Source organism: Rutilus rutilus, assembly GCF_951802725.1.
Source record: "Rutilus rutilus genome assembly, chromosome: 8".
In the NCBI taxonomy this organism is placed as follows: Eukaryota; Metazoa; Chordata; class Actinopteri; order Cypriniformes; family Leuciscidae; genus Rutilus; species Rutilus rutilus.
Window position 1 is genome coordinate 12,570,523 of NC_140222.1, and position 72,089 is coordinate 12,642,611.

General features: G+C 36.6%; 3 protein-coding genes and 1 long non-coding RNA gene across 6 annotated transcripts in view; 2 read left to right on the forward strand and 2 right to left on the reverse strand.

The window, feature by feature from the left end:
* The window catches only part of LOC311295807, a 1,060-nt gene extending 302 nt beyond the window's left edge, over positions 1-758 (forward strand). Inside the window, exons 1-3 of the long non-coding RNA XR_014628390.1 lie at positions 1-72; positions 433-494; positions 630-758. The exon at positions 1-72 is cut by the window's left edge and continues 302 nt beyond it. This is a non-coding gene — a long non-coding RNA (uncharacterized lncRNA). The remainder of the gene's footprint in view (positions 73-432; positions 495-629) is intronic.
* A 4,048-nt stretch (positions 759-4,806) lies between these two features.
* Positions 4,807-31,649, reverse strand: LOC311295127 (uncharacterized protein). 2 transcript variants are annotated; one of them, XM_084416344.1, is made up of 6 exons: positions 31,232-31,629; positions 18,154-18,279; positions 10,456-10,785; positions 9,902-10,243; positions 9,544-9,668; positions 4,807-9,182 (listed from the first exon to the last, which is right to left on the reverse strand). In XM_084416344.1, exons 3-6 carry the CDS (start codon positions 10,748-10,750, stop codon positions 9,180-9,182), a joined length of 765 nt encoding a protein of 254 aa, XP_084272470.1. In that variant the 5' UTR covers positions 10,751-10,785; positions 18,154-18,279; positions 31,232-31,629; the 3' UTR covers positions 4,807-9,179. The 2 variants fall into 2 exon arrangements, with proteins under 2 accessions (XP_084272470.1, XP_084272469.1); XM_084416343.1 differs by lacking the exon at positions 18,154-18,279 and having other exon boundaries at positions 31,232-31,649.
* Positions 31,650-36,223: 4,574 nt separating this feature from the next.
* LOC311295119 (uncharacterized protein) lies at positions 36,224-48,948 on the reverse strand. Of its 2 annotated transcripts, XM_084416330.1 has the most exons (7): positions 48,705-48,948; positions 39,680-40,015; positions 38,319-38,648; positions 37,763-37,915; positions 37,595-37,629; positions 36,646-36,766; positions 36,224-36,433 (listed from the first exon to the last, which is right to left on the reverse strand). In XM_084416330.1, exons 1-6 carry the CDS (start codon positions 48,745-48,747, stop codon positions 36,665-36,667), a joined length of 999 nt encoding a protein of 332 aa, XP_084272456.1. In that variant the 5' UTR covers positions 48,748-48,948; the 3' UTR covers positions 36,224-36,433; positions 36,646-36,664. The 2 variants fall into 2 exon arrangements, with proteins under 2 accessions (XP_084272456.1, XP_084272455.1); XM_084416329.1 differs by having other exon boundaries at positions 36,224-36,766.
* A 21,604-nt stretch (positions 48,949-70,552) lies between these two features.
* The window catches only part of LOC311295124 (SLAM family member 5-like), a 7,674-nt gene continuing 6,137 nt past the window's right edge, over positions 70,553-72,089 (forward strand). The window contains exons 1-2 of the mRNA XM_084416339.1: positions 70,553-70,656; positions 71,169-71,507. Of these exons, the coding sequence (XP_084272465.1) occupies positions 70,608-70,656; positions 71,169-71,507 (388 nt within the window). The 5' untranslated portion in view covers positions 70,553-70,607. The remainder of the gene's footprint in view (positions 70,657-71,168; positions 71,508-72,089) is intronic.

Below are 72,089 nucleotides of genomic sequence, written 5' to 3' on the forward strand. Positions count from 1 at the left end.
CAATAAGGGGCGGCCGATTATGGATGGGATTACAGGTGCTGTACAATCTGACCCTGGTGCTGGCTCCTTTAAGTAAGTAACACTGGGTACGTGTGCAATACATTACTACTTTTAAGTTGTAAATATGGCTGACTGTATGTTCTGCAGTAGAGAGAAATACAGTGTCCCTGTTGAAGCCAGCACACATACACACAGTCTCACACACAGAGGTCAGTGTGCAGCAGACAGAACACCAGAAACATAACCTGCTTTACAACAGTTATGCTTTACATTGGCCTATTTTTATTTATTAGGGTGGAGGAAATTAAGACACTCTGTCTGTGTGTTCTGAGACAGTTGCTGATGTGAATGCACTGGGCTTTTTATTATGGCAAACATTTGAATGTGTGGCATAAAAAAGGGACTGGCCCTTACACATCTCTTTTATTGTAGGATTTTTCACAACCTGCCCCAGAAACTGAGGCCTCTACCTCAATGGCCTTCAGAAGAAATGTGTAAGGATTTAAAACCCTTGACATAAATTACAGTCAGTCCTGTGTTTGTAGGAAGTCAAGGAACTTTTTGTGATTTGATGAGCCTCCAGAAAACTTGTAATGATTATGTTTGTGGTGGAATTTATTATGTTTCAGGTGGAAACAGACTCAGTCAGGGCCCTGTACAAAATGAGACTTGAACTAGACTGCACACTAAAGGAGTCTTGAACTAGACTGCACACTAAAGGAGTCTTGAACTAGACTGCACACTAAAGGAGTCTTGAACTAGACTGTTCACTAGGAGCTGACTGTGAGCTGAGAAAAAATAAAATGGAGATCAAACAGCTGAATAATACTGATCTCAGTATGTGAACTTATTTAACCAAGTAACACTTTAGTATTAATATTTATTAATGAAACTTTCTCTTGCTTTCTTTCTCCCTCTCATCCCACAAAACCAATAAAACAGTTTGAGACTTATCTGCAGTTTCATTGTGCTTTTATTAAATGTAATATTGTATGGTGATTGCATCTACATCTGCACCAGCTGAGTGGTCAAGTGTGATCGGGTCAGTTTCATCGGGGAGAAGCTGGTTTTGTGGTGGTTCTCGCTCTGTTCTACTGGTGGCTATAATGTGCAGAATGGCACATGCATGCAGCCACTATCTCTGATGCCCGCTCTGGTGACTCTTAAGGGCTGAACACAGTTGAAACGTGCCTTTAGGATGCCAAAGGTCATCTCGATCTTCACTCTGGTTTTACTGAGGGTCACATTGAAGCGGTGCTGTGGCCCTGTCTGAGGTCAGGGGGTTATTGTGTAGGTTTTTCTATCTCAGTTCAAATTAAGTGTTTTTTACTGTACCAAATTTAACTTGCTTTCCTCAAAGCACTGACACAACACAGACTCATGGAAAATCCGTGAGTCAAGCACTGGAGCCAGGCCATTTAGCATCCAAACTTATGATCATACGTTCATGACCACAAGTCATCAGCAGATGAAATGTTTAGTAGATCATTTTTATATCTGTTAATGTTGCTAATTTAAAGATTCATCTCACAGAAAATAATCATCTCACAAATTCACATCTCTACCTGAAGTGATAGGATTTCCTATTAACATCTGCCTCATGTTCTCTTAGAGCAGTGGAGACTGGAGCAATAGACTATTGGGAATCCTATCATAAGATTAACAGAATAATAATAAAGATTTAAAATAATTCTTAACATGTATTATATTGTATAGTACATTTGTGAAATGTGCTTTTTGAAGAAAAAAAAAAGTGTTCATGTGATGTCACCCTATCAATATATCTTACCGGCAATTTTATAAAAGCCCTCTTTTATGGACATAGTCGATAAATGTCCGGGGAACAATATTAATGAAACTATTCAGGTTCGACAAACCGTGTTTTCCCCCAGCTTCTGTGCATCACTCACCGTGCAAGTATGTACCACTTGCAAAAAAACACAAACGCAATACCATTTGCGGTACAGTAAGTGCATGAATTCGACGTGTTAAATAATTTATGTGCGGCTCAAGAAGTTCGCAAAATAAGACATTCCTTCCGCGGAAAAGCTGTATCTTTCATACAAGTAACTATCAGGAAAGGCAAGGGGATTTTGTCAGGCTAAAAACTCTTTCTTTACAAAGTGCTCGTCTAACAATTTGCGCTGAGATGTCCACCGGATTTGGAAGAAAAGGTGAAGTCATTGCAACAGACACTGGGAATAAGTTACGTCACCTATATGTTTCTTTGCTCTCAGCTGATTGGTCAAACTTCAGTCTGAGATCTCGAATCCAGAACATAACCTGCCCCGGAGCAGGTTAGCCGTGCAGCGTAAGATACCATGGCAACGAACACCGATTAAAGCCAAGCTACTTTCATAGTACCTAAAACCCAGGGTTGGCGGAAACTAAGCTGAAACATAGCCGGCTAGCCACCTAATCCGGCTTCATGGTACAGGCCCCAGGTGTGTCATGATCCTGCCATCTTATCCTTGATGTTGTTTAATTCTTGAGGCAGGATCATGACAGACCCATGTTTTATGTGCACACACATGGCCTTTTGCTGGGCCATGTGCTTGTGTTGTCTCGTCATATAGCCCCGCCCTCCTTGTTATCCTTGTTTAGTCATTATTGTTTTCCCATTATCACCTGTTGCTTATCATTTGTTCCCTATTTAATCCCCTCATGTCTGCTGTCTTGCGTCAGTTCATTGTCATACATTGTGTGATCTGTCTGTGAGTATTCCTGTCAAGTGGATTGTCTAGTGAAGTTCTGATCTTGTATTTGCCGTTTGTTCATTGTCTAGTTAGTTGTCATAGTCTAGTTTAGTCACTCGTTGTCCTGTCTAGTCTTGTTTTGCCCCTTTGTTTTCCCTTTTATTTGTATATAATAAACCTTGTGTGTCCTGCATACTGTCTGCGATTGGGTTCATCCTCCAACCACATAACAAGGTGATCTACACCTACATCACTGGTACACACCGCCATCTAGTGGTTGAATAATCATTACATCTGACTCCTTCATTAATGTATCAAATAATGAGACTAAGTTTGATACTTGCATGTCTCGCCCATTTGAATTAAACTGTCCTGATGCAATTTGTGGAGGCTCCAGTTGATATTTGCTGATGTTGTCTTGATGAGAGAGAACCAGTTGGAGTCAGAGTCTCTTTGGTAAATGGAAAGACAAGGCCGAAGACTGGCACAAGCTTAGGGGTCCTTGGGGGACTTCTAGTTCCATCATCATCTTCACATTAGGACTTCTCAGGAAGGACCAAGAGAGTAAGAGAGCAAAAAACAAGAGAGCCAAGAGAGTAAGAGAGAGGCTAATCTTGTGATCAGTGATTTTTAAAGCGTGAAGATGTCACACCCTCTGGGGGTCTGTGAGCCAATAAGAAGTGTTTCCTTTGGAGGGAAAGTTTTACGACCCATTGTGTTCTAGGAGGCATTTGATGTAGTTTGTAGTATGTAGTTTCATTGGGTGTTTAAGAGAAGAATCTTCAAGATTCTTAAAATACGAATGCGTCTCAAAGTTAGCAAAATGTAATATAAATTAGCAAATGGGGGACGAAGTTTGGAGTTTATAGAGACCAAACATGCCACACAGGATTTTGGTTAACCATAGTTTTTAAAGATTGAAACATTAACCCATTAGAGATTACAAGAAAACATAGGCCAAACCACAAAAGGAAAATCATGAGATGGGGAAATTCGTAGGGATGCACCGATACCACTTTTTCCAGACCAAGTCCGATACCGATACTTTCATTTTTGGTACTCGCCGATACCGATACCGTATATAACCGATACCTGTATTTTCACTGCATTTGTAATTTTTAAATGTATTGAGAAACCAACAGAATATAAATCATATTAATTGGCTTAATTTGTTCATTAAATAAATATTTCCTTCAGTTATTTTGATGCTTAATTAAGCCTGCTATAATGTATTGAATCTGCTTCTGTTACTGACTTCACTCTTCATTCTATTGCCCTATCATATTTTATCTTTCATTTAATAGTACAGCACATATCGAGAGCTGCTCCAGCAGGCCCCAGTGCTGAGGACTAGGTCAGGGGTACAAGTGTTTGGACACAGTGAAATATCAATTCTTTATTCCAATTTTGATACTACAACAAAAACTACAGTAATCAATAAAATGTGAGAAAAAAACACTTCATATTCAAAACTGAATAAATTAAATGTAGATAGATATGTTTGTAAAGTTACAAAAGGTTACCAATTTAGTCATGAGTAGGAAGTAATTCATTTGTCCTTTGTTTGATTAACATCAGCAGCAGGTTTTTAAGACTGTTGTCCCTTTAAGAGACTTACTTGAATTCGTCAGTACAAGCGCGAGACATGAAAGACAATTAAATTCAGTATTCATGTAAAGGAGGCCAGCTAGTAGTTGCTGTGCGAGTTAACCTCACTCCTCTGATCTCAATAGGCGCTCTAGCGACAGACGCTACAGGCTGCAGTTTTTAGCCTCCTTGTTAGAGCGCCTGACTCTCATGCCAGAGACCCAAGTTCGAGACCCGCACAGAGCGGGGTGTGAAGGACCCGGGTGAGAGGGGTTACATTCGCGCGCTGAGACGCTGGTTTTCAGGGCGCGCGCTTTGGATGTTTGCGTTCATGGAACTTCTTGACTTGCACACGTCCTGTTATAATGTCCTTACAAAAGAGATCATTATTTGTTTTATCAATCCCTGGACCCCGGTATAAATTAGTTTATTGCTATTTTCCACCATATTAAGTCATTTTTTTATTGTACAGTATCAATGCCTTTTTATTTTAAATGCATTTACAGAATCCGATTTATCAGCAATTGAAAGTTTAAGACTGATTTAACAGAGCAATTCAAATCATGTTGACTATTAAATATAGCTCTTATATATACCTCTTAAATATTAATAGTGATTCAGAATAAATGACCAGGACACAATTTTACATGCAAATTTATTACAGCAACCTCATAAAATAACACTTTCATCCTAAACCATAGAGATTTCAAATATCAATAGCTAAAAATAATTAAACCTGAATAAATTCATACAGCGTCATGCTCACACTACATACTTTTTGTTTCATTATCTTTGAAAACACCTTGTAACAAATTAATTTTGCACTTACTAACACACACACTGAGAGCAAAATAAAGACCCTCATTTTAAATTATCACACAGCCCTGATTCTGTGGAAATAAAGGCTTTTGTCAGTGTAAATGTAAAATTGTGTTCTTATAAATGCAAACTGAAAGTTGTTTATATGACTAATTTTGTCTGACTTGTTTTGCTGACATTCCCAGATAAAATGCCCAGACAGCAGGTTATGCAACATGGGTATGTTTACTATCAAACAGAAATTTTCTTTCTTTATTTCCTGCTCCACAGCAAGTTAGTATGATAAAGGGATGATTAAACCAAACATGAAACTGATATAATTTACTCAACCTCATGTTGTTCCAAAGCCTTTAACACTTTTGTTCATCTTTAGAATGAACAGAGGCGGACAGAGTACAAAGCTTCATTACTTTAAAAAAAAGTACAGATACCCCTTGCTAAATTTTACTCAAGTACAAGTAAAAGTACTACAGTCAGATGTCTACTTAAGTAAAAGTACTAAAGTACTTGTTTTTAAAAGTACTTGAGTATCAAGAGTACAAGAGTACATTTTCTAAATATTGCATATTATTGCATACACTACTGCCACAGTGCTTACATTGTTAAACACAGCAAACACTTGAAGCGAAAACTATCATTAACTTGTTCAGAAAATTGAAATAGTCTGGCGAGGTGGGGCCACGGGTTCGGGATGCGATATTTGTTCCCCAGGATGGTAGGGGAAGACTCATGAATATTCATTAGGGAAGTCATCCCTGATTGGTCGGATGACCTACCACTAACCCCACCCCTAAACCTACTCATCACTGGGGGTCTTATGACCTCCCTAAGCCCGCCCAAAACCTACCCGTCACTAGGGTTAAGACCAATCAGGAATGACTTCCCTAATGAATATTCATGAGTCTTCCCCTACCATCCTGGAAAAAAAAATACTCCCGGGATGGACCTGCTGCGTCTTCATCCATGGTTTCGTCTCTTATCTAAATCTGACCATGGAGTTGACTTTGGCGAAAAGCTGAAGGTGATTGCTGATAGGCTGTCCCAATCAGTGGTGCCTGCACAATCCAATCACATTTGAGAGGGAGAAGTAGTAACGGGTACTCTAAGTTATGGATAGAAATGTAGTGGAGTAAAGAGTACAATATTTGCCTCTCAAATGTACTTGAGTAAAGTCATGAGTACTCCCCAAAAATGATACTCGAGTAAAGTACAGATCCCTCAAAATTGTACTTAAGTACTGTACTCAAGTAAATGTACTCCGTTACTCTCCGGCTCTGAGAATGAAGATATTTTAAATGAAATCTGAGAGATTTCTGTCCCTCCATTGACGGCCCACACAACTATCTGTCGCTTCAAAAGTTAATAAAAACTAATCTAGGCAGTTTAGTCAAACACTATGTATATAAAAACTATGTATAAAAACACTATGAAAACAGTAAAAAATTGGTCATTGTTTTATCAAGTCATCAGACATTTGTGTGCTGTAACATTTCACCCGACAAACATCACCAGAAGTATTAACGCCAAAATAACAAATGAAAACCTGGTGACTACATTAGCTACACAACAACAGTCTCTTCCAATAACTGTGAAAACACCAGTAATAACAACTACAGTGTTTGAACTAAGTGCAGACTCCATTCAATACTTGTGTGTTATTCGATTGACAGCTGCCTTCAAACACTCTTTTGCATATTTATTCACATGTCCATTGAAGAGCACTCGCATCTTGGCAAGATATTTGTGTAAACCCAATCACCTCTATTATGTGTATTCTTGTAGCGACTACTGAAATCTGGTATTGTGACAAAACTATTGCCATGTTATCAATGTGCTCAGATTGCTATGAAGTTCAGGTAGTGACGTCTGTCTTGAGCATTTAAAAAAATGCAGATTGTGCTGGAGTTTATGCTGAATTTAGTTCATAAATCCTATTGTTTACACATTGGACACTTTGCAGTTGATGCTTTGTTACGACCTGTGACTCCAAAAGGATGCAACAAAGGAAGACACACACTGTCGTCCACAAGCCTCTGCTTGCTGTGCTTCTTCGGCTGGGTGTCGTGATCAATATCTAGAGCAGCAGAGCAAAGAAAAAATTAACAGTAGAGAGGGAGAGAACACAGAAACAACTCAGCCGCCCATCATGACATCACAAGACATAACAACAACCAATGAAAGTAGTGCATCAGTGAATAAATTCCTATAACTAGATGATTCAATATTAGCTTAGATATTTACAAAAATATTTTAGAGACGCATAGATTCCAGGTGTTATGAATGAATCATATGTTTTTAATAATATTTATCACATAAACATACAGAGATGTGTCACGTTCATTTGCTTGTTTCAGAAAAGAAAACAGTGTTTTTGTGGGTTTACTTCAAGGCACTTTTTCTCTTGGCTGATGTAAAGATAAGGAAATATTCTGCCCAGAATGCAAGAAACACAATATTGGTCTCTTTAAAACAGCTAATAAAAAAAAACAAAAAAACATTTGTGTTAGTAAAACTACACCAATTATGTCCAGTTCTTATTGATTTATGATTAGATCTGTGATAAAAGCTTTTGAGAGGTATTAAACAGTATTAAAGTGAAGGCAAAAGTCTCCATCAAACAGTCATAATATTCTTATAAACATATCAGCTAAATACAATAATTCCATGAGTTAAAAAAAAAATATCACACTTGACAATCACAGTTCAATATGATGAAATGAAAGAATGAATCAGCACCTCATAAAATGTCACAGATGTTTGTTCACAAATTCAGGTGAACTTCATTTTTTGCACATTTCAACCATGAAGATACATATCTATATACCTAATGAATGAAGATTTACAAGTGTAAGTGCATTGTTGTATCAAGTATAAACACAACTGTGTGTTATTATGCTGTAACACTTCTCAGGTTTACAGCCTGTATCATATATGAGTCCAGTTAAAGACACAGAATAAATACCTGAGTGTTTCACCAACTTTAAAATAAATAAATGATATTTCAAGCGTCTTAAAGCTGGTTTTAGTTTTAGTCTAGCTGCTGGAAAGTGTTTTCTGATGAAGGTAGATAAGTAAGGGTTAATGTACCAGTTTAAACTATAAATATTAGCAACATAAGAATACCAGACATTTCCAGTAACAGCAACAATACCAGTAAATCACCTACAGTATCAGTAGTGCAGACTGTCCTGTTGTTGAGGAGGAAAATCTTGGTCATAATGCCCATCTTGTTGAGGTAATTGTAAAAAACAGTTCTATCAGTTATAAGAGGATGTAAACAGACGGGACAAAATAACTCCAGATGTCAAACCAGATCAGCATTATAGTGGAGATGTTAAGAAACCGAGATAAACACTCACAGTTTCTGTCTGGATTACTGTAACAGCTTTTTTTTTAAATACACTGAGATAAATCAAGCACTGGCTGATCTACTGCTCTGTTTCTTACTTTATCGTTCATATACGGTTTAAGGCTAAATGTGTTCATATATCATTTAACATTTATGACATTTAATAAAGTTCGGGAGGAGCATTTTCAGATAATTAACACAAGTGTGGATCATTAACAGTTAATCAACAATAAGAGGTGTATATATATATATCATTGACAGTTTATCAGCATCCCTCCACCCTCCCTTCTCCAAACTTCTAATTCTAACTATTTCTACCACAGGAGTACTCTGGTTATGGGCCAAATCCCGAGCTCTGAGCCTCTCACCCGGACAGCACGCCAAATACACATAAAGCTTTACTCTATCTAATTATATGTAAGTGTGAACTCGTGAAATTGGTTAAATTGGTATGTAACAGGTAAATTGTTTACTGTTATTGGTGCCGACTGCTGAAATCTTGGAATTGTGACGCAATTACTCTGTGAGCGATGAGAGTTTCAGCTGATCCTCGTCTCTCCATCATTTCCTGATTCTCTTCAGTGTCCATTGTTTTATTGGGAGCCTCGGCATGAGTCTGATTTAAGGATGTCCTCCAAAGGAATGTCATTGGGATAAGGTGGTGGGTTATCAGCATCATCATCCTGGACCACATCAGGATTAGGTGATGGGTTACTGTCAGCATCATCCTACTGAAAAAAAAAAAACACAGATTCACAGAAGGTTACTGTTACGTTTGGTTAAAGCAGAGGAGCAAACATGATCCAAGTGCAGCAGTCTTAAATTAAATAAACTCAAAACTTCAAACAAGAATTGAACAAAATGTATATTTGGGAGTTATTGGTGTTTTTGATTGTTTTGACTTTTTAACCAGTGAATATCTGCTTCTGTACTGTTAAAAATAAAAGTAAAGAGCAAAAAAGATAACATTTCACTTTTACATTTGTTACATTTTATTTACATTTATATTAAATCCAGAATAAAAAAAAAAAACTTTGTTTTTGCACAGTAAATCTCATCTATCTTGTTAAATCAGCTGTATGTAATACTTACTCTCTGTGGTACTGGTTCATGGGGACTGCGGGGACGACAGTAAAACACAGCAGCAGTTACTCCTGCAAACACCAGCAGAACACCAACAACTATTCCTGCTACAGCTCCTGAAGACAGACCTGATCCTGGAACAGATAAAGAGAAACAGACATTGTTGTGAATGATAATACAACCAGTACTTATTTTTTATTTTATTTTTTTATTTTAGACCCTTCTATATTGATCATCAGCTGTATCAACAGGAAACATCAGCTCAAAAAAGTCAGTTTTACATTTACTGAGTTGATTTAAAAATATATTGAACTGTTTTTTAATTCCTCAAAGGAAAATGCATTGAATGATTAAATTATACACTCACCAATGACAGAAAGATTGAATATCTTCACTCTAGTGATGCTGAAGCTGCTGTTGTTGATGATGATCAGTAGTTTATATTCTCCAGAGTCTGTGTTTCTGGTGTTTGTGATGGTCAGAGATCCAGTCTGATGATCCAGCTTCAGTCTGTCTCTGAATCTCTCAGTATCTTCATTACTCTTAACATCTGTACAGATCTCACTGAGATCTCCAGTGATTTCAGTGATGAGAATCTCATTAAAATACCACTTCATCACATCATTTGGTTTTCTTGCTACAGCAGGATCAAAAGTAACAGATTCTCCCTTGTTTCTCTTCACTTCATCTCGTTCAGCAGCAGAAACACCTGAAACACAAACCAACAGATGCTGGAGGATCTTTTGCTGAAAACAAACTAAAACTACACAACATGAGAGAACTGCAGTGAACATGACTTTGGATAAGCCCTTTCTTGACTTTGAGCTGAAAATAATCATTTTTGTTTGTGCCTACAAACACACATTAACAATGTGCTTTAAAAATATATAAACTGCATTTAAATGTTATTAAATGAATCACCTTGGACATTAACATTGAAGATCTTTCCACTGTTCCTGCTGTTGCTGATAATATTCAGTGTATATTCTCCAGCATCTGTGATTGTGATGTTCATGATGGTCAGAGATCCAGTCTGATGATCCAGCTTCAGTCTGTCTCTGAATCTCTCAGTACCTTCATTACACTTAACATCTGTACAGCTCTTATTAATATCTCCATTGATCTGAGCGATGCGAATGTCATTATAATACCATCTAAAATCGTCTTGTCGAGTTGTATTAACACCAGTGTTTAGAGTGACTGAATCTCCCTCCATCACTGACACTTCATCTGAACCAACACCAGAGGCACCTGGAGAAGAAACAGTTAACATAACAAAAAAAAAAAAACTTTGCAACTGTTATTTTCTAACAGATCATACAGATTTGAGCAGAGAAATATGTCTGGATTCATAATGTCTGGATTCATAATGTAACACATGGAAACAAACAGCAGAAGAAGTTTTGATTTAAACGTTCACTCATCAGACAAACATATGAGTCTCATGGATGATCTACACACACCCAATACACATTTTCATAATCAAACATTTTCATAGACTCATAATGTATTACATAGATGAATAGTACCCATAAAAAATATTTCAGAAAATTATGCTATTTTCCACAGCATCAAGACTCATAATCCAGACCCTTTCTTCAAAATATGTTTAGTTCTCCCCGTAAATAACATATTTAGGCTACATTACCTTTTATTCATTTGGCAGAAGCTCACTCACATTACATTCAAGCTACCTTTGATGCACTGATGTAAAATAATATTTACTAACAGTATCATAACAGTTTGTCAGGTTTCTGTCACTTCGGTCTAGTTTGTTGTTGGTTTTGTGACAGTGACACTCCTGTATTTTCTTATCTTATGTCTGTGTGTGCTTGGTTTTTATACGAAGTTTTAGCTACAAAGTCCCCATTGTAACGCCACTGAAACTGATTTGGGCTGATTCTATAATTTGTTAATTGTCACCCGATAATAATCCTACCATCATCACTACGAGTTCAGTTCAAATAAATCGGTGCAACGCCGGTGTTACGGATCAACTGGGGATCATGTTAACTGGGGAAACGCGCGTGCACGCAGATAGTTTTACCTGGATTTCCAGCAGATGTTAGACGGCTACAGATTCGTTGCAGCCATTTTTCATGGATCCATTATTAAAAACGTATGTTTCACCAGTTGTATACACACTGGTATGCATAATAAAGCGATTTGTTTTTGAAGTGTATATTCCTGCGTATTTGATGCAATTTCAAATAAGTTTAACGTACTTTATAGTGTCAAGCTCAGAAACCACGCCTATGTTAACATGGGGCATTCGGTTTCATTGGATGAACAGACTTGTCAGTGCACTTCAGAAGACGTGTAAGAATCTTCTTCTCAACATTAGTGTATCATATTTTCTGTAGTGTGTTGTCATGAGTTTTAATCACAAATAACAACAGATGTAGATTATATTAAAGTAGCTAGGCTACCTAAAAGAAACATAAATTGCAAAGTCATTTAAAAAAAATTCAAGTTGCATTTATTGATCTGCATATAGCCTAATTTTATAATGGATCTATTATTTTTTATATAAAAACACTTATCAGCTTATTTTACTCTGCTGATTATATTAATATCTCTTTTCTGTACAACCAGCTCTGACACCTCTGTATCCTTTTCCCTGGACATAAAGCAGATATGCTTATACACGTAGGGTCATGAAGTTAATTATCTCATGAACTTGTAACATTTTCAACAGATTTATAAAAAATAAAAAAACGAATTTTGACTCTTCTTCTTTCAGAACAATTCTATATAGCAAATATATAGTAATATTGAATTGTAGTGTTGAGCTTTCCTGTAGCTCAAACAGTAGAGCGTTGGTACTTACAATGCCAAGTTCAAGGGTTCGATTCCCAGGGGAAAGTAAGACCTGATAAATGTAAATGTGTACTTTGAAACGCAATGTGAGTTGGTTTGGATAGAAATGTGTAAATGTACATTATGCTTAGTAGGAGCATGAACTTGAATGTTGTGTATCTAATGTCTTGTATTGGACATGTAGAAAACACTTTGTGTTTAGTGATTAAAGTCCTGTGAAAATCACTGAAAGGCAACCACAAATTGTATTACTGAAATAAGCAAAATATATGATATAGTGATAATGAATTATTACAAATATATACTGATATTCTCATAGGCTAATATTCTCATAGGCCTACTGTCACTAACCTCTTAATCATTTGTCACCTCACATGCATAGCAATAGGAAATGCTTTATTGTTAACTTTTTTGCTGACCTCTTTAACAAAAGAAATATGACACAATCTTTTTATGTAATATCAATTCTCTTAATTTGACTGTTACCATGAATCTCATTAACATATTCTCTTGTTATCCATCACATCATGTGCTTTCATTATTGTTGTCTGCTAACCGTTAGGAACAGATTAAAAGGTCTATAAATGAAGTGACATTGTTGTTAGGCCACATACTGCCACAGCAAATGGATGCAATTAAAGTTAGACAAATCAAAAACTTTGCAGGATAACCAATATCCCGATCGCTGCTCAAGAAAGGAGCGTGATTATATAAAGAGGAGATGTGAAAATTTCACAATGAAGGGTGATGGTGTGTTAAATTGTTCTTAAAAAGATAATACAACTGTGACATTTATTTACTAATATAACATGATTACATTAGATGGAGAGCAGCATAGGTATTAAGGCCAAATTGGCCAATGGGTAAGAAAAATATATACATATACATTGCAAAACAAGTAACTGTTCTTCATTAACATGTAACTTAGTCTATAGTTTGTTCTCCCTTCTTTAGATTGAATGTTCAGAATGTGGAAGGTGGGACTGTGTGGTCAGATCTTCCACTGTTGGCAAATACAGCTGTCCTGCATGCATGCACATGCAAGCCTATGGCTTCTCAATTTCAACACTCTTTAGGAACATTTATGGAGTGTAGCCTACTGTATGCTTTATGTTTTAACTCATTCCTCAGTAACATTAAAATAAATACTAAATAAATGCTTGACATCCCTTTTAGCAGTACTGCTGCTCAATTTAAATTAAGCCACAAATTGGCATCATAACAATAATCTGCGAATACACATGCACTGCAAAGATACAATGTCAATAGCATAATTTATTTAATCTACTTACAGTTGTCATCAGATATTCAATTTCATTGAAACGAGTAACAAAATAATGTGGGCGTGGTCTGTGTTGTGAAATTAAAACACATTAAAACTTCCCTTAAATGCGTCTGAAACATTCAGCGGAGCAGCAACAGAGTAAACAACAGTGTCCTAATATGATACAAACATTTTCCAATAACGTGGAAAGCTTTTAAATCTGCTCAGTGAAAGATTCGCTGTGACGAATCTGTCACCGTTCAACATCTGCTGGAAATCCAGGTAAAAATATCTGCGTGCACGCGCGCGTCCCCAGTTAACATGATCCCCAGTTTATCCGTAACACCGGTGTTACGGATAAACTGGGGATCATGTTAACTGGGGGAACGCGCGTGCACGCAGATAGTTTTACCTGGATTTCCAGCAGATGTTAGACGGCTACAGATTCGTCGCAGCCATTTTTCATGGATCCATTATTAAAAACGTATGTTTCACCAGTTGTATACACACTGGTATGCATAATAAAGCGATTTGTTTTTGAAGCGTAAATTCCTGCGTATTTGACGCAATTTCAAAGAAGTTTAACATACTTAAGTGTCAAGCTCAGAAACCACGCCTATGTTAACACGGGGCATTCGGTTTCATTGGATGAACAGACCTGTCAGTGCACTGTCTGAAGACATGTAAGAATCTTCTTCTCAACATTAGTGTATCATATAGTGTGTTGTCATGAGTTCTAATCACAAATAACAACAGATGTAGATTAAATTAAAGTAGCTAGGCTACCTAAAAGAAACATAAATTGCAAAGTCATTTACATTTTTTTCAAGTTGCATTTATTGATCTGCATATTGAGAATGAGGACATACTCATAGGTAGCTTGCTGTCACGTGACGAATTGAGCCCGTCCACCATTTTGGGAGGATACGCTATCGGTTGCAGGGGCAACAGTGCAAGAGCAATACAGAGACGGAGCAGGAAAGACGGCTCGAGGAATTATAATAGAAATAAACAGAGCAATTCCAAGAGGGTCCTCACACCATCGGTGCTCGGGCCCTAATTACGAGAAAATTAAGAAGAAATGGAGAAGAATGCGGCAAAAGAGAAGGGTCCTTACAGGGAGAAACTTACTACCAATGCCAAACAAAAATTATTTTATTTTTTTTACTTAAATTTTAAAATTTGAAAAAACTGTAACACATGGTTCCTACGGTTTCCATGACGATCGTGTGAGACACTGGAGCAGTTTTTTTACACAGCAGTGTTTTCCAGGCATTCTAAAATAGTGCGACAACCTCCTCTACTACCAATACAAACAATGAACGGTGCTGGCGGGTATCCTCCCAAAATGGCGGAAAGGGGAGGATGACGCGGTCTCTGAGGGCGGGGGCGCTGTGGCGTGACGACATCTCCTCATTCTCAATAGAGAGCCTAAGTCCCGCCCCTCCGCTTCCGGCTCATGGGACCTTAGTTCGGAAAAAATATGTATGGAAGTCAATGGCGAGAGATAACTTATCTTTTTATTCCGTCTGAACTGTGCCCTGAACTACACATATGCTGTTTGTCAATTTAAAAGGTAATTATGAAAGTCAAGAAAGTCGCAGTTTGTCATAAAACAGAAGAGTAACGTTTAGTTTTATGTGAAAATCGCTCAATGAACTACATCTCTCGTCTCGCACTATGTATGTCACAAGATCCGTTGCTCGTATGTGTGTATTCTGGCTCAAAACACTCAGGCATGACGGCGTAACGTTACGATTATAATGTAAGACTATAGAAAAAATGACAGACGTTAGCTTCAGTAAATTTTGCTTCATTCATTGAGAGAAAAGGTATGAGGTCACATGTGCGCCTTCTGGGTTTGTAGTCTTTCTAATTACGTATTTTCACAGTCTTATACCTCAGCAGTTTTACATCAAGCTGCGACTTTCTTGACTTTAAAATGTATATTTTAAATTGACAAACATCATATGTGTTAATCAGGGCACAATTCAAACGAGATCAAAATATTTGTTGTCTCTCGCCATTGACTACCATACAATATTTTTCCGAAATAAGGTCCCATGGTGGTCGACCGGAAGGGGAGGGACTTAGGCTCTCTATAGCCTAATTTTCAGGGACGTGGGAACTGTATTGTGAGGGGGGCGGGACTTTGGGGGGGGGGGGGGGGGGGGTTGCTTGGGGTTCAAGGCGACCGTTATTTAGAATGTCACTTTATGGTCTCCATGGTGACGCGTCATTGCTTGTCACGTGACACACCGCAGCAGCAACAGAGCTGAATCAAAGAGTATAGAAGCCCAAGAGGCGAAACTCAATAGAACGCTCCATAGCAACAGTTGCCCCCATGACGTGACGGCGCGGCCGCCATTATGGACTGAAAACTGAAGGAAAACGCCGAAAAATAATGGGAGTCAATGGCACTGAAAAACTTAACATAACAAAAACTTAACATAACTTAATTTTTTCTGGCCGTCATATCTAAATATGAAAACAATTTAAAATACATTAATGAGGATGACCGACGTCAAATGACGTTAAATGACAGAAAATATACGTCTATGTCGTGTTGGTTATGCATGGCCTAATTACCCTTAGGAAAATAGTATTTTGGGACAAAATATTACTATATAAGTATAAGACTACTATAGAAATACTATAGCGGCTCTAGGATATAATAGAGGTGATGTTCTGTAATACCTCTATAATATTTTTAAGCTGCTATAGTATTTATATAGTAGTCTTATCGTACTTCTGTAGTATGTCACAAATTACTATAGTATTCCTATAAGATTACTATAATATTTTGTCCCAAAATACTATAAGATTATAGTACTTTTTTAGTAAGGGTATGTCCCCCACCGAATCGGCTTCATTAGCCTACCACTTACGGTTTGCAAAGATACAATTATAAAATTTCTGCAAAACTTAAATCTATCAATATTTATGTTCTATTATGCATTTAATTGTTATATGACTAACAGAAATTCATGAAATAATATAGGCTAGGCTATAGGCAGACACACAGTAATTAGATATAAGTAATACGATATTCAAATGTTGATTTTGAAATTAGTGAACATCACCATATATATGATTTAAAAAATATATATATATTTTTTAATTATAAATGAACATTTCTCAAGACAGTTAATATTTTACATAGAATATCACAAAAATATTAACAACTTGTTTTTTCAACATCTTCAGTGAAAGTGCACACAGTGAACGTTTCAATGGCAAGAAAAAAACAATCTATGAATGTCCTATTACAAAGGTACAAAACAGGTACAAAACAGATGTGCAATCTGAACTATAAACACCTACTAAAATGGATTTTGCCATTGACTGGCGCTAACGATTTCAGCAGCTTTCAGTCCATAATGGCGGACGCGCCTCCGCAGCGCCATCTACAGACTGTTACCCATAACACAACAGAGTTTCGCCTCTTGGGCTTCTATACTCTTTGGCTGAGTGAATGATGATCTGCGTTTATGTCATTTTTTCCCTTTTTTATTCAGAATATTCACAAATGTTGATTTTGAAATTAGTGAACATCACCATATATATGATTTAAAAAAAATATATATATTTTTTAATTATAAATGAACATTTCTCAAGACAGTTAATATTTTACATAGAATATCACAAAAATATTAACAACTTGTTTTTTCAACATCTTCAGTGAAAGTGCACACAGTGAATGTTTCAATGGCAAGAAAAAAACATTCTATGAATGTCCTATTACAAAGGTACAAAACAGGTACAAAACAGATGTGCAATCTGAACTATAAACACCTACTAAAATGGATTTTGCCATTGACTGGCGCTAACGATTTCAGCAGCTTTCAGTCCATAATGGCGGACGCGCCTCCGCAGCGCCATCTACAGACTGTTACCCATAACACAACAGAGTTTCGCCTCTTGGGCTTCTATACTCTTTGGCTGAGTGAATGATGATCTGCGTTTATGTCATTTTTTCCCTTTTTTATTCAGAATATTCACAAATGTGTTAGCTATGGCATGAAATATCTGATATTCCGATTGTCAAATGCATGCAATGTTTTGTATTGTTGTTTAAACACCTTTATAACGATCGCATCGCGTTAGTTGCTGTATGCGCGATGGGCGGCGCCATGTTAGTTTGTGCCGCAGACGCAGTTCAGAGAATCGGATCTGTTGGATTTACAACACGTGAATTCATCCACTTCTCCCGAAATACTTAAAAGTAAGTGGCTGGTGAACTGGGAGAAGTTAACATTAAAGTTACTTACACAATGTGTATCTGATGTGAATAAAACGTGTCGAATTATAATGGAAAGGATTATTATTACCTCTTCCATAGACATCAGTGTGTATTTTACAAACTCTAAATGTATTGTTTTTTTAGTACTTATGTGAATTTATATGTGTGAAACCTAAAATAAACAGTATGTGGTTGAAAACACTGAAAAGTTGTGATATGACAGCTCTGAGCGCGCCTGTCTCTGGCTAAATTCAACATTTGAATTTAGCAGTTGATCATGTGATGCACTGACCGTTCTAATGAGTAGCCTCTCGCTGCATCCTGCGGTGGACGTCCAACCCGGCCACATCCAAGTGTGACGTCAGAAGCCACCACGCCCATGCCCAAATTGCTATATCATCCAGTTCGGCAGGTGGCGCTGTCACAAAAAACTAGGGTCATGTTACCGGGGTCTTAAAGCTGCAGCATAGACAGTATATAAACGAGCTGCAGCCTCCGATTGTGCAGGAATATACTATTGATTTTAAGTAGTATAGTGAATGTGTTGCTCTGAACAACTGTGACATTGGTTATTTTAAGATAAAGTTATCACGCTTGCATAGATGGGTCATTTTAGACCCATGTGTGTAAACTTGATGTATTAACACAAAATATTAAATTAAAATATTAATTTGTGACCAAGATATTTTGAACTATGATGATATTCTGATGTTATATTCTGATATGTTAAACTCATAAAACCTGTACAGAAGGGGAAGCGAGAGATTAACTGGTTTTTATGTATTAGAATATTGTGCAAAAGTTCATTTATTTCAGTAATTCAACATAGCTGTAAGCCATAATCATCAAATTTATAACACATAAAGGCTTGAAATATCTCACTTTGCATGTAATGAGACTATATTATATATTAGTATCAGCTTTTAGTTGAATTACTGAAATAAATGAACTTTTGCACGATATTCTAATTTTTCGAGTTTCACCATATTGGTTCTTTAACTTAAGGTTTACATAAATTCCATTCTGCTGTTCTATTATTTGATTTCAAAGTCATTTGCTAACAGGCATTAACTAATAAGTGAATTCTTAATTTGGTTGTAAAAATGCAATATTTCTATAACCACATTTTTTTTAATTTAGAAGGGGTAACTATAAGTGCAGTTTGGAGTACATATAATTAAGAAAGTGACAAAAACATGTTTTAGTTTAAGTATAGATGCTCCCTTATACGTTTATTATAGCAAAACCATGATTATTGATTACCATTTGTGTAACAGAAATATAATTTTAAGGTACATTGTTTACTTGTACTACCATGTCATTAACTTACAAAACCAGTGAGCAATGCAGAGGTAACGTATTGTCTAATACAGCTGTTGAGGGAGTGATTGTGAATTAGACCATTCCAAGCTTGCCAAAGCGTCACATTTTAACTGCACCAATAATCTGTTGCATCACACCTCTACACCAATAACCTCATCTTTATTATAAACCAATAACTATTGTAAGTGCAGAAAACGTGTGTCTTTTATTTTGTATTTTGCGCGTACATTTCCAGGTGTTTGGTCACATGGGTATTAGTGGGTATTTACCTGGTAGCGCTCCCTGTCTTGTCGAACACTGTGTAGAGAGGGGGTGAGTGGCAAGGAGTGCTCACTTTCAGTTGACCGTTTGCACCCCAGATAGCAAGGTGACATTGATTAAATGTTGAAATTCCATCAGAATCATCATTTTGGTTGAGGTTGAAAATTCAATGCTAAATAATATTGGATCAATGTTGAAAAATCAATGCTAAAATAATATTGGAACAATGTTGAAAATTCAATGTTAAAATAATATTGAATCAATGTTGATAATTCAATGTTTTTCAGTGTTGAAAAGACAAACATTGAATCAATGTTGATTTTTGGTCAGCTTAAATTTCTCTACTGGTTGCCTAGAGACAATCCTAACATTGGTTGCCAACCGCCAATCAGATCAAAGCGCGGCATAACAGTCAACAGATTTTGAAGCGCGAAACAGACAGACAGACGACCCAGATAGCAAGCACAGTTGGGCCGATTCCGGCTGAAATGCGTCACTGTCGGCATCGGTGAACAGATAATGGGCCAAATCCGTGCCGACTGAGCATAACACATCTGGCTGACTAACGTTTTTTCTAAATGGGCCAGTAGCTTTGGCGGTTAATTTGAATCCTGAGGAAGATCCTGCAGACGCAGACCAACGGTTTCGAGAGGAATCATTCATCTGAAAAAAACGAGTAAGTAATTTAATTAATTTATTGTTCTCGTGCTGTTTGATGTATTAATTGTCAAGATAAATATAGTTTTGTTTTATATCTAACGTTAGATCAGATGTTCACGATGATAATACGTCAGAATTCGGTCCCGGAGTGTTGATGAGAAGGCCTAACGTTACGGTCTCTTTTTAGGATAAATGTGAGTTTTTTTTATTAGAAAAACTGCTGTGCTGTATCCAGTGCACTGCAATTTTGGCTAATGAAATGATATTGAGTTATATTCCTGTGCTCAAATTTAGTCAGTCAATTCGTCTTTTCCAACGAGTGATTAGCCTAGTTCATAGGAGTCGAATCATAGGAGTCGGATACGCTTTCGGCGCCAGGCGACTCTTTCTGATTAGATTCACTAACCTCTCAAAAGAGTCATTTATTTGTGAATCGAACTACACTGACCACAGTGCAACTTACTACACCCGCGGAGACAACGTGTAGGCTACAATCTGAAATAAAAAAATAAGATTTATTTAGTTTTAACACTCCTGTGGGGAACTCCGATACGGAAAAGCGTTATAGATAACTTAAGTTACATAAGAGAAGCTGCAATTCATTGTTTTTGGCACGTCTGTGTTCTTGAACGTAGCGTGAGTTAATAATCTGCTTTAGAGCAGGTGCATTTTAGAGTTAAAGAAACATTTAAAGCGTATATATCACTGTGTAATGTTATCAAATGGTAGTTCTTAACATTTTACTGCAGAGGGGATATCTGAACGCACTGTTTGGAATCTGACACCAACACTTTACAGATATTTTGGTAACACTACAATAAGGTTTCATTCGTTAATATAAGTTTAACTAACGTTACATTAGTTAAGATTGACTAAGAATGCACAATACTTAAGCATTTATTGAGACCTTATTGTGAAGTGTTACCGATATTTTAAACTGCTGTGTAAACTCTGGCAACAACATTTGTTAAACCTATGTGCTTAAACTAATGCTAAAGATTTACTATTGTCCTCACAATATCTATTCCTTATTTAAAAGATGCAGTTCAGAGAAACCCTCACAGCTAATGCAGCTGAGATGGAGATCGAAGGATCATGGACTGGCAGCAGATCGAGGGGCAGACACAAGATAAGTTTAAATCTATTTAAAAACACACACCTCTTTAACCTAGCATAAACATAACACACTCTCACATTTAAAAAAATTCACATCTGTTAAAGGATTGTTAGGCTGCATAAATTCGGTCAACCAGAACCGGAAACACTTCCCATAACACCGAATGTACTTGTTACATCGTAAGAAGAATGGCATCTATGCTGATGTTAGTCTCTCTGTCTCAGTCTTATACCAAGGTTACTGTATTCAGCTGGATCTAGTCCATATCCAGACCAGATGGTGGACCTGGACCCTCAGATGACCACAACAGCCCTGAATGCCAGACAAGAACATCACAACTAGACGAGACCTAGACACAAACACCGTGAAGTCCCCTTTGACACAACAGTCCTCGGCACAGTCATCGGATCAGATCCACGAGAACCAGACCAGTCCTCCGCACAGACCCAACGGCCAGCTTCAACTCCCCCCCACCAAATGCCGGCATGATCTTATGAAGGTAAAAGAGTAGCAACACTCCAGAGCATGTAAATGTGAGTTTGTGAATTGTACAATAAATATTTGTACTTGAAAATCTGTTGAATGTTGTTGTTTTCACTCAAAGACAATAGTCACAAACCTGTATTCTTTCATTCACATTCGCAGTACAACCTCAATTAGGCAATTGCAACTTCTCAAATCTTCCATTGCTATTTCAAATCTTCACACATTGACTTTGCAACTATTTTCGCAATATATTAGATGCCTAACTATAACTTGTGCACGTGCACACTTAGTGGTGGTGAGAGAAAAGGCGGGGCAATTAAAAAAGTGCAATGGCAGATTTGAGAAGTTGCAAATACCTAATTGAGGTTTTCACATTGGAGGTTTTCACATTGGAGCTGTGAGTGTAAATTTTATTGTACAAGTACAAATATCTATTGTACAAGTTTTCAAATTCACATCTACATGCTCTCGAGTTTTGTTACTCTTTTACCTTGATGTAATCTTTTCCAATCTTCAAGCAAAAGGAGCTGAATAAAATACTCTGAATGATATCAATCCACAATCTGACTTGTGAAGCGGCCTGGAATCCTAACACACACCATGTTCGTTGTTTGATCAGAGGAGAACTGGCCCCTCGACTGAGCCTGTTTTTCTTTCTCCATTCTGTCACTGATGGAGTTTGGGTTCTTGCCGCTGTCGCCTCTGGCTTGCTTAGTTGGGGACACTTCTTAATAATATTATTCTGCCTGCATTGACACCATTATATGAGAACTGAACTGAGCTGGATGATGACATCACTGTTTTCTGCATAGCTCTGCTATGTTTCATTCTTTCTTACCGTAGTACTGCGCTGTATTTGTCTTTGTCACCACGAAATGCCATTTTTTTCTATATGTGATATTTCCTGTTCAGTTTTGGGGGCATAAATGAATACATTTGCTTGTAAACTGAAGGATGTAGTTTACTTTGAATGACATTTTGATTAAAAAACATTTAATTGCAACCCTACATGGTCTCTGTCTGAAAGGAGTCATTTTAAAATTCAAGCACAGTACAAGCATGATAAACTAGCATAGAGTCTTGCTGTACATAAAGCAAGATTGATTTTATATTGTTTCTATGTTGATTCAATGTTAAATAAGTGATTTAATTATGGTTGAAATAATATTGATTTTATGACCATATTGATTGATTTTTCATCGTTGAAATAACATTATTTCAGGGTGCAAACCTGATGAAAAATCAATGTTAAATTTCAACATTGATTCAATGATCTTTTGGTTAATGCATTAACATTGATTCAATGTAGATTCAATGTTGGTCTGCTATCTGGGAAGGCAAGTTAACTTTGACCTCAATACCAAAACTACGTCTGGGAAATAATTGGGCATGAAATGTTGTTTTAAGTTGAACTATTTTATTTCAATAAACGTGAGGCTTCCGCAAAGAAAAGTTCGCAGCAAGTGGCTTAGCCAAAGACGAACGAACGAACAAGTTCAAACAAGACTATAGAGTGACATTTAAGGGATACTAATTTATATTCATTATACACTTATTACACCGATTTATTTTTTTATTTTTTTTTTACCACATAGGCTAATTACGGGGACATTGAATTGGGATTAATGTTTTCTTACCTTTTTATAAATCATGTACAGCGTACAAAACAATCGTTCAGACAAGATGATCACAACAATATTATCAAACTCTGTAAACAATAAATCAACTCTGATTTATTAATTTTCAATACAATTAAAAACGGAGACACAAGACGGCAAGATGTATTTGAATGAAACGAGCGAGCGCGTCCATTGTGATACACGGTGTAACGTCTGTCAGAGAGTTTGAAGTCTGCCCAGATGAAGAATACAAGACAAGACAGTGCAAATGAACTGGTAGTTCCACGAGACTTTTATAGATGTTTTCTCTCAGTTAAGCACACTCTTCACATACATGTCGAAGAGCGAATGTTAAAAAGGAAAAGAAAACTCTAAAACATGCTACAAATCAAAGTAAACACATTATAATAAAACAACGGTCAGCAGTAGAGCGGTCATCTTCCTCTTTGCGTGATCAATCTCACTCTCACTGTGCGTGCGCGCTCACATAAAAACAGCATGCATACAATTACGTACGCCATAGAAGAAGTTATCTTAAAGGCACATCCACATTCATGTCATGAACACTACTTAACACTAGGTGGCCGTTACAATGCATGTGCGCGGTCTTATAATGCGTTGCTATTGACGACCGTCATTATAAGGAAGGAAATGCTTTAAAAAGTGCATAGAGCTGCTTGTTTTATTTTTTGTTTGTTGATTTTCAAATATAAAACTTGTTGAAATGTCTTCAGTGTGAGCATCAACTCTTTTTGAACACTTTCATCTCGTTTTAACAAAACCGTGATAATATTGATAATCGCGATAATTTTGGTCACTATTATCGTGATATTAAATTTTCATACCGTCCCATCCCTACTTTCATATTTAATCCTTAAAGGTATAGCGGAGGATGTTTTACTTCCTGGTGGGTAGTCTAAACTATTGGTCCTCCTAATTGTCAATCATTCTGGTGAATCAATCAAACTTTTCAAAAAGTGGAGAGGGCGGGTCTTATCTAAAATTTGGAAAGATCCTCCGCTATACCTTTAACATGGAAGGGCAATGGCTGCGTACCAGTCCACTTTTAGACACGCACTTGCGAACTTCCCTAAGCACTTCCCCTTGGGGGAATCCCCGCCACCATTTTGAAGTGCGTTCCACTTCGTGAAGTGGATGAGGAAAGTTTACATGGACAGACCCTCGTTCCCTCGATTTTGACAGAGGGAGCGAGTCTACTTCGTATACTTCAGGCAGCTCCATATCCCACAAAGCAACACAATTGTGAAGTCAACGCATATTGTGTTTAATTTACCCAACCACAAACAACTAAATTTTTTTTTTTTAAATGTAAAGAACTCAAACACACCTATATACATATAGAATGCTGCATTAAACAATTTCGTAAGGGAAAAAATTTAATAATAAATCAACTCCATAGCTGATTCTAAGTGATCAATGGCTTAGCACATTCCAATTCAGCCCATTGCAAAGGTTCCGCCAGTAGTGGGCACTCGTGCAACGTAAGCAATGCTGTACATCCAAGTGAACGAGACGGAGGGAAGTTAGCGAGTGAAGGGCATGGCGATTTTGGACTGGAACATAGCTAATGTCGGTCCTGTGTGCAGAGTTTAGCTCCTCCAACCCTAATCAAACACACCTGAACCAGCTAATCATTATCTTTAAAGGGGTCATATAATGGTACATGCACTTTTACAAGTTGATTGCACTGAAATGTCTGTTGGCAGTGCCTGTACACAACCATCCTATCATGATTAAAATCCATCCAGTGGTTTTGTTTTAATCTCCTTATATGTTTGACCATCTATGAAATCAAGCCGTTCGATATTGTGACGTCATAAGATCGTACGCCCCTCCCGCTATTGTGATTGACAGCCGTGTTTCAACACAAGACCCGCCCTGAGCAAGCTGTGACAGCCGTCGTCATAGTAGTCCGCCATTGTTGATATGCTGGAGTAGAATGGCGTCTACACGATTGTGGTGTTCTGTTCTTAAATGTAGTAAGGAAAACAGCAGTCATTTGGATGTTCCTAAATCCGAGCCGTTGAAGAAGCAGTGGCTGAGTTTTGTTTTTGAAGCGATATGCCCAAAGGATTGACGCGGGGATTCCCTCACGGGGATTCCCCACGATCCTCCATGCTTTCATGTTTACGCAAATCATTTCACACCAGACAGCTTTACAAACGAGAAAAAACGGATCGGTACCAACGTGTTACTGCTGAACCTCCAGAAGATGTGAGTGTAATGTTTTATTAACCTTTATATTAGTATTTATATTAATCTTTGCGAAATTTGCAAACCTTGCTGCAGGCTTCACGATGAATGCATCTAAGGTTTACACTCAGGGTACATTACAGCATGTTTTCTATGTACGACGTTCTCAATATAATTCATAATCCCACGTTTATAATGAACAACGCGTGGTTATTGTGTTACAAACGGTGTACACACAGAACAGAGGGGCGGGGTGAGCAAAGCTCATTATCATTTAAAGACACATGCACTGAAACGGCGTGCTGAAAACAGAGCTGTTTTTGACCAGGTAAAATTAGTGTTTTCTTACAATACTAATGAGAATTTTTAATTAAAGTATATTACAAACTTTTAATTTAGACCCTAAAGAATCATATTAGCTTGTACAAAAATGGCATTATATGACCCCTTTAAGATAATTAATTAATATAACAGACAGGTGAGGTTTTTATCGGAGTTGAGCTAAACTCTGCAGGACAGCAGCACTCCAGAAACGATCCCTAATCTTTTAAATAATTTTTAATAAACATGTTGCTGTATTCAAAATTGAAGCTATATTTAAAACATTAATTCTGAAGTAATATGCAATTATGTAGCTATGTAAATAAGTATGTAATAAATCACTGCATAGCCTATCAAATCCACCTGGTTTCTGTAACTATCTCCTCTAACACTATCATTTTCATTCAACCTTTGGTCAAATCTGGCATTCAATGCAGAAATGGTACATTCAGTCTTAGAATTAATTTACCAGGTTACCTATATGATCATTTAACAACAACAATTAAGAAAATATTTGATGGCGTATTTAAAGGTAACGGATCGCCAGGTAGGCTGTACATTTTTTTTTTTTTACATACGTTCATTTTAAATTTTACTTGTTATTCTTTGTTTTACATACTCTGAACTGTACCACAAATGCCTTGTATTTGTCTTGTACTTTTTGCACAGTAGCCTTGTCTGTAATGGAACTTTAATAATAATAAATAATAATATTATATATATATATATATATATATATATATATATATATTTATTTATTTATTTATTTATTATTATTAGTATTATTATTTTTAAGTAGGCTGTGCGTAGTAGTGGACAGGTCAAAGACCTGAATCTTCAGACAGGTACAATGGCCATTTTTCAAACTTATTTTTGCAAAGAAATGTAGTGTTTCAAAACTGCAGGGTGTTTCACTTACAGCTGCCTTAGCATCATGAGAAAGTAATATTAAAGGTCCCATGACATGCTACTTTTTTGAAGGCTTTAATATAGGCCTTAGTGGTCCTTAGTACTGTATCTGCATCTAAAGGCCTGTTCACACCGGGACGAATTTCGCGCGCGATATTCGCCGACGTTTAACGCCTCGTGACTAAACAAAGGGCGCCAATGTGAGTGTGCACACCGACGCGAAAAACGCCACGCGTAAAAGCGTCATTTTTAAAAAAACGCCTCGGGTTCGTTTTTTTGGTTTGACGCGCCGCGTCAAAAACTATCCGACCAATGAGATTGGCGCTTTTGCTCACGTGTCTGGAGCTTCTGAAGTTACAGTAAAACACAACTTGGGGGCGCTCAAACACAAAACGGTCTTGCCGAGCACACATACAGGCGAAGAAGATAGCGTCTTCACTGCTGGGAAGAAATAAGACGAGGAAGATGCAAGGCAAGATGAATGTAGAGCTGCTGGCCTCGTTGGTGTCGGAACATAAAGAACTATATGACAAACGCGACTACAAAAATCTTGATAAAAGAGAACTGTTATGGAGTGGTATTGCAGAGCAAATGGGCCTTGATGGTGAGTTTCATTTTACTTAATTGTCTTTCATGTATATAGGCTTGTAACTTTTTCCCACGAACGTTTGACAATCGCGCCATCTAATGTCAGGGAATGAATTTGCATGTTCACTCGGCTCATCGTCAGCGAAAATCGCTTGGGTGTGAACACAAAAAACGCGTTGAAAAACGCTGGCGAATAACGGGCGCCGATATTCGTCCCGGTGTGTAAGGCCCTTAAGGCTACGTTCACACTGCAGGCTGAAACGACCCAATTCCGATTTTTTTGCCCCTATGCGACCTGTATCTGATCTTTTCATGACAGTCTGAACGACACAGATCCGATCTTTTCAAATGCGACCCAGGCCACTTGGGTATGTGGTCCCAAATCCGATACATATCCGATCTTTTGAAATGCGACTTCAGTCTGAACGGCCAGGTCGCATGTATCCGACCCGCACGTCATTGATACGCGGAAAACGTCATAATTCTGCGTTGAAGTAGTCGTCGGTTTGAAAACGGACTGCATATTCGTCGAGCTGAGGTAAATCTGCCGAACGGGTCGACCTCGACGAGCCCGTTAATAATAAAAAAAGCAAAAAAAAGCCCACGGCCATTGTAAATACGTTATGTTAACTTATTTGTGCTGAATCTGATATTAGATAGGTCAGCGGCTGCTGTCTGGCTCTTGTGTAACGGTCGCTGCGCGCGCTCGTGTGTGTGTGTGTGAGAGAGAATCACAGTTAAAGTTTAGCTACTTGCCTACTTCCGCAAACAACAAGTGACGTCGTTGACCGTTGAGTACTCTTCTGCGCATGCGGGTCACTTCTGGGTCATTTCACGTTCACACAGGAGATCACAAAAGGTCGCATTTAATTGGAAATGTGAACGGCCTTGCAAAAAAATCGAATTTTGTCAAAAAATCGGAATTGAGCATTAAGCCCTGCAGTGTGAACGTAGCCTAAGGTATGCTGTCTACCTTTACATTAGCGCACGTAACTGCATAGCTAATGTGACAGACACATTCTACGTGTAACATAAACAGTAAAGCAACACACTTATATCATTTGTTGACTTACTTGTCCGAGGTGTGTAGCTGTGTGTACCCTTCGGTGTTCATTTGTACATCCAATTATTGAGCAATTATTATGCTTCGCTCGCTCAAAAGCCATGATATCTCTCGTGGACAAACTAAAATCGCACGCGCGCGTTCCTACTTCCTAGCTCATTTTCTCATGGGCGAGAAATATTCTCTGGGCGGTGAAAAGCAGAGAAAGGGGAGGTAACATTTCTCCTTATGACATCATAAGGAGGAGATTCAAGATCAGCCCGGTTGAGCTTCCATTTTCTCAAAGGCAGAGAAAAATAGCAAAAGCTCGATTTACACCGATTACAATTTCTAGAAAACTTTGGGACCATATACAGGCTAGGGGAACTCATATTAATGTTAACAAACATGTGTGCACATTAAAATTATAATAATACCAAGGAAAACTTTTTTTTTTTTCAAAAACATGAACATAACTGTAACTTTTGTGCAATATAATTTTTAATGTACAAAGTTTTTATTCATGCTTGTTATTTTTTTATTCAAGCTTATTATATTTTGATCCGTGACCACGTTGTTTGCCATTCTGATCATTTTGCTTTACTTTTTTTTCTCCGTTTGTGCAATATATTTTTACATGCATTTAAAAATTTTTGATTCACGCTTATTTTTTGATCCGTGAACACAATACTTTTGACGGGATATTGATCCCATAATTTTCTCTGTAAATCATCTGTGAATTTACATTTGGGCTTTTTTTTCAAGAGGTCCTCGCTGCAGCCTGCAGCACGATGATGTCGCTCGATCAGATCCAACACGTACTGGACGCTGTTACGCGCATACGCGGTGGTGTGTTTTGGTGACATCATATATGTATGCGCACTAGTAGATTGTGATTGCTTGCTGTTGTCAACTGGAGTGCATTCTCCAGTGGCTACAAGGAGATGTATCGAGTGCCATATAAACTGACCAGTGGCATTTGTTGTGGGGACTTATTTAGAGACGTCCCGCCAGGCTATATTGGAGATGGAAAGGAATACTTTGTGCATTTTACTCGACTTAAGACTTTGAAGGTTACTGCGCAGCAGACTGCTTCATATGTGACGGCAATCACTATAGCCCAGAGGACAACTATTTATAAAGTTAAATATAAATGGTCACTTGAGCGACAACTGCTTGATCTGATTGCTGTGATCAGTTTGTATATTAAAATTAAATTGAGTTTTTTTATTTATTATTATTTATGTACGTACATGTCTTGCATACACTGAACAGCAAATTAAGAGGAACCTTATGTACATATCACTGTGGAAAAATGAGCCATTAAAGAAGCCATTAAAGAAGGAACTCTTACCAGACAAAATATCATTAAGCACTTTTTTTTTATTTTTGATATCTGACAAGATTTATTTTCTTGATACTGTTATTATATTTGCACTTTCCCTTGAATGTGTACTGGTATTTTAAGTTGTTTACAGATCTTATTGTATTGTACCTTTAAGATTAAAATTACGGAAAAAATTACTTGACTCATTTTTGCTTCCACTAGCAAATATGACCTGAATGAAATAAAATGGCTTAATTTAAAAATGTTCTCTATACACGCAAAAAAAAAAAAAAAAAAAAACTTGCCATGACGACATGCTATTAATCCATCAAATTTAGATTTAAAATCATGTGATTTAAAATGTTGTAAAATTAACTATTTTGCATGTATATAGAGATAAACTAGGATAACTTAAGCATCACAATTATTAAAATAATTATTTATTCATCAATAATTACTTATTACTATTTATCAGCACTACTACACAGGTTAGAACATAATTTCAATACAATATTGAGCATGTCACTTAAGACCAGCACATGTGCATTATAACCCAGAGATCGGTACTACGCATGCGTCTCTGACGTCGCAAAACACACCACCATTCAGTACGTATTGGATCTGATCCAGCTACGTCATCGTGTTACAGGCTGCAGCGAGGGGTGTCTCCTCTTGACTTTTGCTGCGGTGCTGAGGGTAATGACAGACGCAGTTTGACCAAGGTTTGCGTTACGTACATGACCGACCGACCGACCAATGGTGGCGTGCGAGAAGGCGGGACCTAAAGCAAAAAATAATAATGGCGACTGTACAAAGCAAAAGCCGAAAACCTGACATTTTAAGCGATCTAGAAATCCAGGCCGGGCGCATTTTTTAGGTCCAAAAAGAGGACATAGCCTATATGTTCACCCTACGTTTACATTTTTATGCATTTAGCATTAGGCCTTTATGCACAGCATCTAACATTGTATTCAAGGTACATTTGATAAATGCATGTAAAATACTAGGCCTGTAATCATCTACTATTATTTTTTAAGATTACGGTTTTATACCAAATCATTCGACCACCTGAGCATTAGAGACCTTTTCCATATATTTTAATTATTTTTCAATCACGCCTCACTGATTAGGCTGCTATGACGTCGTTCTTTTTTGTGGACAAAAAGCGATTGTGACAAATATTTGTTATCATGGTCAGGGGAAAAAACACACAGCAAAATACAATCGATAAATGCATTTCTGTCGTATTACTCGTATATAATATTAGAGCTGATACAAAACATAAATAGGCCTATACGTGCGTCACTTTTGCTTTTGGACACTGCAACTAGCCTACTGCTTAAATTTAACAATGTCAAGTGAACCACACTGCAAAATACAAATGATAAATGTTTTTCTGTCTAATATTAAAGCAAAGAGAAAACAATTAATAGCCTAGCCTATAGGCCTACTTTCGTTTTCAAAATCTAGCTAGGTAACGTTATATAATCCAAAATGTCTTACCGTGGACGATTAAACACAAGAGCAATACGAGCAAACCAAAGGGAAGCTTCATCTTCACCACTTTCCCCAAAAAGCAATGCAGTTGCGGTCAGATATGCCGTTAAAAGAGATCTACGTCAAAGAGAAAGTAACGTTAGCCTACTAGGCGGTTACGCCGCGCCTCGCCTCTCCTGAAATGTCGAGGGAAGTCCTTCCTGAAAGGCAGTAATTTCATGCAGTCGTACTCACTGCACACTAAACGTTGCACAGACTTATGTGCTGGGTAAATTAATATATATCTAGGCTAAATCTCAAACTAGTGATGTGACATTTGAACCGAGGCGTCGGAGCTTGTGTCGAGAAAAAATGAAGGAGCCGGATGAGCCGTGGCCCGTAGGGCTGGGAATCGATTCCAAAAAATCCGGAATCGAACAGCCCTAGTGGCCCGTGATTCGAGGCTTGTGTTGTTAACGTGAAAATCACGTGACTAATGTGGTTTGTGTGGATACGTCACTAGGTTTGTGTGGATACGTCACCTTGTGGGTGTTGCAGGAGTAGTAGAAGCAGTTGTAGTAGTGTCAGATAACTATTGTCATTGTGTCATATATGTGTTAGGGCTGTATATTATTACATTATCAGGTTAGAATAGTTATAGTTATTAATTATAGTAGCTATAGTCTTGTTATATGAATTAGATACGATTATTTGGATTGCTTTGGATTTTTGGATCTGGACTGGACTGCTTTTTGATTTGGATTGCCCTTTTGGATTGGTTTGCTTTTTGTGACCTTTTCCTTTTTCCTGGTAATGGAGCCAGCAAGAAAGAGGAGATCCTCCCCTGTCTGGCCTCAGCAGAAGCATCAGTGTCCTCATTTATACCAGCTGGCACTGCCATTTTTATGTTCCCCTGCATCCTCTGTTCCTTGGATCTTTTCCAAGAAATACTGGAGAGATTTTGTCTGAGAAGAGGAATCGTCTAAACCCCAACACACTTGAAATAATTCTGTTTCTCAATAAAAATCTATTGTAATCCTTCCTTCCAGACTAATCTGTTGCAGTTTACTACACTCCCTCCACAATAATCACTGCACTCAACACAGTGTCACTGTTGTTGTTCATACTGTCACTATCTAAACAATTAATGAATAATTAATTAACTGTGTGTGTGAGTGACTCTGCACAAGTAAATTCAGACAGAGAAAGATACATATTTTATATTATACCGTCTATGTATTATACACAGGTAATGGACAAATGTCTGCTCATGTCTTTTTATTATTGCAAGTGAAAGGTTACAGACATTAACAGTGAGTAGAAAATAAATATTTTTTTTTATAAAATATACTGGTTCAAAATGAATTAATTTGTCTGCTATTTCTGGTAATGCTTTAGATTACAGCCCGGAAAATACTGCGTAATTAAAATTAAAGTACAGTGTAACTTTCAGTAATTACAGTGTACCTATAAAGTACTTACGTGTAAGTATGGGGGAATAATATGTAAAGTCTTGGGAATAAAGGGGTAACAACCAGGAAAATAACAAATTACTTAGGCAAATTATTTAGATTATTTAAGTATTTTAGAATCTTACTTTTGGGAGCAATTTAGCGAGTACATACACTGCACCTTTTTGTGTATTCCAAAAAGTGTATTTTTTAGACGCTAGGTCATCAGGTCGCTGATCAGATATGCATAAAAATGTAATGTCCGAAACTTGCACTTTATAAATATGTGGTTCACTAACTTCAATACTCACTTTCTAAAATGTGTTTGTTATATGTTAAATGTTTTATGTTGTTATATTGCCTTTTACGGAACATCTCACATAGGCTACAAGAAATCTAAAAAATAAATAAAAAAAAACTGGATTATATTAACCTATCTAAATTATACAATCTACAATGCGATGTCAAGCTGATAATGTGCAATGCCATATATCCTAAAAGAAAAGGAGAAAAAAAGGGTATGAAATGTGCTAGCTGGAATGTACGAGGCATTAATTCACCGATTAAAAGATCTAAAATATTAAATCATTTAAAAAAATGAAACGCAGACATTTGTCTATTACAAGAAACCCATCTGCTAGAATCTGAACAAGAAACGTCAAACCTCACAATTCTCACATATCTTCTCTTCATCTTATAGCTCAAAGAAGAGAGGAGTAGCAATTCTTATACGAAGGAACCTAACAGTTACCATCAATAAAACAATAGCTGACAGGGAGGGCAGATATATCACAATTAATTCTACCATTAATAATAACAATATTACTATTGCCAACATGTATGGACCAAACATTGATGATGAAAACTTCTTTCACACTTTTTTTTTTCATTATTATTAGAATTTTCACAATCAGCTGTAATTATAGGGGGTGACTTTAACAGTTATTAATCCAATTCTAGACAAATCTAACACCTCTAATCAGACGAAAACCTGGCACTCTACAGAAATTATAAAACAATATATGACAGATTTTGGACTTGGTGATAACTGGAGACAGAAAAACCATACAATAAGAGAACATACATATTTATCTCCAGTTCATAAATCATACTCCCGCATAGATTTTTTTTTTTTAACAAGTAATTCCATTATGTCTGTCTGATATTTCAAACACAACAATTGAACCCATTATCATTTCAGATCATGCACCAATCACTCTTACTTTTTATAATAACAGAAATGTAAAAACTTCACACAGATGGCGTATGAACATATCACTACTTCAAGACGAAAAATTTAATGAATATTTTAAAAGAGAGTGGACATCATTCATTAATATAAACAACACCCCTGATATATCTGCTACAACATTATGGGAGACAGCCAAAGCAGTAATGAGAGGAAAGAGTATATCATACGCTACATTTAAACATAAAAAAGAGCAAAAATTAGAAAAAGACCTTGAAGATAAAATACAAATATTACACCAAATATACTCACAAAACCACAATGAACAAATATTAAATGAGATAAATCAAACAAAGGATCAACTTGAAGGTATTACAAATAAAACATTTGAATTTCAAAAACGACTACGGTCTATACATTTTGAATATAAAGATAAATCAGGAAAATATTTAGCCAATATGCTTAAACGTAATAAGGAAAAACAAAACATATACCTATAATTAAAAATGAAAAAAATTATTCATAACCTGCAGGATATTAACACAACTTTTCAGACATTTTACAAAAATCTGTACGAAAACGATAAAAAAGAAGATGAGAAAGAGATTGGTCATTTTTTGCATAACATAACACAACACTTTCACAATTAAGTCTAATACAGAAAGAAGAATTAGAAATACAGATAACAGAGGATGAATATAAGAAAGCTCTCTTTGCACTACCAAACAATAAAATCACCAGGTTTAGACGGCTTCCCCCCCAGAATTTTACAAACATTTTTGGTCAACTATTTCACCAGTTTTTATGTCAGCAGAAATGAAAAACAGCTCATCTATTCCACAGCATATGAACAAAGCATTAATCTCAGTCTTACTCAAACCAAATAAAGATCCGTTATTATGCACAAGTTACAGACCCATATCCCTTATCAATACTGACATGAAAATAATTAGTAAAACCTTAGCCTCACGGTTAAGAGACATTCATCTCAAGTCTTATTCACCCAGATCAAACAGGTTTTATCAAAGGACGTCATTCATCAGACAACATACGTTGTTTATTTAATATCATGAATATCAATAAACCACAAAATAATACAATTATTGTCTCACTAGAAGACAATAGGCGTTTGACAAAGTTAATTGGAATTTTCTTTTTGCCGCACTAGAAAAATTTGGTTTTGGAAAATCATTCATTCACTGGATTAGAACATTGTAAAATGCAAATCAATGATACTGAATACCCTCTGAATATACTTATAACCGGTATTAATATATCAGGAAATGTAAAGGATAAAGATATCTGATATATTTGTGGTACTGTTTTGCATTTTAATTCTGCATTTTACTAGTACATTATGTATATGTGCATATGCCTAAGACATTATTATTGTTATTAATATTTTTTATTACGTATATCGGTATATATAACTATATGTAGGTGTGTGTATGTGAGTGTGTATATATGCATGTATTGTTGTATATGTTTGTAGGCCTATATATGTATGTATGTATGTCGCGATTACTTTAGATTACCTTTAACCGTCGCTATATGATTTGTATGAAGGGCTTTAAAGGCATGAACCACACATATATCTAGCTTATAAGTATGTCATCAATTATTATTATTTATTATATTTATATATATATATAGATAGATAGATAGATAGATAGATATAGCTTATATATATATATATATATATATATATATATATATATATATATATTTATATATATATATTTATATAATTATTTTATTTTTTTATAAACCCATTATGATGTCCACCACCACAACTATATCACAATCATAATTACATATTTAGCCAAGACAATATGACGACACCTGGCTTGAAATGCATACCCTATGACTACAATTGATGGTCAAATATAATTATTATTATTATTATTATATTATATTATATATAATATATATATATATATATATTTTTTTTTTAATCCAAGCACAGGCAGAGACGCGACCGGGTCATGCTCAAATGATCCGGAAGGTCCGGCCAATGTGCTTTGGTGAGCCCTTACAAGGCCTCTTGGAGTGGAAGGTGCATGTCCATATTCCACTGTAATGGTGCATAAACAGCAGGAAATCAATTAAACCATGCAATAGCCATTTTAACTCTCTAACCTCCCCCATTTTAATTTCTACTTTATCTTTTCTGTTTTTTCTATTCAATCTATCCCCATCTATATCCCCCTTTCTCTGCATATGCCTCTTATTATTTTTATTTATTTTTTATTATTATTTTTTTCCTTCCTTTTTTTATTTTGTTATTTTTTGTTATTTTTTTGACTATGTATGTATGTATGTATGTATGTATGTATGTATGTATATATATATATATATATATATATATATATATATATATATATATATATATATATATATATATATGTTTATAGATCTCTTTCTTGTTTGTCATCAACAAGCTTATTGGTCCGACACTTGTTTCTCTCCGCATTCATATTTGTCTATACTTAATTTTTGCTGTTGCTTTCTTTATGTATTGCATTGTTTGCTTAAAAAAAATAAAAAAATATTGCCTTGATTCAAACAAAATTGGTGTCATTTGAAAGCCAATTTGAAAAACTCCTATGTATTGCTGATAAATAGAATACTTTTTTTCATAACCTATAAAATACTTTTTTGTACTATGTACTGCAATGTGTCAAAAACATCATACATCTCATGAAACATTCAAAAATTGTTGAAAATGGCACTTCATTTTTTACAGCATATTAATACAATTAAAATGAGCCCAAAATGAACTTAATCTATTGCTTTTATGACAAGATATTCTTCAATTTCTTACAGTGCAGTCTCAGTCTCCATATGGGATTGATCATTAGCAACACCCTCCTGTGGACTGCCAGTGTGATTAAGGGCCGTTTTGTCTGCAACACCATTCATCTGAAAGAATAAGAAGATTCAAAGAAGGTAAAACAAATGTTCAGGATTGATGATTCAGTTTCACACACAAAGAAAAGTGTTTTTCTCTCTGATGTTTAGTGAATGTAAAGACCCCTGTTCTTCATTCAAGCAGCGCTCTCTTAAATACATCAATTATAATTGGTGTTTCTATGTGATAATTTCTAATTGAAACCAAAGTTATGAAACAGGGGTAGCTGCAGCTTGGTGCAATGGACGTGCGGAAATAATTGAAACAAAGAAACAAGATTGTAAAACCATAGACATCCAGTAATGGTGTTTTCAAGTAATTGTATGAACTTCCGGGTAAAGCTACGCCTACTTCCGGTTGTATCCTAATACAGATAGATATGAATAATTTTGAGGGTGATACAGATACAGATGATGGCTCCGCTGCACACCCTTATAGTGCATACACACAGAAAACAATGTGTTAGGATATTAGGTCATTTGTGTCTTTGAGGACACTTTGTGCTTTTTTAATCTTGTCCTTAGTAATCTCCATAGGTAAAATATTGTAGTACAGCTACACAACTGTGCTAAGTTAAACATGTTTAAAAGTAAGCTGTTGGTTATGTTCTGTTTATGAAATATGTCAAATCTATAGCAGCCGCTTCCCTATTGCTGTGTTTTACCAGAAACTATCGTGTAATGCTTAGTATAAAACACCTAGGTAAAGAAATTTTCCCCTTAGGGATACACTCCATTAAGGTTTTTCATGCAGCCAGGTCCTGATACACACTAACAGATCTTTCAATCTGTAGTATTAACAGTGTTTTGCAGACAGATTCAGAGCTCACAGTCTCTCACCTGATGATGATGATCATGGCACAGTGTCCCGTTTCCTATTTGAACAATAACAACAAACTCTTACTTTGGTCAATTAGTATAAAAATACATACTTTTAAATTATTTAAAGATTATTTTTGCACATTAAATCTCTTATTTACATTTTGTAAATCAGTATGTAATACTTGCCATTTTGTATTGCTTTCCTTTTCCTAGATCTCCTTTTGCTAGATCTCCTGTGGCAATAGTAAATCACACCCACAGCCGTGAGCAGCAGAACAACACCAGCAGAAGCACATATTCCTGCTATAACAGCTGAAGACAGACCTGAATCTGGAACAGCTGAAGACAGACACACATTATTACTGGAGATCAACTGATAATCAATTTCTTATAATCAACCAATACTTTTGACGGACATTTACACCTTTGTATTTTCAGTAGAAAGTTGTATATTGATTTATTTGATAAATGGCAGCATCTGGTGGGTTTTTGAGCAACAGCAGCTAAACAGCGGTTCACATGAAAACTGACTAATATTGTGCAGTTGTCTTTAATATTAACAATAGACTAATTGTAAAATTTGCAATGTGACATAAAACTCAATAGGACAATTTTATTTTGCTTCGATGTGCATCATGTAATAGAGATGATCGACGCTGAAAACATTTACTGGGGGATTATTTCAAACTGTATTCTAAAACTACTGAAGTGAAAATGCACTGAATGACTAAAATATTCTTACTAGTGACAGAAACACTGAAGCTCTTAATGATGCTGAATCTGCTGTTGCTGATCTTTAGTTCATATTCTCCAGAGTCGGTGTTTCTGGTGTTTGTGATGGTCAGAGATCCAGTCTGATGATCCAGCTTCAGTCTGTCTCTGAATCTCTCTTTACACTGAACATCTGTACAGATCTTACACTGATCTCCAGTGATTTCAGCGATGAGAATATCTTTAAAATACCATCTCTTCACATCACTTGGTTTTCTTCTTAAACCAGGAACTAAAGTAACAGATTCTCCCTCCATCACTGACTTTCTCTTCACTTCATCTTGTTCAGCAACAGAAACACCTGAAACACAAACCAACAGATGCTGAGAATCTTTAAAGACACAACATGAGATAACTGTGCAATAAAACATGCTTTGACTTTCAGTTGGAAAAGCATAATTTATCCACATTCTGTGAATATGAATACATTTAAAGTTGAGTCACCTTTATTTATATCCCTACGCAATAAAACATTTTACATCATAACCTCTGTATTGTGGATTGCTGGTGAACTAAAAAAAAAAGACTGATGGATTTAAACAGATATTTTGAGGAATGTTGGTAATCAAACAGTTGATGGACCCGATTGTCTTCCATGGTAGTATTTGTCCTATACTTTGGAAGTCAATGGGGTCCATCAGGTGTTTGGTTACCCACATTCCTCAAAATATCTTCTTTTGTGTTCAGCAGAAGAAATTCATACAGGTTTGAAACAACTTGAGAGTGAGTAAATGACAGAATATCTATTTTTGGGTGATCTATTTCTTTAAATCTGTTCATCAAATAAAGTGAAAAATTGAACTAAAACGCTCGATTAATTTTATCAACAATCTCTTTATGAACTTTTTTAAGAGTCAAAGTGTCAGGTTTGAGCTGTCAATGGAGATTTCATTAAAAATATTTTCATTTGTGTTGCGATGATGAACAACATTCTTCTTGGTTTGGAACAACATGAGAGTGAATAATTAATGACAGAATTTTTGGGTGAACTGATAAGCAATAGTTACAGTAGTGTTTAGAGGTTATGTAAGATGTGTAACATTTCTGACACTCGCTCTAAGCTGTAGACCAATCACAATACACTGGGCCCGGCTGACCAATCAGAGCAGACTACGCTTTTCGGAAGGCGGGTTTAAATGAAACCAAAACTAAAACGGAGCGTTCAGAGAGAGGGTGAAAACAGGTGTTGCAACAATGTAAATTATAAGAAAAATAATGAGTTTCTACAAGTAAACAGAAAAAATACCTCTGAATGTCAATGCAAAATAATTCAATAAACACATTAATGATGTGATTTAAATGGACAAGACTTGATTTTAAACAATGACTCACCATGAACAGAAACACTGAAGGTCTTTTCAGTGTCGCTGCTGCCGCTGCTGATCCTCAGTTTATATTCTCCAGAGTCTGTGTTTGTGGTGTTTGTGATGGTCAGAGATCCAGTCTGATGATCCAGCTTCAGTCTGTCTCTGAATCTCTCAGTACCTTCATTACACTGAACGCCTGTGCAGGTTTTACTCTGATTTCCATTTATTTGAGCAATGCGAATGCCATTAAAATACCACCCAATCTTCTCTTGTTGGTTTGTTTGAACACCAGTGTTTAGAGTGACTGAATCTCCCTCCATCACTGACACTGACACGTCATCTGTATCAGCACCAGACGCACCTGAAGAAGAAATGAACAGTTCATTATGAGCTGAACAACATTATACAACAGGAAAGTGCTGTGAAAATGTTTTTCTACAGAACAAAGATTGTTAGTAGAGCAATTCATCTGGATTCATAAATGTAACATGCAATCAAACAGCAGAAGAACATCATTGATTTACACACTCACTCATCAGACAAACATACATGCAGCACACATCTGATATTTTGCCCCCCTAAAAAGTTTATTTTATTTTTTCAGAAACATGGCTGCATAGTAAATTACTGATGATGAAATTAAAATTGATGATTATGTTTTGAATAGATCTGATAGTCTATAGATCTAGAGGTGGTGGGGTGGCCACATGTTTCTATAAATCTTATTTCTAAATGCGTCATTCTTAATATAAATCCTACTAATTTTGAGTGCCTTTTTAAAGTTACTTTTCATGTTAACAAAAACGTAACTATAGGTAATATTTATAGACCACGCTCTGCTCCGCTTGATTCTATGATGTGTATTCTGTCGACTATTAATTCTCTTGAGAAGCACAGCAAATTGATTATTTTGGGTGATTTTAATAGTAATAGGCTTTATGCCCAGCTGCACTACTTCCTGAACTTCAGCCAGCTCCTTTGTTCCCTGTCTGCCATTATTGGACAAACTGATTAATCGAGGTGTGTCTGATTATTGTTACTGAGGTCAGGCACACCTGGATTAATCAGTTTGTCCAATAATGGCAGACAGGAAACAAAGGAGCTGGCTGAAGTTCAGGAAGTAGTGCAGCTGGGCATAAAGCCAATTGGTTGGATCATTCCTCTGTTAGTGCTAGAAATGTATTTGGTAGTTTAAATCTTACTCAGTTAATCAATGAGCCTACCAGAGTTGACTATCTTTCTCTTTTTTTTTTTTCATTCTGAGGTTATAAATATAATTAATTAACAACTGTTAGAGTCAAAGGCAGACATTTACCTTGGATCAGTTCTAATCTTATCAAACTTCTTAAGCCAAAGGATAAAGCACTGACCAAATACGGTTACTCAGGGATCCCACTGATTGTGAAAACTATGGATATATGAGGAATTTATGCAAGTTAGAAACATGGAATACAAAAGCTATTTATTATAAAGATTGTTTCTCTTAGGATTTTCACAACCCTAAACAGTTTAGGAATCAGTTGAAAAATCTTTTGAATAAACCCAATAAAAGCTTTATAAAAATAAATAAATAATAATAATAATAATAATATTTCTGATCATTTACTCATTTCTCAAGCTTTTAATCAGCATTTCTCTTCTATCTGTGGTTCTCAGTGCTCTGATTTGTATAGTACTTCTGGTTCTTTTAATTCCGCTATATCGAATGGTTCATTTTCCTTTAAGAAGATTATGCCTGTCAACGTCTACTGTGCTATTTGTGATCTAAAACCAAATAATAGTGCTGGTCTTGATGGTTTGGAAGCTACATTTGTCAAATTTTCTGCTTATGTATTAATGTATTTTATTTGTAGATTCATTTAATTTGTTATTTTCCACTGGTTCCGTTCCCTTTATGTAAATGTGCGAGAGTTACTCCTTTCAAAGATGGAGACTCGTCTGATGTGAATAATCATCCAATTTCTATTATTTGTTCTATTGCAAAAAAGAAAAAAATCGTAAACTTATTTTTAATCAGTTATCACTGTATTTTAATTCATTAAATATTCTATAGCTTCGAAAGTGCGAAAGAGCGCTCACTTTACAGTCTCTAAAAAGCTGTCATCTCATCTCAGATAGCGATCTCACAACTGTCCAATAAAATCAATAAAGTTGTCAACACACACTGGCTGAAGAACCTTGCTATAGACTATAGCAGCGGTTCCCAAACTTTTTTTCCTGCGCACCCCCTTCTATGTCCCAACCGGGTTGGCGCACCCCCAATCCCCACTTAAAAAAAATAATGCAACAAAGCTTTGTTTTATCGCCATATAAAGACTCATGTTTAATCATGCGCAAATAACCAGAACACGCATGACAATAACAACATCAACAAAGTTTCAATATAATGCAACAAAGCGTGCACAAGCTTCCACTTTTAAGAGGACGAGTCGGAAGAGCACGGTTATTTTCAGCCGCGTAATTTAGTTTTATTTAAAAACGAAATATTTTGTAACATTACACATGTGACATGTTTTAAGGTCACTTTTGATCACTTTAATGCATCCTTACTGAAAAAAAATTCGGACTTACCAACACATTTTTGAACGGCAGTGTACATTTAGTTGGTCATTATTGCAATATCAGAGTGATCAAGGTATCTCTTCATTTACCAGTCGAAGACGGAGCATCTTTCTGCTATTATGTTTACTCCGTGCACTGTCAAGGGCTTCATCATATCTGTCGTGGTACCGGTCTTTGCAACAATTATTTTACCGCAAATACTGCATCGCGCGCTGTTGGCATCGAGCCTGGAGAAATGTAGCCACACTTTTGATCGACTTTTCCACATCTTTAGGGTATTGTGTGTGTGTGCTCGCGTCACATTGAGTATGTGTATGTGCGCGACTCGAGTTTGTGTGTGTGCTCGCGTTTCATATTTGTATGTGCGTGGAGAGTTCATAGACAGTAAAAGGGAGAGTTTGTGTATGCGCGCGCGCGTCTCATATGAGTGCGTGAGCGACTTTAGGCGTGTCGTTGTGCATTTCATATGTATTTGTTTTATCAAAAACTAATAAATTACATTATATTTTTCCTCTCGCGCACCCCCTGGTGGTAGCTCGCGTACCCCTGGGGGTGCGCGCACCACACTTTGGGAATCCCTGGACTATAGAACATAATTAACATTAAAATGTAGTGTCTAATGTTAAAAAGTAAGTTTTTAATGTAACATTCTTCCATTAAACACTCTAGTCGGTTTATTCTAGTCAAGAATAATTTAAGCAATTTTGAATTATTTATTTGAAATAATTAAAAGAGCAGTTTCATGTCTATCCTTGTATTGTTCAACTGGTCGAGGTTGATATGGGATTTAGAAAGTAATTAGTAATAAGTAATAAGTAATGCAATACTTTTCAGATAAAGTATTTAGTACAGTAGTCTAATTACACTTTACCAGATGTAATTGGTAGCTAGTAATTACTTTTTGTAGAGTAATTTACCCAACACTGATCAGAACAAACTTTGCAGGACTTGAGCAGCAGGTTTCACAGTGTCACGTTTTTATTTTGTATCTCTTATACCTCTCAGATACGATGTTATAACGGTTTAATTTGTCTTCACTGTAACAACTTTATGTCCTGAGGTGACAACATTTTTATTTATAAAAAAAAAAAAAAAAAAACTGAACTGAACTGAATGAAGATAGTAAGGAGAGATAACTGACAGTACGATGCCGGAGGACTTGGTGCGCAACAGATCCTGTGAGTCATTAACAAATATTGTATCTTGTAAAATGTTATACACTATACACAGAGTATGTGTGACCGCGAATTCACAGTGAAAGTGATTTCAACCCCATATCTTGATGGCGGCTCACTGATGCCCGCAAATTATATACAATATAATTACCCAACTATATAAGTGCAACTATAACATAAAAGCATTGAAATATATATTTTTACCTCCCATCTTGGGCTGCACGATTAATCGCGATGTAATCGCACTTAAATCGAGATGGCTTATCGCGAAGGCTGCGCTAATTTTTTTATGCGCAGCTTGTCATTGATGTACGGCCCAGTAAACGCTGCTCCATCTGAAAGCACTGTGAGTGAGTCACTTATAACGTGCATTTGAAAAAACAACACGCGTCAAACATCTTTCCAAAACATGAGAATCCTTTATGAACCTCTTTTTAATAACATGCAACATTTAATAACATGCATTTACTCCAAACTCACTTCATAACGACAGTTGAGCTCATCCTTCTGTGAGATGATGTGCCTTCTTACACAGAATAAGGCATGTATTTATAAGTCATGTTTAATCAAAGCGTTTCAATCTTCTGTTTATTCCGCTACAGCGATAGGGGTTTCCTGGAATGATATTTATCATGTTTGCATGAGAGCGCCCTCTGTCGTTCAAATGGGGCAGCATTTAATACCAATCAACCGCACTCCACTGACAAGATGCACATAAAATAATCACAGCCTTTGCCAAATCGCGTGCGGTTTTATTGCGATTAATCGTGCAGCCCTATTCCCATCTCATATTATTTTCCTCTCCAAACATAGTATTCAGTTTTGGGCAACATCCCTAACGACAACACTACAATTCACTGAAGTCTTGTCTTCTTTTAGTTGCGTATGCCTTTGGGTGGGAATTATGCTAATATTTCACACTGAGACTTAAAACGCTTTTGGAAAGTTTAGATATTATTTCCTCAAACGTCTAAGCAGGTCTGGATCCGCACTCTCTGTTAGATAGAATAAATGACTTTGTGGGAGACTTGAATACTAGAGCTGTATCCAAAATGACGTAAGCACTATGCATTTATAAATGATGTACTTATGCACTATGTACCTAACCATGTAGTGTATAAACTTTGTTTATTTTGTTTTTCATTATCGGAGTCTGATAGACCCTCCCCCTTCACAGCGTTATTAGTTGGCACGTAGGCGAAATTAAGTTGCGAAAGTTGAGTGCATGAAGTGTCCAACGTTCCGTTCAGTTAAATAAGTGCATCATCCGGGTACTTAAAGTGCACTTTTTCTTTTTAGAATATACATTGTGAACGCACTACTAGCACTATTTATACTTCAAAATGGCGTAGAATAGTGCACAAATACGCCATTTGGGACGTACCTTAAGAGCTTTGTAACTTTGCAGATCTTACACATCTTACACATACACTAACAGATACATGGCCAATGTTTTTACGCGCTCATCAGATATGTCTGTGACTGGCTACAATGATCGACGCACGGGAGCGTTTGAGAGCACACAGGTTTACAATTCCGCTCAACAGCGCTCAGAGTCACATTTAAAAAATTTGGGTACCGACTTGGTACCTTTGACAACACTAGTCCAACGCACATTCAGAAGAGCATCATGATTAGTGAAGTGTCAACAACAAGGGTAGACATTGCGTGAACGTGCCTCTGAGAGTAATATTTTGTAAATAAAGAGGTAAATTATGTTTTTTTGTGCAAACAAAGCACTCGGGTCGCTTCATAAAACTGAGGTTAAACCACTGGAGTCACTGGATTACTTTAATGATGTCTTTACTACATTTCTGGGGCTTGAAAGGTGTAGTTGCATAGACTGTCAATGGAGGGACAGAAAGCTCTCAGATTTCATAAAAAAAAATATCCTAATTTGTGTTCCGAAGAGGAACTAAAGTCTTACTGGTTTGGAACGACATGAGGGTGAGTAATCAGAATTATAAATGTTTGGGTAAATTAACCCTTTAATGCTGTGTTGTTACCTGGATGATCAATGACTCTGTTCGTTTTTAGTTGATCATAAGGCCCTTTGAACCGAGCAGTAAAATGTATCAGTTTCCCAGTATCTTCTGCATATTAAACCCATTACAGCAGTGACTGAAAGATTTTGAGATATTTTCACACACTGAGCTGAGGTAGAATGAAGGACTCATAGCCAACTATTTTAAAAGGTAAAAACATGATTCACTGATGCTCAAGAGAAACATTAAAAGTACTTCAGAATTGGATGATCAGGGTAATTTGTCTTATTTTGTCTTCTAGTAAACAAGTAAATATACAGTATTAGCTTATGCATTATGATTCCTTATTGAGCATCAGTGAATTTTTTCACGTTTTGTAATATATTGATTCCCTCAAATCCTACCAGTGTGAAAAAATGGATCTCAACATTATATTTACAATATGAGCCCCCTTATTTTGTCATAAATTTTAACATCATACATATTCTGCAAAGAGGTTATGAGCTTATGCATTGCCATTCTCCCCCCTTCCCCGAATCTCTTTTTTATTTTATTTAGGATTTTATTATAATTGTGCTACTTTCCACCAAATGATGATACAATGATGTGTTTTCTACCAAACATTGTTGTTTTTAGTCTTGCTGTTTGAATCTCCTGGGGGTAAAAACACCAATTGTTTCTTTTCAAGGCCATAGGTTTAAATAAAAGAAAAAATACATAAAAATATTTAAGTCCTCTTCTATACTTTCCTTATGTGGGAAAGGGCTAGGTAGCTAGCACCTTTATGTGATTGATTGACACGGACATGTATAGCCTACGTGCCAGCTTTGCAGGTCATGCATTCTGCTTCACACGGATCCAGACCGAGACGAAAACACGGTCATTTTCTCTTTAAATCATCTCTGAATTTATATTTGTTTGTTTTTTACGCTGTTCAGGAGCCATGTGCCACTGTTGACAAGCAAGCGCGCTCCCTCTGTCTCCAGGGCCTGGCTGTTGCCGTAGTTTTGAGGGTAATGATTTTGTGAGAAAGCCCTAACCACGCCCCCTGAGAGGTATACACAGCGATCAGCCAGGTGTGGACATGCGAAATCGGCAGCTGAGTTACAAATCAGACCGGCTGGTCTGTTATCCAACCATGTATGTTTTTTCTCAGTGCGTAAATGATTACGGGTGAGTTTTCGTATATATTTCGCCTTTGTTATTGATTTTATTGTTCTGAATGTCGAGATTTTCTCGTAAAGTGAACGCATTTTAAACTGCGTCACAAAGTGAATCCAAACCGTTTTCATATCAGACTTTGAGATCGAAAATGATTGTAATTAGATTAGATTATAAAATATTATATTCTCTTCCTAGATACAGATGTGTGTTCAATATTATTTGAAAATGTTGAATTTAATGACATTTTATGTTTGCTGCTGTAATATTGAGCATACGCAACGTTGCGATCGTGCAATCTGTCATTGTTTACTTTATTATTTTATTAATATAATCAGCACGCGGTTTACCCAAGTATGTTAATTTATATATTACTTTGTAACTGAATGTTTGTATCATTTACTATACTTAATTGCATGTTTGTATCATTTACTGATATACTTACAACTGTTTTCTTTGTTTATATTCTGTTTATTGCAGACCACACATTTGTGAAGTAGCCTAACATACAAACTCCTTTGAATAAATAAGTTCAACTGGGATTCCTTCTCGTGTTTCTCTTACCGGAACACACCACCATCTTAACTGCATTAATCCTGAACCCTTGAGCGTCCCATATGCTCGAATAGATTGAGATGCAGTTTGACCAATGTTTGCGTTACGTACATGACCAACCAATGGTGTCGTGCGCGCGAGAAGGCGGGACCAGTGTTGCCGTTTTTTTCTTGTAGTGGGTGGGTTTTGGTGAGCTTTTGGGGTGGAAATCACCATCCCAATTGACAAGTTAGCCAAACAAGCTGTTAAAAAAAAGAGAATATTGAAGCAAATATTAAGTTGTCAAAATCTGAAGGAAAGAGTGTAATATGGAAAGAAGCCATGAAATGGCAACATCAGTGGGACAGGGAAACTAAAGGGAGACATTTGTATGCTATTCAAAATAAAGTAGGGGTTGTGAAGAATAGAGGGGGGAATAGAAAAGAAGAAATAGTTATGACCAGATTAAGGATAGGTCATAGTAATCTGAATAGCACACTACACATTATAAGGAAGCACCCAACTGTTTTTTGTGGTTGTTGTCAGGTTGCAGAAACAATAGAGCATGTGTTGTTGAGTTGCAGACAATATGAAGAACAGAGGGAAAAGATGATGGAAGAGTTAGGAAAAGTTGGAACAATAGGAGTGAAGGAAATACTGGAAAGTGGGGAGAATGAACAAAGCAGAGGAAATATATATATATATATATATATATATATATATATATATATATATATATATATATATATATATATATATATATATTAAATCAAGAACAGGTCTGATGAGAAGAATATGATGTAACTGGACATGACAGGAAAATAAATCCAGAAAATGGCGGTAGTGCAAAGTTAATGGATGCAAGCTGCCGATAAACCCTAAAGAAGAAGAACACCGTCCCAATCTGGCAACACTGTGCGGGACCGAAAGCAAAAAAAACAAAACAAAATGGCGACTGTAGAAAGCAAAAGCCGAAGAATCCCTGACATTTTGAGCGATCTAGAAATCTCGACCTAATGCATTTTTTTGGGTCCAAAAAGAGGACATGTGTGGGGAAAAGAGGACGTACGTTTACATTGTTATGCATTTAGCAGAGGCCTATGCACAGCATTTGATAAATGCACTACATAATCACTTAGACCTATAGGCCTACTCACGACACGGAATGATGCCATACTATTTTAAGATGACGGTTTTAATCATAGGACCACCTGAGCATTACAGAGACCTTTTCCATATGTTTTTAATTATTTTTTCCAATCACGCGCTTTACGAGACGGATTATAGGCCGCTATGACGTCGTTCTTGTTTTTGTGGACAATAAGTGATTGTGTAAATATTTTTATCATGGTCAGGGAAAAAACACACACAGCAAAATACAATCGATAAATGCATTTCTTTCGTATATAATATTAGAGCGGATACAAATACATAAATACGTCACTTTTGCTTTTGGACGAAGTAGATGCTGTAATATAGCCTTAGCCTACTGCTTAAATGTAACAATGGTCAAGTAAAACACACTGCAAAATACAAATGATAAATGTTTTTTCTGTCAATACAAGGCAAAGAGAAAAACAATAGTTAGATACTTTCGGTTTTCACCGTCGACCGGAAACGAGATAGGTCTTACCATGGAGGATTAAACACCAGACCAATCCAAAGGGAAGCTTCATCTTCACCACTTTTCCCCCAAAAGCTACAGTTCTCCCAGGCTACATTTTTGCTATCGACGGGTAAACGTCAAGAGAAAGAAATAGGCTTGTTTGAGATGCGCCTTGCCTCGCCTGAAATGTATGCGGCTGCAGTGAGAGGAGGAGTGAAAAACAGTGCAAGAAAGCCGCACAGTTCTTCTTCTTCTTCTTCTTCTTCCTTTTTTTGGGGCGATTCGCATCGATTTCGCGCATTACCGCCACCTACTGTGAACTTGATCCAGAGACAACTACCCAGTCCCCATCCTTACCCATATTAAAACCTTATGCTAGTGCTACAGCCAGCGCTGCGTGTTCAGCTCCTCTGGCTTAAAAATAAATAAAATACAAATTCTCTTCAAATAATTTATCTATATTTCACAATATGATATGTTCAACTGCTTCATTTTCTCCACACCATTCAGAGTCCTGTCGGATGCTTGGACATTAATTTCAATGTTTTATTAAGTCCCGTATGTCCTATTCTAAGTCTAAATAAAATGTTTTCATCCCTACTTCCACCTGAGTAGCTCTTTTTCCCCACTTTTGGTTTGATTGCATACGTCTACTCTTACTTCCTGTTTCCCACATTTGTTGCCATCTTTGATTTATTTGTTGTTTTAATTATAGTTTTTATTTTATCTCTACTATGTGTTATTTCCATTTCTATTCTGTCATCCTGCAATGCTTGTTTCGCCATTTTATCTGCTGCCTCATTCCCTTTTACCCTAACATGAGCTGGTACCCACATGAATATTACCCTCACGCCTCACCCTTTCTTGCTGTAACATATATAATTATTGTAATATCTCCACTACTAAGTCCTGTTTAGTGTCTGACTGTTAAGAGCAGAACTGGAGTCTGAACATATTACCACATCCTTTAATCCTGCCTCTTATATCCATCTCAATGCCATCATTATTGCAATTAACTCCCCTGAAAAAACTGATAATTTATTTGATATCCTTATTTTTCTGTATATCTGCAGTTTTGGAACAGCAAACGCTACCCCTACATGTTCATTTTCTGGATTTGTTGATGCATCTGTAAATACTTGTATTTTATGCCCATAATTTAACCATAAGTATTCCCTTACCTGGATTTCCTCTGTTTCACTCTGACCTTCTTTCTGCCTGTTTTCTAGCATCCTAAATCCAACTGACGGAACATACTTTTGGAGTCCACAAAGGGACAGCTGGTAACAGCCAGACAGTTCTTCTTCTTCTTCTTCTTTCTGGAGTTTTTTTTTTTTTTTTTTTTGGCGGTTGGCACACAACGAAATGGTGCATTACCGCCACCAACTGGTATGGTGTGTGGATTTGAATGACTATTGAATGATTACTAGACATTCTCTGTGATTACCCGCCTGGTCTCTCGCTCCCTCTTTCTGCCGTGCGCGCGCTATACGCATGCGCGCTCTTGCTCGCTCGCTCTAGATTCCGGGAGACTTTAACTAATTTGCGGGCATCAGGGTATGGCGAGCGGATAATGCCTTTTCTAAGTCTACCCTGAAGAAGGCGAATGAGCAGTCTACCCTTCCGTCGCCGTCAGTCCGTGTCTATTTTTGAATGGGATTGATAGAGACGTCAGACGGACAGACCGGCGGCGACGTCACGGCGGCGTCACAGTAGTAACGTATACCTTACGGCGACGTGGCGACGGCGTACGTGAGAAATGTATAAAAAATCATAACGTCTGAACCAGGCACGTCGCCTAATAAGACGCCTGATACACACGTCGTCCCTCAGTACGTCGCCTAATAAGACGCCTGATACACGTCGTCCCAATCTAATGTTATTTTTCCGATGTTGATAACGAAAAGTGAATAGCATGAGTAAGATTGGATTTGCAATAGGCTATATCGGGAGACATGATTTTTGTTTTGTTTTGTAGGAAGCTTTTCTTTAAAGTGAATTTTTGTTTAATATTAAAGCCTCTTAATTTTAAATTTGTCATCACCCAATTGCTTGGATTTAATAAAAAAAGAAGTGAATATTCCATAAACAGGCTCTAACTTGTTGGTCTTTCTACAGCAGTGTTTCAATAAATGGTCTATCTTTTCTAGACAGAAAAGTTAACAACAAAGTAATAAAAATCTTTTATTTGCAAAATCTATCCCTGCCTCCAGATACAAATGGTCCCCCTTGTATGAAAATATTAATTGGAATAGAGCATGGAGTAACCCACATACATTTTTAATTACAAACAAATTAAAAGAAATATAATTTATTACCCCTGTAACAAGATTATCTCTAAATTTATAGCCTACCGTAGACGAAAAATGCAGCTTTTGCTTTATGGAAACGGAAACGTTAGACCATTTATTCTATAATTGCTCACATAGCTCTTCTCTGTGGAATGATAGGCTATAGCCTACAATGTTTCATTAATGGCAACAACAATGTTTCAACAACTTGGCTCAAACATAGCCTACATTTATCTAATTTTGATATCTTCTTTTACTTTTCTGACTCAAATTTCTCTGTACAATATATAGTCGACTTAATCATTTTGCTTGGAAAATTCTTTATTCTTAAATCGAAGTTTATGAAAAACTACGGTGACGCATTGCTGCCACATACATATAATTTTTTCCACTCAATGATGTCGTAATAACGAGATCTTATGTCGTTTTAACGACATATTTTTCTCGTAATAACGAGATCTTATTTCATTAAAACGACACATTTTCCTGGCCTTATAAGGACGTGTGTAGTCATGTACAAAATATGCCTTTATCCACATAAAATTGATAGCCAATCATGTCTTTATCATACGTTCAAAAAGCTGAAGAAATAGCAGCCCCCAACGGACATTCATGTTAAAAGATCAAATTCTGTACACACCTTATTAATAGCAGATGAGCCCAGAATACGAACATTGTGTTTAATTCATAGACTGTAAAAAAATAGGTTTAATTGCATATTAGGCTAAGCATAAAGAAAAAGCTTAATGTGGCTTAATAGGCTACTTCAGTGATAAAGATCAAATGCTGTACACACCTTATTAATAAACCATACTATCCTACAGAAAAGCAGATGAGCCCAGAATATGAACGCAATGCATTTAATTACACGTTAAGCGTTTTCCGATAGAAACCCTTTATTATAAAGAAAATAAAGGTGGCTCTTAACGTTTCTTTCTATGGGAGGATGGCATTGCGGTGCACAGCAAATCCTTTAAATGGTATTCAATGCAAAACAAAAATGAAAAATAAAAGTAGCCAATAAAATAAACAAATTATTGTGGCATTAATTAGCCCACAAACAATATTTATTTTAAAGACTAAACGAATTTGTTTAAAGAAAAAAAAAACAGCATTGGGCGTTTATCTGTAGAGTGTTTCAGCCGCCCTTTTCAAACTGGCGCAATAAAATGCAACAGAATTTGATTTGTTAAACATGAAGGACTTATCAGTCTGGCATGGCCGCTCGCTCTAACGTTAACCTAGATAAATGTTCGCTATTATTAAGCGCATATCCGAGTGTTTGTGCGGACTGTGGAGCGCGCACTGCATGGCACACATGGACGCGCCGGTGCCATCACTCGCATTTTCCTATCAACAGTGGAAACAACTTAAATACTCCATTTCTGGTCATACAGAAAATAATAATACATCAGTCGCGACTTTATTTGTGTAAACTCTCAACAACAAGAAAACGTTGTGCTTTTGTAAAAGAAAAGAAAACGAACGCGCTTTCTTGATCTCTGTGAATTGGAGCGCATCCAAAAAATGAACCGAAAAACAGTTAGCCTCACAGACATGAGAAATATAACTATCTATATAAAGTTTATAAATAAAATAAAAATGTCCACCAACGAAAAAAAATCCAATCGAAATCAAATACGGTAGGCTACCATCTGATTATGTGATCCTGTCCGTATGAAAGGCGCATTTATTAGCCTACTTTTGCCGGTGCTTTGCAGCAAGTTTTATGCGCTTGAGCGCGGAATAGCCATATATACACCCAGGATTGAATATAAACGTGTGATTAGTCCTAATTGCTTAAATAAATTACTAGTCTAGAAAAATCCTTTAGTCTATGGCAACTCTATACACTGTAAAAAAAAATCCCGTAAAAAAACGGTAAATCTCTGGCAGCAAAGTTTCCAGACGGGTTCCGTTAAATAACAGCAAATAACCATTTCACAAAATTACAGGCAAAAACCGTAAAAATACAGAATTAACTTTACGGTCAAAATTAATTAAATTACAGTACATTACTGTTAATAATCGCTTATTAAACCGTGGAAAAACAGATAAATTATGTCAAATTACATAAAAAGAACATTTAACTTTAAGGTTAAACTGTAAATTTAGGGGTTTATAAATTTATTTTATAATAATGCTCTGTCTATCTACAGTAATTATCTTTTAATATATAGTTTTTCTGTGTAAAATAACTATGAAGTTATGTATAAAAATGTAATAAGTACATAAATTCAAATACAAAGTTTGTATATTTACAGTTTTAATTTTTTGCAGATCCAGTTTCACAACTTTGACCAATCTCTAATTAAGTACTTAATAATAGCAAATGTACAGTCAATTTCTGTTAAATTAACTAAACGTACAAGTACGGAATACCTGCACATTTACAGTATTACTCATTAAACAAACACTGAACATCAAGATACGTGAATGATAGGAAATACAGGCTTAGTATATCATTTAGAACATGTAAAAATATCCACATTAAAAGACAATTGCTGTATGCCTTTATACTCTAATATAACTTATTTCAAATATTTACAATTACATTTTATCCAAAGTGACTTAAAATTAAGAGAACAATAGAAGCAACAAGTGCAGCGACAAGTCCCAGTTAGTGTAGCACAGTACACAAGTTCATTTATTTATTATTAAAACAAAGATTTAGTATTATTGGGTCAAGTGTTTATGAAAAGATGGATCTTTAGCAGTTTCTTGAAAATGTGTTGAGTTGGGCAGGTCATCCCACCAGCAGGGAACAGTCCAGGGAAAGGTCAGTGAAAGTGATTTTGTGTCTCTTTGGGATGATGGCACCACAAGGCGCCGTTCACTTGCAGAACACAAGCTTCTGGAGACACATAGATCTGAAGCAGTGAGTTTAGGTCTTGCTGCAGCATCTGGATCAGTTGCAGAGGTTTGACTGATGCTGGAAGGCCTGCCAGGAGAGCATTACAATAGTCCAGTCTGGATAGAACAAGAGCTTAGACAAGGAGTTGTGTGGCTCCGATAGGAAGGGCCAGATCTTTCTGATGTTGTATAAGGCAAATCAGCAGGATCGCATGGTTTGGCTGAAACCATAAGCAGTTCTGTCTTGGCAAGGTTGAGTTGAAGGTGAAGGAAGAATTTTCCATCAGGTAGGCTGAGATGCGAGCAGCAACCGTCAGATCCTCTGGCTGGAATGAAAGGTAGAGATATGTGTCATTAAGTGATAGGAAAAGTCATGTTTCTAAATGACAGAGCCTAGATACACTACAAAATAAATAAATAAATAAATAGATGGGTGGAATCTAACACAATCGTGGTCTTACTGTAGTAAAACCAAACCTTGTGCAGCTCCAGTGCCCTCACAAGGATCAAATGAATATTCACATGGGAAAATACAGTATAAAACAAATTAAATGTTCTGCCACTTTTAGTGCAATCATATGGAAACAGAAGACTCGGCCATTACAATATTTTAAATTACTTCTTCCCATACCTTGTTTGCCATGATCATTCTGCTTTCCACTTGACCTGAAATCACAAAAAAAAAAAAAAAATTAACAACTCAGTATTACATTTACACATGTCAGAATATGTTCCACTGGGACAATGCAAAACCTCAACTGACTATGATCTGGAAGCTGAGCAGGAAAGGCTAACAGTGATGTTTTGAGCTGAGACACCTAGGGGTGTAACTTTCTGTTCATCTGGATCAATGCAATTTTCATAACCAATGATCAAAAGTATCCTATGAAAAAGACTCCTATGATGATGACCCCAGGTCATCCAAAATGTAGATAGATAAGTTCATTTCTTCATCAGAACACAAACATTCTATCAACTTTTATTGTATAAGCCTAATATATGCACATGTATGCATTCTATAGCTAACGTTACGTGTTGGCAAGCAGATGCAGCCAGAATATGAAATTTATCATGTTGTGTTCATATTCTAGTCTCATGTGCTTTCCTGTATCAAGTAACGTTACAGTATTTAGGCTACTGAAATCGTTTTCTTAACAGTCTTGATAGCCACGTTAACCCTTACGAAAATTAACTATGGTTTAACCACAAAGAAAAAACAAAAAAACAAACAAACATGGTAGGCCTATTTGTAGTATAACTGTGGTTATTAAAAATGGTAATAAAAATCCGCCAAAAACGTGGTTACTATAATTTTACTATAATTAAAACCAAGGATATTTTTAAGAGAAGAATTTTCAGCTTCCAGACAGTGTTTCAAAATGTCCCGCCATTTAAGAGATTGATTTACTGACAGATAGGCCTACATCATTTAAGAATGCTAACGTTAGCTTGAAAACTGTAAACTTAACACAAATGTAATATAAAATATCGTTCACATGTAACTTAGTATAATGAGACTCTTACCTCAGCCGGTGATCGGTTGGCATGATGTCCGCTCGCTGTGACGAACAAGTCTCACTGAAAAGGGCGTTATTTCCGAAGACAGAGCTCCTGCTCACGGCTGCTCGTCGAGTCTTGACGAATTCGATTGCTTTGAACCACTGTTGATCTCACAATCCACTTCACGAGAGTAGACTGAATTCAAATCTCCCGCTTGCCCAAACTCGACTGATCAGCTAACGTTAACCGTTGTGGGCGGGAGTAAACAGCGGAAATGAATTTGAATCTGCGTCATCGCGCGCGCGCGCACTCAAACACACACACAAACACACACACACACACACACACACACACACACACACACAAAGCCCTGAATGTGAAGCAACGGAGATTTGGAAAAATATATTCATAAAATATACATGATGAAATCATGGGAGAATAAGACTGTTTATTATTATACACTGTACTATACTAGATTATTATACTGAGAATAATAATGATCAAAATGAGTATAAAATAAAATGTGAAATAAAAAATAATTCAGGCCTAGCCTACTGTAGCCTATGTAGGGTACTGTATGTACAAATCACAGTCTATGGTACAAATACTTTTATTTAACCTTAAAAAAAACTCACTTTAACCCCCACATGCTTAATAATCTGTAAGGAAAACATATTGAATAGATGCTGATTTCCGCAGTTATACCTTCTTTTATTTGTTTTCTAATTTCACAGAAAAAATCTGTAAAATATTACTTAATAATTTCTGTAAAATTACACATAACTCTGTAAAAATACAGACAAGTTCCTTTTAAAAAACGTAAAATTGATGTAAAACCAAAATACAAGCAATTACCTGTAAATTTAGCAATGGACCTTTAAATTACAGCAAATGTCTTTTATTTTACAGATATTTGCTGTATAATGACAAAACGGTAAAATTCTGTAAAAAAAATACAGACAATTACCTGTAAAATTACACTTTTTTTTTTACAGTGTAGCCTACATTTAATATTTGACATTATTTAATTAGTAATTTTATCAAGCTCTTTACATTAAATTAGTTGAGTTAGCATAATTAGTTCATGAACAAATAAAATAATAAAATAAAGTTTAAATTATACCGGTAACATTTCTATATAGCATTGCTTATTCCACCACACAAAGGACTGTTTATAAGGTGACAATACGTTATTCATGTGAAGATTGTATATGGCTGTATCTTGAAGATTTTTGTATTGTATCTTCTGTTATAAAGATGAAGATTGACATTTCGTTAATTAAACAAAATAAGAACACAATGTTGTTAAAAATAAACAACTTAGGCTATGTTCTGTTAGATGTGTTTTGACTACTTTTTGTTTAATTATCTATAGGTAATGAAGATATAGCCTATTAACAAAAATAAATCTTAGGCTATATATAATTAATATATTATATAAAAAAAACTTATAGGCCTATATAAAATATATTTTTAAAAAGGGCCTCATTGATTCATTTTGCCTGATTGGGGGCTGTTACTATTTTCATAAGCTTTTTGAACGTAGAAGTGTGAAAAAGGCGCTATAGGCTGTCAATTTTATGTGGATTATAAAGGCAAAAAAAAAAAAAAGATGTCGTGACATCTCGTTATTACGAGAAAAGATGACGTTAAAACGACATAAGATCTCGTTATTACAACATAATTGAGGGGAAACAATAATATGTATGTGGCAGCAGCTATGCGTCACCGTAGTACTGCTCTTGATGTAAAGTGTAACAATTATCGTCAGTTATCCTCTTGCGCCCTCTGTTGGCATTTGTACATAATATACATATGTTCATTGTTTATATATTTCTTCATGTATTTTAATAGTGTTGTTAAATAAAATAAAATAATTAATTACTTTTAATACCCTACTTTATTGCCTCATTTGTAATTATGTATTTAAGTCATACTAAAGGCTATTGTTCACTTCAGATCTATCTTTATGACCAAAAAATATATAGCCTAAATAAACAGTCGACACTGACAGCCCTAGTCTTGAACATTTGACCATGAACCTACATTGTTTAGCATTTTGTGACTAAACGACTATTTCCCTGTCTTATTTTTTCATTGTTGATTTCTTGAAAATAATAGGCTATTAAAATACTTTCTTGTCACCTGCTCCTGTAAACAATATCGTGAATAGTTTCATTTTGTGTATTCGCCCATTATGGTCAACTGTGTAAATTAAAATTATTACCACCTTCAAAAGTAAAAACTCAGACTGACACATTCCAGAATACTATGTTTATAGATTACAATTAATGAATTTATCTGTTCAACTTTAAAGTTGTTGTTAATAATTGTGCAAAAAATTGTGACTTTGATGGTGTATAATTTGCATAGCCCTCATATCCAGTAGAAAGTGAGTGAATTATTTTAAACAAAAAAAAAAACTATGTTCGTAAACCATTCAGAGATGACATTAATGACATACACAACTTTGTATACAATACAAAATTTGTATCAATGATATTTTCAATGTCATCAGAATACAAGAAAAGAATGATTGATTAGAAAGATAACAAAGGAAAGATAAGAAAAGCTAGGGGGAAAATAGATATTATTTTATTGTGATGCGACGTTGGAGTCATGCTGTGGTGAGACGTTGGAGTCACGCGTCAGTGGTGCGACGTGCTGTGATGCGACGTTGGAGTCACGCGTTGGTTTCACCCGTCTGTGGTGCGGCGTACCCCTTCTGTCACGTAAAAGTACACGACTGTAGACTTCGGTAAGTTATCCGTGGCATTATCCACTCGCCATATCAGGGAGCCACTATCAACATGCGAGAGACTCCCGGAACATGCGGGAGACTCCAGGAACTTCCGGGTGTCTGCTATAGTGATGTTAATTCACTGAGTGAGCTCTCAGTGAAGCGCGTAGGCAAATATCACTTTAGACCAATACCGTGAATCTTGAATCTTGAAACTTCGGAGCGTGTATTAAACTGCCATTTAATATATATATATATATATATATATATATATATGAATGCGGTCTGTTATTTCTTGATAACAGACCACTTCTAAGGATAACACATCGTTGCCATGAAAAACAGAGCGTTGCTATGGACGCAGTATTCTAACCGTAGAGACGGAACGGACTATTTTCTTTAGCGGAAGCAATACAATCATTTTTAAATCAATAAACTCCTTTTTAAATCAATATTTTGTGTCAAATTATTGATTTATTTGGTAGCTGTAATAAGCGGGACCCCTTCAGGTCCTGCAGCCTGTCGGGGTTGTATTCGCTTTAACAACCGCCTCGCTCTACATTATTATTATTATTTTTTAAGAATAACATCTACAATCGTAATAACATCTACAATCGTAATAACATCTACAATCGTAATCAGTATACCTGATTGTACGAAAAAAAAAAAAAAAAATTCCTCGCCTAAATGTATTGTAAATAATATGTTGTGAACAGTGAAGTTTGGTTAAATATATTTTTGAAAGTGAAAATATATTTTGTTTCAACTTTCCTGTACCAAAATATATTTCAAAATGTATTTCAAATGCAAGAAAATACATTTATATAGTCATAGTATTTTATTTTTATTACTTGTTAGATTTTTTGTCATTTAATACAAGTGTAATATAACAATCATAGCGTTTAAATGTATATCAATTAAAAAATGAATTTAAATATGAAAAATGGCTAGAATTTTAGAAATTTAGAATTCCATTGTAGTTGTTTTTAATTTGGACACTTAGCAAAAACACACAAAAAAACAGTTTCATATTTTTTAAACTTCTGTTAGCTAGACCAGTGTTTCCCAACCCTGCTCCTGGAGGCACACCAACATTTTGGATGTCTCCCTTATCTGACCCAACTATTTCTAGTCTTGGAGTCTCTACTAACGAGCTGATGAGTTGATTGAGGTGTGATTGATTAGAAAGAGTTGGTAAATGTGTAGTGTTGGTGTGCCTCTAGCAACAGGGCTGGAAAACACTGAGCTAGACCGTGGAGTTTGTTGTTGATCAATGACGTTCATGTGAGCCTCAGCCTGTCAGTCATATCATCTTTGCTGATTTTAATTTGAAAGATAAACTTGTTTTCTGCAAATATATATATATATATATATATATATATATATATATATATATATATATATATATATATATATATATATATATATATATATATATATATTTGTGTTTCTGATAATACTTGAAAAAGTAATACTTTTTAAGGGGTAATTTTCTAAGAATATGACTTTCTTTCTTCAAATGAATACAAATCATGTTTTTTAAGAAAAATAATCCATTTATGTGAGTGCAAGTGTACGGGATCTCCAAGGCTGATGCTTCAAAAAGCACACAAAGTGAACACAACAGTAATCAATATGAGCCAAGTTGATGAAGTAAAACAGTAGTTGCGTTAGAAAAATAAATACAATTAAGCTCAGGGCTTCCACTTCTCAAGCTTCAAAATGCACTTACATTACAAATCACAACATGCTGATGTAGAGCCCATATTTGACCGTTTTGACAGAAACTATGGGTTGTACTGCATCAGAAGGCGTTGATTCATCAACTGGGGTCATGGATTACCGTCATGTTCATTTTGTTTGGCTTTTGACCTATCCACTTGGGTGGACTCACAGAGATGGAGTATTCTTAATCTCTGTGTTCCACAGATAAAAAAAGATACACTTCTGAGCTTTATAATAGGCAGTGCATTGCAACCATGGAAACTATCAGATTGAAGCTCAAAAAAAAAAATATATATATATATATATATAATAATAATATATATTTTCGTGTTTCTTTAGAAAAAAATAATGGACAAATGGAGTCTGTAAACGCCTCAGATGTAAAGTTGTTCGCTGTCAAAGTGACGCCAAAATGAATGGGAGTCAATGGAATGCTAACAGCAGGTGGTGGCTTGTTAGCCAATGGATTCCACCATAGAAGGTACGCTTTCCGGATGCTGGATTACCCCCTTGGTTTTACCTATGGTTTTACCAGATATCTGATCAGTTTATATGTGTGTAGACTATTTATTTAGACATTAGAATAATTAAAATGGATAATGGTAGTTAATAGTCTCTTACTGGCCTGTTTATCTGAGCCATTCACAGAACAAACAAAACAAACCCTGACAATAAAATAAAAGAACATAAATACACTTGATAATCTTATCAGATGATTAGATCATTGCATTTGGAAGATTTTACTTTCAGTCAAAAATGTGCAATATATTTGTAAAAGTTTTTTTTTTTTTAATGCAATTTTGAACAGGGTTTTTGTTGCATTTACAGTGTTCTGTCCATTAGGGGTCACTGTGGAGACGGGTGTCGTGTCGGAGTGTTCCAAGAAGCCTTGGCCTTCGATCTGCCCACCACTAGGTGTGACATTTTGACAGATATATAAACCCATTAAATCCAGCCAATTTCCAGTTTTAGAATAATATTATTGCCCCTCCTGCCAATTATGACCAAATAATTGATTTACACCCATTTGATAGCCCCATTTATGTTTACTCAGTTATGTTATACAATCATTATGTACAACCAGAAAATACACATCATATTCATATAAATAGATTAATCTATGTGGAAATTAATTTTTTCTTCACCGTTATTTCTAAGCCTTAAAGGTGCTCTAAGTGATGTTGGGTGACGTCACTTCTTGTTGACGTTTAAAGTATTGTCAAACAAAACGGAGGCTAGCTCGACCCTCCCTTTTCCTCATCCGCGCACTAACCCCCCGAACCCCACCCCCAAATTCTTCTTGTCGGTTATTGGCTGGAACAGTTTATGTTTCGTGGTGCGGGTGAGCCCAGTTTGTTTTTCTGGCGTTTGTGGAACCTGGGCTGTCTACAGAGACCGAGTTTTTTTTACAGTGTGTTCAGGAGACAGGCAGCTAGCTGATGGTGAGGAGATGTTTGCTGTATATGTGACAAAAAATGTTTGGCCTAAAAAACGTGTGACATCGCTGTGAGAGTCCTTGAAAAAAAAAAAAATCACTTTGAACAGCAAAAAAAAAAAAAAAGAAAAAAAAAAGTAGTTACAAATTATTTCATGGGCCTCTCTTCATCACAGGGTGAGTAAAATGGAAGACTCTTCAAATATTTGTGGTCAACATGAATTTTATTTTTGTTGCCTAGAAACAAGGGTGGCTCAACATCCTCAAATCACACCACTCTTCCCTAGTTGGCGAAAAAAAGTATGTGAACCGAGTAGCATGTAGCATTGATAGAATCCATAAAACAGCAGGCGAAAAGTACCTGGATGAGACTACTTCCAGTGAGAAGTGAGAATACGATGTGCACTATAACGGTGCTGACGAGGACGCAGAACCCAAGTGCAATTCATTTACAGTGTCCAAACATCCAAAAACATGAAACAAAATATAAACAAAGTGCAAAACCATGAAACAAACCATGAAAAAAACAAAAAAACAAACAAAAAAACACTATGAACAGCCCTGGCACATAGAAACAGCATATATACTTCAGAAAGATATGAAACATGACTAACAACAGACATGACAGTCACTATACACACCTATACTATAATATACAGTAGTACTATACATGGTGGATAAAGTTCATCTGAATTTAATTCATACTACACACATTCATTCTATATAGAACATACTTTTTTTTCCCAGTCGTGAGTTAAGTTTCAGACCAAATGTATTATTTCGGACTCAGCATTACTCTCCTACTACAGTATCAAACAAAGCATGCTGGGAAATAGATTGACTGTCCAGTTAGTTATGAAACCAAAAAAATAATTGATGTAGTCACAAAACAAAAAGATTGAGTTAGCCTTAAATATAAAAAAAATTAAAGTTAGGGTAGGCATTATTTTTTTTTTATAAACATTTATTGTTATACTGTTTGAAACCAAGTGACAACCTTACACATTAAAACAGATAAGAGGAATGAAATGGACTAAAATGACTAAAACATGTCAACCCATTAAAGCTCTAATATAGATAAAATCATCATTATATATAGAGTGGTTAAAACATGTGTCATGTGTGACAGTGCCACAAACTCATCCGTTAAAATGTTTTGAAGTCTTAAAGTTCTGCATTATTAAGGGCGTGGCCACTTGAGTGACAGGTGGATTGCCGCTTCTGTCACTACTAGCCGTTTGTCTGCTGTCCGTTAGCGGTCATGTCACCTCAGCTAATCCCGCCTCTTTGCCCATTTTCGGTTACCCGGGACTGACGCGCGGTAACAAGCAGCCAAGATGGCGACTGCCTGCGCCGCTCACTTTGGGCTTCAAAAATGCTCTTCATAAACCTGCGGATGACGTCATGGACACTACGTCCACTGAAACTCTCACTGAAAATATTCCCCAACAATGGAAAGATGCAAATCTTGTCACAATATATAAAAACAAGGGTGATAGGTCTATCTGTGAAAATAGTAGGGGGATCTCACTTCTTTTTAGGGCAGGGTTGTGTTCTTGCACCTGTCTTGTTTAACATCTTCTTACTGTGTGTTACAAAGCTGCTGTATAAAGAGATGGAAGAAGAAAGTGGGGTTGTAGTGGCTTATAGACTGGATGGTAACCTCTTTAACATCAGGAGGCTCCAGGCAGTCACTAAGCTACAGTTGGTTGGCGTGCTGGAATTGCAATATGCGGATGATTGTGCCCTAGTGTCACATACTCCAGAAGACTTACAGTCCACTCTTAAAGCTGCTGTTAGGGCATACAGCAGGATGGGCTTTGATGTGAATATGTGAATATCAAGAAAACAGAAGTCCTCTGCCAATGGTCATTGGATCCCCTACAAAAACCTCCAGTATTTACTATTTATGATTCACCACTTGCCACAGTACCACAGTTATTTATCTGGTGATTGTAGCATGGTTCAAGATATTCAACACAGGATCAAGCAGGCTGCATCTTCCTTCGGGAGACTGAGGAAATGAGTGTTCAGCAATACTAATTTACATCTACACACAAAGATTGCTGTTTATCGGGCAATCTGCCTCACCACTCTCCTGTATGGTTGTAAAACATGGACCATCTATGCTCGACATCTGAAAATGTTGGAATCTTTTCACATTAAATGCCTCCAGCGTATCCTCAAAGTGACATGGCAAGATCGAGTGCCACATATTGAGATCCTGAAAAAAACCAACTGCTGTAGTATACAGTAGAAGCAACCCTAATGCACTACCAACTCAGATGACTCAGATGTCATGTTGTGAGAATGCCGCCAAGTCACCTTCCACGTAAGATACTCTATGGTCAATTACATCTTGGCTCCCGATTTGCAGGCGGTCAAAAAAAGAGGCTGAAAGACCAACTAAAAGGCTTTCTTAAGAAGTGTGTGATAAAGCCCACATCCCTGGAAACTAGTGCAGCGAATCGCACGCTCTGGCAGCAACTTTGTCAGAATGGAGTACAAAGCTACGAAGACAGGAGAACTGAACATCGCCTGACAAAAAGACAGAGAAAGCAGGCCATGCTTGTTCCTGCCCCCTTAAGGCCATCAGGAGAAACTTTGACATGCCGTTTCTGTAAAAGACAGTGTGCATCCCGCATCGGACTATACAGTCATTAAAGAACCCACAAATTATAGGAGAAGTCATCATCGGACGACGATGGACTACCCAGAAGAAGTTAGCAGCTCCAATTACCTCACGCAGACGAGCACTAAAATGTCAGAAACAGTTTTGCCTTTTATGTTTAACCCTTGTGTGGTGTTCATATTTTTGTTACTCAACCAGTGTTCGTGGGTCTGGTGGACCCGCTGCATTTTTGGGTTTTTAATTCAACACAATCAAAAATGTTATGTTAAAATACTCAACAGATGTTTACTTCATCCCAATTACAAGCAATATAAACAGCATATATGGTTAATATTTTCTCTTTACCTTTGTTAGATCACATTTAAGAATTGCAACCTTGTGTGGGAATGGCAGGAGTAGAAACACAAAACTCACTCTTGCACTCTTTCACACTTACACACAATCTCTCTCTCACACGCACACACACACACACACTCATGCACACACATACACACACCCACAACACACACACAGACACACACAAAACACACACCCACACACACACACACTCACTTGGATATGTGGTGTACGGTCACTCTCCATAGGCATAATGGTTTTTCTAATGTACAAACTGTATACTCTATCCCCCTACACTAACCCTACCCCTAAACCTACCAATCACAGAAAACTTTTGTCATTTTTTGAATTTCAAAAAACACCATTTAGTATGTTTTAGTATGAGGACACAGATGTCAACATAAACCATGTTTACGTTGTAATACCCATGTCATTATACACATTTGTGTCCTCATAAACCATATACAAGAACATACACACACTAACAGCAAGCCCTCACAGGAGGAGGACAGAGTAAAGGTACACAGAACCTACAATTTCCACACTTTTATTAGCCCCGGGTCCAGTGGACCCGAACATCCTGTGTGTAATATAAATGTGTAGGGGGGGTGTACAGTGTGTTTTCATTGAAAATGCGTTCTGATATACACTCACCTAAAGGATTATTAGGAACACCATACTAATACTGTGTTTGACCCCCTTTCGCCTTCAGAACTGCCTTAATTCTACGTGGCATTGATTCAACAAGGTGCTGAAAGCATTCTTTAGAAATGTTGGCCCATATTGATAGGATAGCATCTTGCAGTTGATGGAGATTTGTGGGATGCACATCCAGGGCACGAAGCTCCCGTTCCACCACATCCCAAAGATGCTTAATTGGGTTGAGATCTGGTGACTGTGGGGGCCATTTTAGTACAGTGAACTCATTGTCATGTTCAAGAAACCAATTTGAAATGATTCGAGCTTTGTGACATGGTGCATTATCCTGCTGGAAGTAGCCATCAGAGGATGGGTACATGGTGGTCATAAAGGGATGGACATGGTCAGAAACAATGCTCAGGTAGGCCGTGACATTTAAACGATGCCCAATTGGCACTAAGGGGCCTAAAGTGTGCCAAGAAAACATCCCCCACACCATTACACCACCACCACCAGCCTGCACAGTGGTAACAAGGCATGATGGATCCATGTTCTCATTCTGTTTACGCCAAATTCTGACTCTACCATCTGAATGTCTCAACAGAAATCGAGACTCATCAGACCAGGCAACATTTTTCCAGTCTTCAACTGTCCAATTTTGGTGAGCTCGTGCAAATTGTAGCCTCTTTTTCCTATTTGTAGTGGAGATGAGTGGTACCCGGTGGGGTCTTCTGCTGTTGTAGCCCATCCGCCTCAAGGTTGTGCGTGTTGTGGCTTCACAAATGCTTTGCTGCATACCTCGGTTGTAACGAGTGGTTATTTCAGTCAAAGTTGCTCTTCTATCAGCTTGAATCAGTCGGCCCATTCTCCTCTGACCTCTAGCATCAACAAGGCATTTTCGCCCATAGGACTGCCGCATACTGGATGTTTTTCCCTTTTCACACCATTCTTTGTAAACCCTAGAAATGGTTGTGCGTGAAAATCCCAGTAACTGAGCAGATTGTGAAATACTCAGACCGGCCCGTCTGGCACCAACAACCATGCCACACTCAAAATTGCTTAAATCACCTTTCTTTTCCATTCTGACATTCATTTTGGAGTTCAGGAGATTGTCTTGACCAGGACCACACCCCTAAATGCATTGAAGCAACTGCCATGTGATTGGTTGATTAGATAATTGCATTAATGAGAAATTGAACAGGTGTTCCTAATAATCCTTTAGGTGAGTGTATATTCCTCACAGAAAATGAGCCAAGGCCAATGAGTCTCAGTTTGAAAAAATAATTAATTGTATCATTTTTCTTTTGATAAAAAATGAAAACGGGTCCAACAGACCCGAACACCATACAAGGGTTAAACTGGAGTCAGACAATGATGGAGAGACTCAAGAAGAAGTGACAACACGTTGAATGTACCAGGATGTTTCTGAATGGTTAGTTGATGAATTTACGTTGCTGATGTGGAGTTAACTATCTTCAATTAGCATATTCTGTCATGATAATCTATAAATCGCTTGTGTGGGAACTGTTGTAAGATGCCTACAGAGTGACATGCTGTTGCATTTGTGTTATGTACTGTATTGCATGTGAAAAGACGGATGCGACAGCTTGAGCAGACTCACAAATGTGCTCGACTACAACAACTCTTCCTCTTCTCAACATGGACTATGTGTTCCCGGGGCGGGGTTTTCTGTAAATTTTAGGGTTAGTGATTTCACAACTCATCATGAATCAATAAATCAACTCATCAACATACAGAGTGTTATTCTCCTCGCCTTTCATCATCAATTGCGCTCGTTCCTGTTGCGTGTCCTCAATCTGGCAAACCGCGTGAGCATCAAGTCTGAGGAGGAGGGCAGGGGAAATAACTCTGCTGCATTTGACACTGTCGATCATAACATACTTCTTGACAGGCTGGAAAACTGGGTGGGGCTTTCTGGGATAGTCCTAAAATGGTTCAGGTCATACTTAGATGGGAGAGGTTATTATGTTAGTATAGGAGACCATAAGTCTGAGTGGACATCCATGACATGCGGAGTACCTCAAGGCTCAATTCTTGCGCCACTCCTGTTCAACCTGTATATGCTCCCAATGAGCCAAATAATGAGAAATAACCAAATTGCTTACCACAGCTATGCAGACGACACACAGCTGTACTTAGCCCTATCGCCTAATGATTACAGCCCCATTGACTCCTTGTGCCGATGCATTGACGAAGTCAACAGTTGGATGTGTCAAATCTTTCTTCATTTAAACTAAGACAAAACTGAAGTTATTGCGTTTGGAAACAAAGATGAAGTTCTCAAGGTGAACGCATACCTTCACTCTAGGGGTCAAACAACTAAACATCAAGTCAGGAATCTTGGTGTGACACTAGAGTCAGACCTTAGTTTCAGTAGTCATGTCAAAGCAATAACTAAATCAGCATACTATCATCTGAAAAATATTGCAAGAATTAGATGCTTTGTTTCCAGACAAGACTTAGAGAAACTTGTGCATGCTTTCATCACCAGCAGGGTGGATTATTGTAATGGACCCCTCACTGGCCTTCCCAAAAAGACCATAAGACAGTTGCAGCTCATACAGAACGCTGCCGCCAGGATTCTGAGCAGAACCAGAAAATATGAACATATCACACCAGTCCTCAGGTCTTTACACTGGCTCCCAGTTAGATTTAGGATTGATTTTAAAGTATTATTACTGGTATATAAATCATTCAATGGCCTAGGACCTCAATACATTGCAGATATGCTCACTGAATATAAACCCAACAGATCACTCAGATCATTAGGATCATATCAGCTAGAAATACCAAGGGTTCACTCTAAACATGGTGAGTCTGCTTTTAGCTATTATGCCAGCCACAGCTGGAACCAGCTTCCAGAAGAGATCAGATGTGCTCCTACAGTAGTCACATTCAAATTCAGACTCAAAACACTTCCGTTTAGCTATGCATTTACTGAATGAGCACTGTGCCGCTGTTCGTCCGACTGTTTGTACTGTACTGTATTTTATTTTATTTTTCTAAACTGTTTTAATTATTCTTATTTCTTTTAATTATTTTAATTTCTCCTATGTCAGCAGGGCATTTAGCCCGTAACTGTAAATGCCCACTCAGAAGGTGTAAAAGAAAGTGATAATGTGAAAGTGACGTGTATTAATGTGGGTTTGAAAGTAGAACAGTATTTAAATGACGATATTAAAGTTTTCGTCTGAGAAAGAATGTGAACGCAGTGCTAAAGAAAGTGAAAAGAACGTGTGAGTAAATGAGGGAGAAAAGAAAGTTAAAGGAAAGTTGATAGATGGAAGTCGTAAGAAGATTGAAGGTTAAAAGAAGGAAAAATTTAAGTCTTAAGGGAATCCTCTGAAGGAAAGATCTATAATAATATTCTTTATTTTTATTTTTAAAAGTACTGTATTTTATTTTATTTTTCTAAACTGTTTTAATTATTCTTATTTCTTTTTATTATTTAAATTTCTTCTATATAAAGCACTTTGAATTGCCATTGTGTATGAAATGTGCTATATAAATAAACTTGCCTTGCCTTGCCTCTCCAATATTTTGAGTATGGACTGCAGTACCCATTTCAACCACTAGCCACTAACCTGACATACTGAACCTTTAAAAGATGTACATATATCCTTTACGTTCCATAAGGCTATGCAGAGCTGTAGACAGGCTGAGCTCCGAAAAACAAACAGCAGCCAACTTTTACAGTTCTTCCTGAACCTAAACGACCTTACGCCGCATTCACACCATGTCCTAACCGTAATTTAGAGACGTTCTACCCGGAGCTGTTCATGTCCCCGAACTCGGATTTATGCATTTCTATGTCTAACAGTATACGGTTCGCACTCTGAAAAACTAGACAAAGTCTTTAACAAAAAGAATCAATTATTTTAATAGAGCAAGAGCAGACGTTTCAGCCATCCAGCTATTCTCAATGCTCATGAGCATTGAGAATAGCTGGATGGCTGAAACGTCTGCTCTTGCTCTATTAAAATAATTGATTCTTTTTGTTAAAGACTTTGTCTAGTTTTTCAGAGTGCGAACCGTCTACAGTCTCTTCTACATCTTATTGGTTTTTACGCACCTGGACTTACAACTAGCTTTCATCTGAGCGCAACAATATTTCCTTGTCCTCTATGTCTAACAGTATCAATGGTGAAATCTGCAGCAGTCAGGTGGTATGAGTAGAGCTCTTTAAGTTGTTTACGTTCATTATTATTGTAATGTTTTGTGCTTTGAGACATGAGGTAATTTGACGCTGTCTATCGTGACGCTTTGCAGACTCTGCTGTGTGTGTTCATGTGTTTTGAAGAAAGCATGGCTTTAGAAACGCTCTGAAGGGAGGGTGGGATCTCGCACTTCCAAAGCTAACTCGCTATTGCTAAACTCTCTGAAATTGCCTACCCTACCTTTAAGTGAATTGAACATACTAAACATTATTCTGTGACAAAATAATATATTTTTAACAAAATAATAAATTGAACAAGGAGCTAAAATACTTATTTTCACTGCATTATTTCGTGCGTTTATCTAGACTGGACTATTTGAACACTCTCTTGGCAGGTCTTCCAGCATGACTGTCAAACCTCTGCAACTGATCTAGAATGCTGTAGTTAGAGTGATGTTTAATAAGCCGAAGAGAGCACATGTCACATAAACTTGCACTGGTTGCCAATTGCCACTCGCATTAAATTGAAGGCACTGATGTTTGCCTATAGAACAACCACTGGCTCTGCACTCCTTAACCTTATACCTCCTTAACATATAAAGGGACAAACAATTGGTTCCAGCTGGCGCTACTGATCACAGATAATCAGTGACCACGCCCACAGACACACACACACACACACACACAACAGCACGTCAGACGAGAGAGAGACCGTGAATTCATAAACCGTGACAGGTGACACTATGTGACCTCCAGAAGCTTGCATTATCTAGTGAACAGCGTTTTGTGGTGCCATCATCCCAGGCACAAAATCACTTTCACTGACGTTTGACTGTTCCCTGCCTAACTCAACAGAGCTGCTGAGTCTTCAGCCATTTTCAAGAATCTGCTGAAGATGCATCTTTTCGGAAACACTTTTATCTATTTATTATTTATTTTTAATAATTTGATGCACTGATTCAGTATTTTATTCTACTGTAATGCAGCTTTATCTAGAGAGGAAGTCAGACTGTGAGGTTCATAACAGCAGGACAGGAAGAAGCCCTTCACCTACAAACTAAACACACATGGAACAAATGGCCACATTCAAGATGTTTGTCCATCCAGCAGATCAAACCACGTTTCTATAGAAATCAGACCACAGGTTTCAGTTTGACTCAGATGTTGCACTGCTAGAGTCACACCTCAATAATACTGGCATTGTGAGATAGCAGACAGTTTTACCTTTCTGTTTTTATTTTCTATAAAAACAACAATAGGCTATAGGGATAACTTAATTGAATGATAAAACCATTTAGATTATTATTATTTTATTTTAGTGTATACCGATGTAATTAAAGGAGATTCATACAATGGTATTTTATGTATTAAATGCATAACATCATACAACATTACCAATGTTACATTATTGTTTTAAAATCCATTATTAAAACAGTTAAAGTGTTAATAAGAGCCAAAAGATGATTTTGATTTAACTATAGGCTATATGACGTGTTGAGATTGTGTGAACTATAGGAGGGTTAAACTCTGTCGTGGGAGGATTCACACCAGCTTGAGTGTTTTCAGTGTTCGGTCAGTCATTTGAAGAAACAACTGAATAAAATGTTCCACATGTTTGTTTTGTTCTGTTTGTGCTGGTGGAGACTGACAGGTAAGTTTTAATATTTAATATTTATAGGCTTAATATTTCAGAACAGTGTAACAAACTACTCTTTATTATTGTACTGTAGTTACAAACTACTACATTTTCCTCTGATAGATCAAATCAAATTGAGATATTATTGTGTGATCTGCTCTGCAGTCAGGTCTCTGTTTGACAAATCAATATAAAATTGTGAATTACAGGTCTGGACAAGTCAGGGAAAAGTATTAAAATGTTAAAAGTCAGGGAAAGTGGCTCGGGGTCAGAAAGTGAGCTGTTTATCAAATGTCAGGCGGGTTTTTTGTGGTTTTAAAAAGTCATTTTAATGATTGTTTCTGGACATACAAATACAAATAGCAATCTCTAAAAAAGATTTTAAAGATAATTCTGCAGTAATCATGAACAACAACAAAGACAAAATAAATTCAAAATTGCCCATTACCGTATAATTTCAAACTAAAGTTGACTTCGGGGTTTGTAAACCAACAGAAGGCTAATCTGTTCCTCTTCATGTTCTTCAGGTGTCTTTGCTGCTGAAACAAATGAAATACAGTCAGTGTCAGTGATGGAGGGAGATTCTGTCACTCTAAACACTGATGTTACTGAAATACGTGAAGATGAAGACATACTGTGGAAATATGGCGCTGAAAAGTCTCTCATAGCTAAAATCAGCATTGAGAACCGAATCTCCTCCACATATGATGATGTTCCTGATGGGAGATTCAGAGACAGACTGAAGCTGGACGATCAAACTGGATCTCTGACCATCACAAACACCAGAACTGAACATGCTGGAGTTTATAAACTAGAGATAAGGGGAATGAAGCTGACAATAAAAACATTCAATGTTTCTATCTATGGTGAGTAGAGAGCATTTGTCTCGTCCTTCACATGATTACAAGTTAAACTCAATCCGCAGCATTTATGGCATAATGTTGATTGCCATAAAAAATAATTTAGACTCATCCCTCATTTGGAGGTTACGGTGAGGCACTTATAATGGACGTGAATGAGGCCAATATTTGAAGGATTTAAAAGAATATCGGAAAGAAAACTTCAGAAGCACTTTAATATTTTTACATGTTATGGTTTATGCCATTGTTGTCATGGCAAACAAGTTGTAGAAATTGGATATAACTTTACACAGAAAAGGTTAGTAGGTGTTTTTTTCTTACAAAAATCATGTTAACATTATTTTTCACATCTTGTGGCTGTTGGCTCAGGCTGCTTTTGAAACAGTGAGTAATTTAACATTTACCGATTGGCCCCGTTCTATGGAAACTTGTTTAAAAATAAAAACGGTAATTGTCACCTTTATCTCACAATTCTGACTTTTTTTCTCAGAATCGCAATTCTGTGAAAAACAAAAACAAAACAAAAAACCTTTTCCTCAGAATTGGGCTTTTTAGCTTGCAAGAACGTCAAGGAAAAAGTCAGAATTG

Coding starts and splice junctions, on each gene's coding strand:
- LOC311295127 (XM_084416343.1), bottom strand. CDS start 31,283: ATGAAGCTTCCCTTTGGTTTGCTCGTATTGCTCTTGTGTTTAATCGTC. Junction 10,786..31,231: donor CTTGTGTTTAATCGTCCACG/GTAAGACATTTT, acceptor TTTCTTCTCCAG/GTGCCTCTGGTGTTGGTTCA. Junction 9,669..9,901: donor ATTCAATCTTTCTGTCATTG/GTGAGTGTATAA, acceptor TATCTGTTCCAG/GATCAGGTCTGTCTTCAGGA.
- LOC311295119 (XM_084416330.1), bottom strand. CDS start 48,747: ATGAAGCTTCCCTTTGGATTGGTCTGGTGTTTAATCCTCCATG. Junction 38,649..39,679: donor CTTCAGTGTTTCTGTTCATG/GTGAGTCATTGT, acceptor TTTGTGTTTCAG/GTGTTTCTGTTGCTGAACAA. Junction 37,630..37,762: donor AAGGAAAGCAATACAAAATG/GCAAGTATTACA, acceptor TTGTTCAAATAG/GAAACGGGACACTGTGCCAT.